The sequence below is a fragment of the Mesoplodon mirus genome (genome assembly GCF_964341445.2).
Source record: "Mesoplodon mirus genome assembly, chromosome: 3".
Classification (NCBI taxonomy): Eukaryota; Metazoa; Chordata; class Mammalia; order Artiodactyla; family Ziphiidae; genus Mesoplodon; species Mesoplodon mirus.
This window is the reverse complement of record NC_138978.1, coordinates 64,263,031-64,335,119: the sequence shown is the minus strand read 5'-3', so window position 1 is coordinate 64,335,119 and position 72,089 is coordinate 64,263,031. Positions and strand designations below refer to the sequence as shown.

Sequence of the window (72,089 nt, the reverse complement as noted above, 5' to 3'; positions counted from 1 at the left end):
CAGACACACGGACACAGAAAAAAAACTTATGTTTACCAAAGGGGTAGGGGGTGGAGCAGGGATAAATTAGGAGTTTGGAATTAGCAGATACAAACTATATAAAATAGATAAACAACAAGGTCCTACTGTATAACACAGGGAACTGTATTCAATATCCTATAATAAACCATAAAGGAAAAGAATATTAAAAAGAATATATATATATTCATATATATATTCATATATATATTCACATATATTCATATATATATATCACTGAACCACTTTGCTGGACACCAGAAACTAACACAACATTGTAAATCAACTATATTTCAACTTTAAAAATTGAAAAAATAAAATAAATAAACCAACTAGAAGATTAAATCAGAGTTCTCAACCCAGTAGCTCTTGGTAGCAGGAGAAAGAAAAAAAGATATCGACTTTGATGCCAGAAAAGTTTGAGGTAGGTACTATTATTTTCATCATTTACAGATAAGGAATTTAGGCCCAGAGTTCACTTAGCCAGCAGGTGGAGGAGCCAGGCAATCAACCCAGGTGTCTTAACCACAATGTAACGCCGTCTCCCATATTTTGAATAAAAAAGAGACATCCTGGGCTTCCCTGGTGGCGCAGTGGTTGAGAGTCCGCCTGCCGATGCAGGGGACACGGGTTCGTGCCCTGGTCCTGGAAGATCCCACATGCCGTGGAGCGGCTGGGCCCGTGAGCCATGGCCGCTGAGCCTGCACGTCCGGACCCTGTGCTCCGCAACGGGAGAGGCCACGACAGTGAGAGGCCCGCGTACCGCAAAAAAAAAAAAAAAAAAAAAAAAAAAATTGAAAAAAGAGACATCCTCATTTCACTTACTTATTTGAATCTGCATCTGCAGTTGTTATTATTTGCAATAACAGAAGCAAATTCTAGATGGAATGGTGACAAGAAGGAAGAAATAATAAATTGAAGAATGATTTCCCAAAGGAAGAGGTGCTTAATTGGGACCATGCCTAAGCAGACAAGGAAGGTATAGGTAGTCATTACAGTTACAGAGGAGAGAAAAAACGGCTGCTCATTACTTTTCAAAGAGCAATTCTACAGGAACAAACAAATTCTGCCAAACCATTTTGAAAATTTTCTTAATACAAAGCTTGCTACACTGCTTTCCTTGAGGATCTACTCCAAGGATCCTATTACAGGTAGCCCGATGGATTCTATTTTGTGGTATTCTGTCCCACATTCACCCTTTGGGTTACAGAATTGCAATGTATCAATAAGTTGAAATCACTGCCTCTCAGAATTGGAGTGGAAATTTGAATGATTCAGATGAATCTGAGAAACTTAAGTCTCCAAAACCACTATGCTTCTCTTGCCCGTGAAAGCAGACCTTCCTCCCATCTCCCTTCTCCTGCTTGAAGATCCTGAAATGACCCCACTCAGAGGATGTCCGTTCTCCTCAGTTTCTAATTTCCTGACTGAAAACACATGACATAGGTAGAATAACACTTTAATAATAACAACAGTAGTAATAAATTCTGTTAGTTTTACACTGCTAGGTACACAACACATTCATAATCAGTATTTATTGGATGAAGAGTTAGAAGAAGTCTTAGATGAGCCCACTTTGTACAAACTCCAGATTCTGGGGATGCTTATCATAGTGAGAATCTAATAGGCTCCAAGATTATCTTCCTAAACTTATTTTTCTAAGTCTAATCTGATTAAAGAGAAGACAGTTAAACTAAATTTGTAAATGTAAAATGTCCTTCTTTCTGAACAAAAGTATTCTCCACTTCCTATTAATAAAAATAAGAATGAAGGACAGATTTTCCTAACACAAGAAAAGCCCTAAAATAAAATGTATTAATTCTACCCCCAAGAGCTTTCTATTTTTTCAAAAAATTTTTTTTAATTTTTGTCTAAGTAATACATAAATATAATTCAAAAATAAAATGGGATGAAAAGACATAAAGAAAAGCAATAATCTTCTGTCTTATCTCTCCTCACATATCCATCTCATTCTCTAAGGGGAAACACTTGCCAAGTCCTTGCACTATTTATTTTGGCAGTTCACATCAAATCTGGAAATAATGTCTGCAGGCTGCTATTATTTAATTAGCTATTTTTAATTGTATTTATTCACTACTATAATGTACGAGTATTTACCTCTCTTGCCATCTCTTCCTTTCCATCTCTTCTTCATCTTTCTTCCAACACAGTTGTATAAAGTCTCATTTAAATCGTTAACATCTGTTTACACGTTTAAGAATTTGCAAAGCCGAGAAGTTCACACTGATTATATTTCTTTTCCTGTACAGATTTCCTGAGTTTTTCTTTCCTTCATAAAATTTGTTTTTAATAATAATTTGCCTTTTTGTAAGATTCAACAGAGCAGATCCTCTATGAAATTTTTCCGGAGACCTCCTCTTGGAGTCTTCTATTTTCCTAGTGTAAACCAGGCTGTTTCTCAGGCTTATTTCATGATTATCATCCTAAGGATTTTCTCAGACTGCACTTCTGGATCCCATTCTTCCTCCTATTAGTTTATTTCTTCATTTTACTAGAGTATATCAAATTTCATTGAGAAATAAAAATTTGGTGGGCAAATAACACTTTTGCATACCTAAAAATGCTTTTGATCTACCCCTCCGCTTGAATTACAGGATGACTGAGCATAGAATACTTAGTTGAAAGTCATCTTTTTCTCAAACTTCTGAAGATTATATCACTGCTATGTCCCTAGCATCTCTTAGAACAATTCCTGGCCTCTACTTGGCATTCAATAGATATTTTTGAAAACACGAATGCATGAATGTAATACTTTTTCAAAACTTTTAAATTCTCTTCTGTTTCCCACCATATTTCTGTCTTTACTTTTCTCTTTCATTGCTGAAGTCCCCCCACCCCAAATATATAACAATCCTCTTTTGCCTATTCACATGTAAGAAAGAGGTTCTGAAAAGCTGATTGAGGTACTATCCACATGAGTAGTTCTCAAAATATGGTTCTCAGCATCATCTGGGGACCTGTTAAAAAGGCAAGTTGCCTGGCTTCATCCCAAACTTAGTGAATCAGAAATTCAAAGCATGAGACCTCTGTGTTTTAAGGAAACCTCCAAGTGATCCTAAAAGTTTGAGAATCACATAGGTAGGGCCAAGGCTGGCAGCCACTGCTTTTGAGTTACTTGGAGGGAAGTGAGCATTTACGCAGGGAGATCATTTCTATGGAACTGTTTAATTTCTTCAGGGAAGAAATCTTGGGTCTCCTGCCCAGAGGATAAATATCTAACAGCTAGTGTTCTGCTGGATAATTGAGAGTGGGATAAAATGACCCAAGCTTCTCATATGATAAGATGAACAAAGTGATTCTTAGATCACTAGAACTGCTGTAATTTTTGAACAAGGAGCTCTGGTTCCAATTCTCAAAGAGATCTGGCTGTTTTGACCACTAATTAAGTTTTCTGTATCTCTTTTCTTACACATGTGTACTTTCCATAAACTCTCATCACCTGAGGTCACCTGAGTGTGTCTCTGCTCTAGCCAATCTGCAAGAAGTGGACAAACACAGTTTGAAATTACCCGTACTTTGCATGATATGCACTCTTTGAATTACTTGAAACTCAAAAAAACAAGCAAGTGTGGTGCAAAAGCTTGGAAAACAGCAAAATTATTCCAGCTCTTCACTTTAGAAAGTACATTTCCTATATTTCCTTCCAAGACCACTAGGTGGCACTTTCTGCTCTGTTTATAACGACACCTTTCCTTTGGGACACCATTAAAGGAGTTCTTTTTGGCACCTCCTCAAGATCTTGCCAGAGAAAGGTTGAACTTTGGTGATTCAGTTAGCCTTTGGGGGCTCATTCACTTAGTTTTGCTGTATTAGTAAAGAGTTGAATAACGCCTTGTAATTGTCCACCACTCAAGTGGCATTTATTTTGACTTTGCCCAGTGGGAAATCTGAATACTAAATTCCAAATTCAACAAAATACAACACAATTGTCTAATCTAGAGTTACAGTTAAATATTACTAACCCTATCACTCTGAGGATATTTTCCCCCCTGCAGTAGGGTCCAATAAAATGAAGTTTAAAAGTTACAGATGGTTCGTTCAAATAAATACTTCAAGACCCCTACAGAGAGCAGTAACAATGATCCTCTGGGGTTTATAGAAATTTTATTCTTACGAGTTTAAATAATATGCACATCAATACCTCATTGATCATCAGGAGATTTCTTATTTGAGAGGATCTCCTAAAGATTTGTCTTCAAAATTTTCCTATGTGTCGAAATTGTACTCATTCTTTAAGAACATCTCCTGGTTCATTGCCTCTGATAAACCTTTACCGCAACCTCTCTCTATCCTAAGCTGAATCAGGAGCCCCTCCTCAGTGCTCTGCATTCCACTCACATGGCACTTACCACACTGTCTTAGAATTATCTTTCTGTGAGTTATATCCTCCTTAAAGAGTGAAGCTGTGTCATAATCATTTCTATATCCTATTTTTATGGAGCACATTTCCATAGTGCACAATGGAGGTCTAGTTAGATTTTCATTCGGAAAGCAATACGGGTTCTTAATTATTTAATCAGAATCTTTTTTTTTTTTTTTTTTTTTTTTTTTTTTTTGCGGTACGCAGGCCTCTCACTGTTGTGGCCTCTCCCATTGCAGAACAGAGGCTCCGGATGCGCAGGCTCAGCGGCCATGGCTCACGGGCCCAGCCGCTCTGCGGCATGTGGGATCTTCCCGGACTGGGGCACGAACCCGTGTCCCCTGCATCGGCAGGCGGACACTCAACCACTGCGCCACGAGGGAAGCCCTAATCAGAATCTTTTAATGTTCATTCTTTTTCTTAGGAAGTCAGCAATCCAATTAATTTATGAAGTATATTACAAAGTAACACTAGTTAATATAGAGTGGGACTGGGCAAGAAAAGACAAGCATCCTGGGGCTTCCCTGGTGGCGCAGTGGTTGAGAGTCCGCCTGCCCATGCAGGGGACACGGGTTCGTGCCCCGGTCTGGGAAGATCCCACATGCCGCGGAGCGGCTGGGACCGTGAGCCATGGCCATTGAGCCTGCGCATCCGGAGCCTGCGCGTCCGGAGCCTGTGCTCCGCAATGGGAGAGGCCACAACAGTGAGAGGCCCACATACCGCAAAAAAAAAAAAAAAAAAAAAAAGACAAGCATCCTGGAATGGTGTAGATGGCCAGAAACCGACTTGGATTTGCATAAGTGGTGGTTATTTAGGTGCTTCCTGTCCTCTAAAATGTCATGGGGTCTCTTAAAATATATGAGTTTGGTCACTTGGGCTTTTTCCTTAAAACCTCACCTTATGTCACTAATTCATATTTCACTTAAATGACATGTATTTTCATAAGATGAAGCAGGGCAAAACTGTCATACAGTTGCTACAGTTTTCCAAAAAATTCAACAAGAGTTGAAATGTCAGGTATACAAATTATAGTCACTGGCATACAAATTATCACACAATGGTAGCTTCACAAGGTAAATATTAATGTGCTTCCTTTAAATTTCAGCAGGTTGTCTATGATTGGATTTGAGTATTTTAGGTATTTTTATGGAAATGTATAGACATTCTAAGCAGAGGTAGTAAAACCTGATCTCAGTAGAAAAGAGGAATTTTACAATGAATGATTTTTTTAACATCTCAGAGAATGAACTGTAAACAAAACTGACCAGGTGATCAAATATGAAAAGAAAATATTATTAATGACCCTATCTCTGTCTTGTCAGATGAAAAATGCTGGGCCTGTCTGAGGAGATACTAAAGGAACACAAGACAGTAAAGAGTGTTCTTGCTCGGCCAGAAAAATCCCTGCTTTCAGAGTATAAAAATGTGTGAAAGTGACCCAGAAAAGATTCTCTCACTGGAAAGTAGCCCAGCTTTCTGCTTCCTGCGCCAGCTTCCAGGCGGTCTGACAGCAAGACTAGACAAGAATCAGAACCGAATTGGGGAGAAAAGAGAATGAAGAATGTGAGTGATCAGGACTTTACTTCTGTTTATATGAAACCTCCCTTCATCAAGTGCTTCTCAACAGTTTGTCTAGTATAAACCCCCAAAAATTAAAACTGCATAAAATAAACTCCTTATTTGGTTTCAATCATATCTTCACTAAGAGGCATAAACAGGCAGATTTAAGTGTCATTTTATTTCATTTCCCTGCCTTGTGTTGTTTGGAGGGGATGCAACGGACCGTATAAGCCCCAGTCTGGGATGGATCTTGGTCTCTTAAATGACAGGGACATCTGTGTCTTTCCGTTGTAAGAGTCAGAAAGCCCATAAGCCATGGGTTCAAGTTCAGGTGCTGACATGATTTTGAGACTTAAGCAAGTCATTCTATGAACTTTGATATCTCCTAAAATAGTAATAATGGGGAAAACTATTTCACAGGACTGCCGCATGAGTCAGAAAAAGTAATACTAATAACAGTCAAAATTTGTAATCTTAGAATAAATATCCAAAGAGTCATTGCTCAATGAGAGTTGGAATTACAGGCTGCACCAACTGCCTTAGTCAAAGAAACTCTTTGACAACAACTTTTCAGAGAACTGGAAAAAATAGGAGAAAAGAAATAAGCTTAATTGGATTCAGTTCTAAGTCTAATTAATGTGCCCAAGAAAAGATAGGCATATTCTGGCAACAAAAGTCACAAAGATCCAGTGTCTTGTCGGGGGGGATAAGATAAACTGAAGATCTGGACTTTATATTCAAATTGTATGCCATCAGGTGTGCATTCCTAAAACCTGGCTCATAAATTTTCTTCAAAATGCCTTAAGCCTCACCCTCTAGTCACATCCATCTCTCAGAGTGGAAAAAAATTTGTCCTTTGCTTTGGGTGTGTCAAAAATAGAACATGTATACCTATTCCTTCAAACTGCAGTACACTAATACATGTATTGTAATCATGTGGAAAGGCATTTAAAATGTTTTGTTGTTTGTAACATTTTATTTAGTAATCATAATTATATTTTATTTTGGAGATGTATGTATGTAGACTTTCTCACGTATACCGTTTTGACAATGACAGGAAACATCCCTGCCAGGTCCTCTGTTTTGGAACTAAGCCAATGAAGCAGACAGGAGTAAATCTATTTTCTCCCTCAATATCATCTCACACTTTAATGTAAATAAACAAGTCTGACACTTCAACAACCAATACAATAAATTCAGACAATGTGTGTTATTGGTGCGAAAATTCGAGAACTAAAGGGTTAAGCTCTGAAAACTGTCTCTTAGCTATTCAATTTATTTAGCCTCTTGCAATAAGCAGAAATAATTCAGTTATTCCTAGTGTCATCTGTCTAAGGATTAATTCAGAGTAGAGCTAAGGACCTTTGCGGCTTGAGCAATTTCTCTCCTCAGTATGACCTGAGGGTACCTCTTTTCCATCATAAGAAATTGCAATGCGAGCCACATGAAATATACTAATAACTCCCATCATTTCCAAATGTCCCAAATTTATACCAGCATTCAAAGAGCAATTTTATTTTATTTATTTTAAAAAAATTTATTTATTTAGGCTGCGCCAGGTGTTAGTTGCAGCATGCATACTCTTAGTTGTGGCATGTATGTGGGATCTAGTTCCCTGACCAGGGATCGAAACAGGGTCCCCTGCATTGTGAGTGCAGAGTCTTACCCACTGGACCACCAGGGACATCCTGAAAGAGCAATTTTAAATAACAGTTATCCCTTTGCAGAAGGCTATCCTCAAGCACTAGTTCAATTTACTATTGATAGACTTTATGGAAATAGAAATGTCACAAGAAACCTCCTTTCTAACATTAATTTTCATTATTGATGAAAAGTGAGGCATAAAGTACACAATGTTCATTAAAAAACAGCTTGAGTCACACAGAACAATGCATCACATATTCAGTAAAAATATATTCTTTAATAGATTCCATTAGATGCAATGATCCGAGTTACGTACTGCAATTCTGATAAAGTTATTTGACATTTCAGAATAGAGAATTTCTACAATAGCATGGTATTATAGAAATATATTTGGTCTTTGTCCCTGGTTCTTGTCACACAGCCCCTAAAACCATTGGAACTTTCTAAGTGATGAGAGGGATAGGTATAGCTCTTGTTCTAATGAAGTGACTCTTGGCCCCTAAATAGCTGCAGAAGGGAGGCTGATTGCCAGAAAGACCAAGCCTTGATTAGAAGCTGAGAACTTTCAGCCTTACCTCCCAACTTCCTGCAAAAGGGGAGGGACTGGAAATTGAGTTATCAGTCGCCAATGATTTAATCGTGCCTGTGTAATGAAATCTCCATAAAAAACCCAGGACAACAGGGTTCAGAGAGCATCCAGGTTGAGGAACACATGGAGGTGCTGAGAGAGTGGTCTGTCCAGAGCTGGCAGCCACCCACCCTCTCCACACCCTGCCCTGTGCATCTCTTCCATTTGACTGTTCTTTGTTGTATCCTTTTATAATAAACTCGTAATAGTATGTGCCTTCCTGAGTTCTATGAGCAATTCTGGCAAATTATCAAATCTGAGGAGAGGGTCATGGGAACCCACAATTGATAGCTGGTCAAGTCAGAAGTACAGGTAGCTCAGGACTTGTAAATGGTGTCTAAAGTGGGAACAGTCTTGTGAGATTGAGCCTTTACCCTGTGGGATCTGATACTAACTCCAGTTAGATAGTGTCAGAATTGAATTGTTGGACACCCAGTTGGTGTCTAGAGAGTTGGAGAATTGATTGGTGTGAGAAGAAATACCCCCACACATTTGGTGTCAGAAATGTTATGAGTAAAAATAACAAGTGGTTAAAAAAAAAGTTTAAGGGAAAAATAAATGTTTAATATTTTATAGCTTAAAAATAAAGTTAGAAATGAAAATTTATGTTCACATAAAACCTATACCCAAATGTTCATAAGAATTTTATTTGTAGTAACAAAATACTAGAAACCCCAATATCCTTCAAAGGACAAATGATTGAGTAGATGTTGGTACATCCATACAATGGAATACTACTCAGCAATAAAAAAGAATGAACGACATATAGATACATGTGACAACCTAGAAAGTCCTCAAGGGTATTGTGCTGGAAAAAAAAAAAGTCAACTTCAAAAGTTGTATTCTGGGACTTCCCTGGTGGTCCAGTGGCTAAGACTCCATGCTCCCAATGCCAGGGGCCCAGGTTTGATCCCTGGTCAGGGAACTAGATTCCACACACTGTGTGGCATGGCCAAAAAAAAAAAAAAGGTTATATTCTGTATGATAGCATTTATCTACATTCTCAAAATAACAAAACTACAGCAATGGAGAGCAGATTAGCAGTTTCTCCGGGACAAGCATGTGGATAGGGGTTGCAAATCCAAAGATGTAGCATGATTGAGTTCTTCTGTGGTGTTGGAAGAGTTCTGTATCTTAACTGTGGGGTGGTTTCATGAATCTATACTTGGGATTAAATTGCACAGAACTGCACACACACACGAATGCAGGTTAAAAATTGGAGATAGCTAAATAAAGTCTGTACTCTGGTTAACAGAAATGTACCAGTGTCCTGGTTTTGATATTGTACCATAGCAATATATGATGACATCACTGGGGGAAGCTAAGGGGAGGGTACATGAGACTCTGTACCATTTTGTAATGTTCCATGAGTCTACAATTATATCAAAATACAAAGTTGAAAAATGTTTTTAAAATAGTTAAAATATTAATATTATTCACATCAACAGAGATTTAAATTTTTATCTTTAGTTTCTTGCCAACATTCTCTTTTAATTTTATTAATTTTTAAGAAAAGAGAGTATTTTTTCCCATGTTACCCCAAGATAGCATATATAGTTATCTTTCCATGAACTATCTCCAATTTCACTTCATGCTGACATGAAAGTAGGATTCAGCATTTCACTGACTCCCCCATTTTAAAAAAATAGTCCGTTTCACAAGACATTGGTGAGCAATACAGATTTTACTAAAATTTTCATATGTGAAACATTGCATAATACACAGCAGTTTTACTAATACACATACACACGCATCTCCTCTCATATCAGTGTTCTCTGCTGTCCTTACTTGCTTACAGCCTCTTTTGTACCATGTGTCTCTTACCACTCTTGCACCCATGACTGTGGCCTAGACTTGGTTCAGTATTAAGTCAATACATACAGATAGTTTTTTGGGTTTTTTTTCCACAAGAAGTCCAATCATGTGAAATTTATAATTTTGCTAATGCTTAAAAGTTTGTTCAATTTTATTAAAAATTGAATTACTAGAATGATAATTTTACATGTTACACAATTTTTAGCCAAATCACTAGTTCTGCTACTTACATCTTTCTGCCTTCCAAAAGCCAGGATTCCCAACACGTGTCCTTGCTTGTAATTTGTGATAACCTGAGAAATGTAAGCCAATCATCTCTCTTGACCAAGTTCTAGTTACTTCTCTTTTGGGGAACAGCTCTGCCATATTATGTGCTACCTCAGCCACTTCTGGAATTAAGGTAACCACATTTCCTCTGTCTTATTTCACACATAAAGCAGTTATAACTTGTTGATTTATCCATTTAATTAGACAGGAAATATCAAAGTCATAATCATCACATTTAGCATTATATATCTTGCTGGATGTGTATATTCAGAAAACTAAAATGATAGAATGCTATTTGTTATGTTACTACCTTAACTTTAAAAAATGAGTAAAAAGAAATCATGTATTGGAGAAAATAACAGCAGTATTTATTGTACAACGTGGGCTGTGTTAGACACATTGATTTGTTTGTCAAAAATCTCCTACTTTCTTGAGAAATGTTCTCTCACCTAGGCAGTTACTATAGGAACAGTCATTTTCAGAGCTACTTCATGTTATCTTGTGAAAGCTGATTGTTAGCATCTCTTCCAAATTCACATTCCGTGCTATCACATTGGGAAAATGGCCGTTGTGAGAGTATTTATACCGCAGAGATGGCAATCACCACAGATTGGTCCCTCCAGCCCCCCCAAATTCCCCCTTTCACACCCCTCTGCCCACCTCCCTCACCCCTGCCCTTCTCCAAATCAACACACCACTACATTTGGTACACTGTGGCTCTGGTTTGGGCTATAGTTTATACAGAGGCGGATACCTGACTCCAGCTGAAATCAATCAGTTCTTTTCCTATAACTTGTGAAACTGGAATTGAAAATAAAAGCCAATTTCTCTTCAGTGGCTGAAATAGTAATATGCAAATCAGGAGATATTGGAGAGAAAGGAAGAATGCTTACTGCTATTTAGATCAGAAAACTAAAGACAAAGGGCCTACAAAGAGAGAGAGAATTATAAAATAGATGTACAGAGGTGAGCAGAAATGAGAGATGGTGAGATGATTTAGGGATATATAAGCACTTCTACTTATTCCTTGAAAACATCTGCATTTCTATCCACAGGTTCCATTAAATATGTCAATTTCATGATAACAAATTATTCTTTGTGTTAATTTTATTTAGATAAGATTTCTGACCTTGGCAATCTAGAAGAGTCCTAATATGTGGAACCTCAAATATTTGCTGATTTAATCTGAAGACTTCTCAAAGCCTCTCACTTAGTATGTATATATTTCAAAAGCATAATTTTCACAATAAGAGTTAAACCTCAAAGAACCTTTTGAAATTAACTTAAAACATACACACACACATAACTTGAGAGGAAGAGAACAAATGAACTAAATGCTCAGCAGAATTAAATTTGTGTGCCTGCCTTATACCAGGTGATCAATAAATATGAGAAATTCTTCAATTAAGTCCATGTGTAGTGTTAAATGGTGTCATATGGACCAAGCTCTTCACTTAAAAACCAAGGGACAAAAATGTTAAAAAACAAAATAAGAATTTGGGTAGCTGGCTTGGTCATCACAACTTGCACAAATATTCTACTAACCCACTGAAAATGAATCTGATTAAAGAAACTCAGTAAATAAAAGAAAAGTTCATGTTTTGTCCCAAGATTACCATGCTTGTTTGGATCCTGAAGAGCAAGCGGAAGAGCCGAGAGCTCTGAGAGCTGAGTTCTGGTCCCAGCCCTACCATTTGTCAATTGTATAATCATGAAAAATTGCCTCACCTTTCTAAGCTTCCACTTCCTCATCTATAAAATGAAGATAATAACAGCATTTATCCACTGGGCTATAAGGAAACGTCAGACAATTCATGGAAAGCTCTTGGCACAGAGCATAAACAGGCAATAAATGCAATCTATCATAATAATGATATCATTACATTATTGTTTCTATTATTATCATAATGGAGGTTATTATTATTATAATAATAAGGTTTCTTGTAAGAACCTTTAACTAGTCTCCTTAGATCCAGCCTCACCCACTTCAACTACCCAAACCCTCTTAAACACCATTTCCAAGTTAATATTCTCATGATTTTCCTTCAGCCTTTCCTTCACTGTCCAATTCTAAAATCTGTAATGAGTCAAAATTGTTCATTGAATAAACTATAATCCCCTAGCCTGGCATCCAACATCTTCAATGTGTAGCCTTAAACTGCCATTCCATAATTGTTACTATCAGTCTGTGTACCTTATGTATAGTCCTTCTCTATTTGCCCTTAGTGTCTGTCTGCCTCCATATTTTGCTCATTCTCACCTTTTCATCAGACATGCAACCAACCTCACAACCCCTGATTTACCTGTTGAAATGTTGCCTTTATTAGTTTTCTATTGCTGCTGAAACAAACTATCACAAATGTCGTGGCTTAAACACAAATTTATTATCTTATAGTTCTTTAGGTTAGAAGTCTGATATGGTCTCAACTGGGCTAAAATCACAGTGTCAACACAACTGTGTTCTCTTTTGGAGGCTCTAAAGGAAAATCCATTTTCTTGCCTTTTCCATTGTCTAGAAACCTCCTGCATTCCTTGGCTTGTGGTCCACTTTCTCTGTCTTCAAAGGCAGCAATGTTATATCTCTCTGACTACTTCTGTCTCCCATTGTCACATCACTTTCTGACTACACACAGCCTCTTCCCATCTCAAGGTCCCTTAACATTAATCACAACGTCAGATTCCCTTTTGCCAGGTAAGGTAACATATTCACAAGTTCAGGGCATTAAGAAATGGACATCTTTTAGGTGTGTGAAAGTGGGCGCAGCTGGGTGGGGGGTGTGGAATTATTCTGCCTACCATACTTCCCATTCATTTTTAACCTTGGCATTCTAACATACAGTTAGTGGAATGGTAATTGGCAATTAGGTTTAGAGGGTAATTTCAAACATATCAAAATTAAGTTTATGCATTTTCTTTGATTCCATGTAACTCTATGAAATCTATGCCACAGAAATACTTACACATTTATTCATTTAAAAATCTTTATCAAAAGTATATTATACCCCACGTATTTTTCTAGTTTCTAGGAATAAAGAGAAAGCACTTGGTCTCAAGCCACTAGTGGAAGAAAGCAAAAATAAATAAATAAATATGCATGATGCTAAATGGTGATAGATGCTGGTTTTGGTTGATCAGACCAAAATCTTTAGAGTTTTTCTTAATTCCTCTCTTTTCCATACATGCTTATCTAATTCATCAGCAAATCTTACTGACTCTATCTTCAAAATATGTAAGAATTTCAACCACTTTATTGTGCACAAATATGCATCTACAAAAATGTTTCCCAAGGTAAATCAGGACATTATTACTAGATGAAGAGAGATCAAGTAATGGGTAGGAAACAAAGGAACCAATATCTACTCTGATATCTTATATATCTAACATGTATCTAACACAAAATCTAGCCAAGTAATCAGCAGTTATAACAACACACTGACATATCATGAAGTCTTCACAGCTATCTACCAAATTTTTATTATTGCATAAATATTTTTAAACCGTACCTGAAGATACATTCTACTATGGTGATATCTATTGGATAGAACATTAAGTGGGTAATAAAAAGCAGTATATGGCCATGTACAAACCAATATAAGTAAAAGCTAGAATGATAATGTAGCATTAAGATGGCACCAAAGTAAAACCTCAGATTTCCCGGAACATAGTTGGTGGGCCAGGGGCTATTGTATGCAGATCCATGTCATAACCTCTTCTGTTCAAACAACATAATATTGAAAGTCATAAGAGTGCATAGTCCAGTAAATATGAATTAAATGCAAGTTAATCATATCAAGTGTGCCATTAAACATTTCTGTGTTCGGACTTCCTTGGTGGCGCAGTGGTTAAGAATCCGCCTGCCAATGCAGGGGACACGGGTTCGAGCCCTGGTCTAGGAAGATCCCACATGCTACAGAGCAACTAAGCCCGTGTGCCACAACTACTGAGCCTGTGCTCTAGAGGTCGAGAGACACAACTACTGAGGCCCGCGTGCCTAGAGCCCGTGCTCCGCAACAACAGAAGCCACTGCAATGAGAAGCCCGTGCACTGCAACTAAGAGTAGCCCCAGCTCGCCACAACTAGAGAAAGCACAGCAACGAAGACCCAACACAGCCAAAAGTAAATAAATAAATTTATTTTAAGAAAAACATTTCTGCGTTTAAAATTGTGCTGTGAATACAGTTCAGAACCGCAAGCCACCATTTAGCCTCTGCTAATATGATTTTCTGCCTGAGTGCTTGCTGCTATGATTCAAAACAGTACGTGTCATGAGGTAAAAGCAGGCTGTAATCTTTGGTCTATATTCCAAACAAAAGTGTGTCGACTTTCCTCAAAAGAACATCTTACTTGAAGACTAATGGGAAGAGTAAAAAAAAAAAAAAGAGGCTCTAAAAAATTTTTTTTAAGTCCTTGCATTTGCTTAATGACTAAACTATTATTATTCGGTCTTGTTTGACTATTTTCCTTTGCTTCTGCACTTTCTCACTTCTCTGATTAAACTTATTCTTTGGTTAAAGTTTTTCTACAGACAAAAGTGGAGGAAGGACCATAGGGTCCTGCTGTGTTTCAGTAGGGTACTTTATTTTAGTATAAGAGCCAGGTAATTAATATCCTTAGCTGACGATTCAAATGGGCATGAGAGTACAAAATGTCTGGAATCTGTATTCTTGATTTTCCTTAATACCCGGATATAATAAGGATTAAGTAGTGGCTGCAGAGGACACCCGGGGCTTATAACAATTACTTGGATAGAAGATGAACTTTCGCTTGACTCAATAGCTGAGAGTTGTTTACTATAATTTACTTATTTTATTCAAACCCTGGTTTGGCTGCCAATTTTTTGGTGTAAAATTATTTTTCTTTAATGACAATATTGCCAAGTGGATGGATTCAGAAATTTTATTGACCAACACAATTTTAGCTTAAGAGCCAGTTTAAAAAATTGCACAAGCTAAAGTACAGAATTTAAATGATTAAAGTAGTTGGATGAGGACCAAAATTTCCAAAGGGATTCCATATTGATTTCATTTTACTTAAAGCACATTTCAGATCAAACAGGCATTGAAAGCAAATATATCTGCTAGATGGTAATTGCAGTTTTCTGCAGAGGTCATTGCTAGGCCCTCAGAGTCAACTGTTTATTTCATCCTAGAATGAAATAAAGTGGAGTGCAAGGGCCCAGGGAGCACCACCTTTGAAAGAGGGCTCTCTTTTATTACCCTCTTTCAAGCATCTTCTGTCTTCTCCTCAGAAACTCCCATGCCCCTTCCTGAGGCTTTTCTTCCTCATGGGCATCTGGAGCATTGATATTGCCCAGAGTCCTTACTCCTTGCTTAACAGAATAAAACATCTGATAAACTATTTCCAACAAAATACTAGTGACAATTATATTAGCTTCATCTTCCTTTTTATTTATTTATTTATTTTTATTAGTTTCTGCTTTATAACAAAGTGAATCAGTCATACATATACATCTGATCCCACATCCCTTCCCTCTTGCGTCTCCCTCCCTCCCACCCTTCCTATCCCACCCCTCCAGGCGGTCACAAAGCACCGAGCTGATCTCCCTGTGCTATGCGGCTGCTGGCTGCTTCCCACTATCTATCTACCTTACGTTTGGTAGTGTATATATGTCCATGCCTCTCTTTTGCTTTGTCACAGCTTACCCTTCCCCCTCCCCCATCTTCCTTTTTGATACAGCCAATTCCAATTTTAACCCACATGTCAGCATACCCACCCTCCAGCGTAATCCTGCATCCCTCCTCCTAAAATCTGTGCATTCCTACGGTTAACCCTCTCGTGTCTCTAATGGGTCTTGAATTTTTGTTCCCAAGAGTTCTTCAATATCACCTCCCATGGCTGAGGTGTTCCTCATGTAGGACTTAGGTTTATTTCCTTGTGTTCTGCAAAAAGAAAAATAGTAAAAGAAAAAAACAGACAAATCATTTGTGTCATAGCCTTTTGTGAAGACCTGGAGACAATGGACGAGGTTGTATAGCAGCAACACCCACAACCAATTCAATATTATGTCACCCAGGAATTCCCTGGTGGTCCAATAGTTAGGACTCCACACTTTCACTGCCGAGGATGCTAGTTCCATCCCTGGTCCCGGAACTAAGATCCCCGCAAGCAGCTCAGGGGGCCAAAAAAAAAAAAAAAAAAAAATTAGTCCACCAGTTAGAAGATGCTTTAAGGGAAGCATCCTCTACTGTTGCTCAGCTCCCTCTTTCCCTCTATTCAAACACCAGCATTTCAAAAATACCACCTCTGGTTTCCTTTTTTGTATCAAAAGACTCATCCATATGCTATGATTAAATGTAGGTCATTTTGTCTGAATCTAATTTTTCTCCCATCTCCCCAGTCTCTAAAGGCAAGGGAGTCGAATGGAGATTTATTTAGCCAATGAAAAGAACTGTGTCACACCCTCTACAGTGTAGAATGGGCTAGGGTTCATTTTTATTTTAAATAACTATTATTTCATTCTGTAACATTATACAGCCTTTCTTACTGGGTTAAGTGTTTCTCCACGTAATGCATTAAAACAATCTCTTTGGATCTCTCTTTCCAAGAGACTATGAGCTTTTCAAAGTCAGAAATCAAGTCTAATTGTTTTGTTTTTACGGTTTATTACAAAAAATAGTCTCATGAACTCCTGGTACTCATTACCCAGCTTCATCAATTATCAATTTATGGCCAGTCTGGCCGTTTATACCTAACCTCCTTGCTCTCTCCAACATATAATTTTGAAGAAAATCCCAAATACCATAAAATTTTATCTGTAAAAATTTTTGTATGGATCCCTTAAAGATAAAGACTCTTTTAAAAGCACGTAACCATAATAGCACTATCACAAAAAATATTAAAAGCAATTGTTTTATTTTATCACGATTTGTTTTCTAAGCCTCCCTTCTATTACACAACATCTGGCGCACGGAATTGCCCAAGGAGTGTCTCCTGAACTACTAAACTTTCAGGAATCTTCATTTTGAAAAGGCAGTATTCAATCTCTCCTCTCCTCCCAACAAATTCTTCAAACTGCTCAAAACTCAGTTCAATATTACCTTATTTTTTTCAAAAATTATTTAACCTTTTAAGTAGATAATACATTTATATGATTCAAAATTAAATAAGTAAATAAATATATAAATATATATATAATTACCTTCTCTGTGAAAACTTCCCTAATTCTCCCAAACACAGTTAATCACTTCCTATTGAAGGTTTTCATAATACACCATCCATCCCTTTAATATGAATCTGAATATTATTTATTATAAATATTCATTTAGTTGTCTGTGTTCCCAAATTTAGTCATCCCTTCAAGGCAGTAATTGAGCCTTGCTTATATCACAGTAACCTCAACGTCCAGAGTACCTGGTCATAAGAGGAATTTTATAAGTGTTTGATGAAAAGAAGGAGGAAGAGAGGGAGTACACAAGAAGCTGGGGCTCAGTTATGCTCCCGGTAGTAGGAAGTCTACTGGAGCAATCCCATAGCCCCACATAAGACCCACTGCACTCTGAAGTAAACGTATATGGACAGAGATGCTTGTTTCTTTTATATATTTTCTATCTCTAGCATCTAGAATACTGCCTAATAAAAGTTTAATACATATTTATTGAAATGAATGAAGAAAAAGCCTTTGTCCTACACAAAAGACTGATGAGTTGATATGCATTCTTTTTTTTTTTTTTTTTTTTTTTTTTTTGCGGTACGCGGGCCTCTCACTGTCGTGGCCTCTCCCATTGTGGAGCACAGGCTCCGGACCGGGGCACGAACCTGTGTCCCCTGCATCGGCAGGCGGACTCTGAACCACTGCGCCACCAGGGAATCCCTGATGTGCATTCTTAAGTTAAAATGTTTGCTACATTAACATTTTTTAATGACTACCTGCTGTCACAAACGTTTTTGATAAATTGAGCATTTCTACAAGCATGTGTCACTTGTTTTCAAACCAGGATGTCTTCCTCTCAGAAGAAGTATATACTATTTATTGCCTTAAAGGAATGCCTAACTAATAACCAGTGACCTCCTAGGAATTTTATTTCAGTGTAAAAGCCACTGATGTAATCAGTGCCTTCAGGTGCCAAAATATTTCTGATCTTTATGCAAACGGCAACTCAACAAACAGATTTTTCTTTTTTTTTTTGGTAGCACCCAGGCTCAGGAGTTGTGTCTCGTGCGCTCCAGAGCACAGGCTCAGCAGTTGTGTTGCACAGGCCTAGCTGCTCCGTGGCATGCAGAATCTTCCCGGACCAGGGCTCGAACACGTGTCCCCTGCATTGGCAGGGGGATTCTCAACGAGTGCGCCACCAGGGAAGTCCCAACAAACAGCCTTTTTATTCCCTCCTTCAGAGGAACTGGATCCATTACCCAGATCTGGCAGGGAGGGCAAGCAGGTGGTAGCTAGATCTGGATAATTTAATTTACTGAGAAGGAAATTATATTCTCCTTATCCTTGGTTCAGGAGCTCAGTTCGATTTACTCTGACCTGGAGATATTTGTATACTTGTTTGGTTGCCAATGAGCTTTGGACAATTGAGTCAGAAACCTCTAATAAATGCTGTTGGTTTCCTTCATCCTGGAATCAGCTTGAACAGGCAGTCAAAGGCAAATCACCCCTTTACCTTTTTAATATATATATAAATTTATTTATTTATTTTATTTATTTTTGGCTGTGTTGGGTCTTTGTTGCTGCGCAGGGGCTTTCTCTAGTTGCGGCGAGCGGGGGCTACCCTTTGTTGCAGTGCACAGGCTTCTCATTGTGCTGGCTTCTCTTGTTGCGGAGCACGGGCTCTAGGCACATGGGCTTCAGTAGCTATGGCCCGCTGGCTCAGTAGTTGTGGCTCACAGGCTCTAGACAGGCTCAGTAGTTGTGGCACACGGGCTTAGTTGCTCCGTGGCATGTGGGATCTTCCCGGGCCAGGGCTCAAACCTATGTCCCCTGCATTGGCTGGCGGATTCTTAACCACTGTGCCACCAGGGAAGTCCTGAAAACATTATTTAAAGTTTTATTTATAATAGCCCCGAACTGTAAACAACCCAACAAATGAATAGATAAATAAATTGATGTATTTCTTTACAATTGAATGCTCCTCAGCAATAAAAAAGAACAACTGTTGATACACACTAAAATGTAAGTTAGTCTCAAAATAATTATGCCAAGCAAAAGAAGCCAAGCAAAAAGTACACTTGTCCACTTATATAAAAGTCTAAAACATGCAAAGTAAACTGTAGTGACAGAGAACAGACCAGCAGTTATTTAGGGAAGGGGTAAAGAAAAGAGGAAAAGGGAGGAATTACAAAGGAACACAGGAAATTTGAGGGAGTGATAGATACATTCATTATGTTAATTGCAGTGACAGTTTTATAGGTGTCAAAACAGGTCAAACTGGACATTCTAGATATACATGGTTTATTGTTAAGTTCAATTATACCTCAATAGAGCCATTAAAACAATATATCTCTTTAGGGATGGGGCCAAATATTCATCGTATTGTATCCCTGAGTTCTGGATGCTGTTCTAGTACATCATAGGTACACAACAGCACAACAAGAAGTAGCAGTTAGTAAATGAGATAAGAAGAAGATGGTGTCCAATGCCTGAGGTCATGTAGGTTGACTTTGGACAAGTAAATTCATTATATCTTAGTTTCTGCAAATGATTGCATAATATTTATGCTGAAGCCTGCATCATGGGAATATTTTTGGTTTTTAATAAATGCTTATATAGGACTTAACATCATAAGTATAAATGTAATTCTTTGGGTGAAACTTTAATACGTTACTTTCTGTAGTTAGCTTCAAATGTCCACTGCCTTTTGACACACTCTTTATTTAGAGCAAAAGGAAAAAAAAAAAACAATAGTCTGTCATTTACAAAGGAAAGAAGAAAAGCAAAATTATTTTATCTATTTTATCTTCAATTAAAGCACAATAGAAAGTAAAGTGCTTAAGCCCCATTAAAAATATTTGGCAATAGATACAATACTGAACAATTCTGTCACTTTACAGCATAAAAAGAAATAACTATGAAATATAATATATCCATTTAATCTGGGTTAAAAATTTATAATAAAAATGTAGATTATCAATATACTGAAATTCACTCTTTGGCACCTCCATCTTAAAAAAAATCATCTCACTCTATAAGTCTATCTATATCTACTGTTATTGTTGAATCTGAATATAGAATAATAATACTGCCAGTAGTTGGACAGAAAATCTCTGCCAAGGCATTCATCACCCAATAGGAAAATGAAACAGAGAGAAAGCTGGTAAAAAGAAATACAAATGTCTCTTAAATATATGAAGGATGTTCACTAAATGCAAGTTAAAACTATAATGAGATATCATTTTTCATCCATCAGATTAGCAAAGATCAAATATTGATAAATTCCTGTGTTGGCAAGTGTTGGGGAAGGAAGAACTTTTATTCTTTGCTGGTGGGAGTGCAAATTGACACACAACATCCATGGAAGACAATTGGGCAATATCTCTCAAAATTAAAAAGCACATATCATTTAGCCCAGCTAACATATAGCCTGCTGAGTGTAGTACTTCAAACTGGTGTTCACTGGGAATAAATGCCAGTCATGCAAATGTCCTTTTTCTTAATATAATATTTTCTATTAATATAATTATATGAATATAAGAGAGATCATCTAATATAAAATTTGAACTATGGTATAGATTGCTGAGATTAAAGTTTCCACATCATATTTTTTCTCATTTAGTCTATAAATTTTCATCAAATGTGTCCAATACTTTTTTCTTAAATGACCTGGCAATCCTATCTGAAAAACAGAGTCAATACATAGCCATGACTACACAATATTGGACCCAAAATGTCTTATTTATGTTTATTCCTTACCTTATTTATGCACAGGCACAACACATCTGAGGATTTCATTACAGATGTGTTAAATTAATATGAAGGGGTTTCTCTGGTGGCGCAGTGGTTGAGAGTCCGCCTACTGATGCAGGGAATACGGGTTCGTGCCCCGGTCCGGGAAGATCCCACATGTTGCAGAGCGGCTGGGCCCGTGAGCCATGGCCGCTGAGCCTGCGCATCCAGATCCTGTGCTCCGCAACGGGAGAGGCCACAACAGTGAGAGGCCTGCGTACCGCGCAAAAAATTAATATGAAGGCTAAGAAACAGTAAAGAACTGATACTAATGGCAAGGAAATTTTAATTTCATGACGTCAGTGATTTTACATAGCGGTAAGAGGGGTCTCTTTTTGATTCAGAGTCCAAGCAGTATTTGCCAAAGCAAACTTAAAATGAACACCCCCCCCAAAACACAGCAAATGGAGCAGAAAACTGTAACGTCAGGAAGTCTTTTTTTTTTTTTTTTTGCGGTACGCGGCCTTCTCACTGCTGAATTATATTGCTAAACAAATGGAAGGAATATGGAGGAATGTAATGGCTCATAAAAAGGGAACGAGTCATGAGACATCTATGTGGTTTAAGAAAACACAATCTCACTAAAAAGGCTTTAGAGGGAAAGAAGTTGTTCAAAACCCCAACAGGAAGTTTCCTGAGATAAGAAAAGGTATAAAAGTCAAGAATCATGGGTAGGGGATCACTGGAGAAATTAATACCATCTTACCAATATAGATTGAGAAACTGATCTTATGTCCAAATTTACACCTGTTATCTCAGCATAACAACTAATAGTATCCACTTTTTCTCTTAAAAAGTATTTCAATTTGGATAATAAATTATATGGGACCTCCTATCTATTGAACACCTACCATGTGCCATGTGAACTAAGCAGTAACAAAAATTTTTTTTGATACAGTATGTGCCTTGCTATCAAAAAAGTGAACAATCTCATTATAGAGGCAAGAATAGTATATCTGAAACAATCTGAAAACAATGAAAGGTTTTCTAATTTAAGGTTAATATCTAGTACAGCAAATAAATTGCAGAATAAAGCAGCCAGGGGAGAGGGTATGTATAATGCACCAGAAGTGCTGGGGAAGATAGGTGGATAAGCTGATACCTAGAACGCTAACTTGAATCACTGTGTCCTTGAGTGGGAAAAGAGTGCAGACAGACATGACTGACTGACTCTAGCCAGGGACCTTCAGGCTGCCTCTCTTGCTGCAGGGGAACTAAGACTACATTCCTCAATGGAGTCTCCATTTTTAAAACCACTTTCTTCAGATTAGAATGTCAGATACTGCTTCCATATCAAATGTACTACCCCAAGTACAAATCAGGACTCTGTGGCCCATCTTTTTCAGACTGCAAATATACCGAATTTTGAATTTTATTACTTTCCAGAAAAGGGCAGGTTTTTGACAACCAGAAACCAAATTATAGGACTGTTTTGACCCCAGAACCCTTTCCATGACTAGGGGAGCCTCTGGATCTTGGTCTCTGCTTCATTTTTCACCATTTTAGCAGTCACTTGCTGAATATCAGCTCCTATGTTCAATTTGCTCCCAATGTTCTCTGGGGTTAAACTAAAAACTAATTCACTTTACCAAGTCTTTCTTCTGAGCGGAGTCAGTTTTGTGCTCATGAAAGCAATCTTTACTTAACATTCTGTGAAATTTGGTGGCCTAGGAAGATGACACATGCCAAGTATGGCACAGAACCCAACACTCTGTTTCCACAGGGAAAGAAGATGAATGATGAGATGCAATCGTCCCTCTGCGAGCAGCAGACCTAATAAGAAAATAAGCCTTTCATGTGGAGCCTTCATAATGCTTTTCATTGACTTCACACAGCAACTTCAAAGCCCTTCTCTGTCAAGAGTAATTATCTCCAACTTGCAAAGCAGCACACACACTCTTTTCACAGATCACACAGTCCCCTTCAGATCTGAAGCTGTCTGGATGTGGACTCTGGATAGCACGTCATTTCTTGTACAGGAAGCAAGATACTCTTGATTCAGCCAAGAGGCTGAGAGAAGAAGGGGAACACCTCTAATTAAAGACTTCCCAAAGAACTATGTCCTTTGTGCTGGCATGCTGCTCACAGGGGTCCAAGAGCGCAAGTCAGCACAACTTGAAATTAAAAGACAGCCCTAATACTCAGATCACTCAAATAGGATCCTAGTGTATGGGGCACCTCTCATGAGCAAGTCAATCCCAGTGTTATATAAGACAGAGTAAACTAATAAAATGGACAAAACAGTGACTTGTGCAACCTTCGCTTAGTCCCTACAGCACCACTGTGAAACAAACCACATGGCTCTTCACACAATCAATTTCTGGCTGTAAAACAGAATAAAATTCACAACATTTTATTCAGAGCAGTTGACATCTCTTCAACATAAGATATTTTTTTAAAGAATGAATGATAAAATATAAAAGGATTTCTAGGATCCTGTCTCATTCTAGTATGCAATCTTGTACATAAGAATTTTTATCTTTTTGTGCATCTTGCTAAAAGGTATGAAAAGTGCATGGTGGCTCTTAACCATTGTAAATTGACTTTCCTAGGATTTCTACAGGCTCGGGACGCGCAGGCTCAGCAGCCATGGCTCACGGGCCCAGCCGCTCCGTGGCATGTGGGATCTTCCCGGACCGAGGCACGAACCCGTGTCCCCTGCATCGGCAGGTGGACTCTCAACCACTGCGCAACCAGGGAAGCCCTCTAGCTTTCATTTTTAATTAACTTATGTAACTTTACAGCTAAATTCTAGGAATAATTGCTAAATTTCTATCACCATTTCTTTTAGATGGGATTGATTCAAAACCAGCAAGAACTGACTCTACACAGACCCTTTTCCCCAATAGATTGTTTTAATTAATTTTAATTTTTAATCGAAGTATTACATTTACAATTTTTTGGGGGGTGTATACAAGACTAAAAGATTCGTAACAACAAAAGACTCATAACAACAGCAACCAAAAAAATAATAATAATAACAGTTCCATGTTCTCCTTGCCTGCCACTCTTCTTGTCCTGTTTACAGTTTTAACAGTTTCTTTAATATTTATTTTCAAGACCCTAAAAAGTGGGTATGTATAAATGTCTCTCAACTCATTATAATTTAGTTATTTACTAACTTTTCTTTTCTTTTTTTTTTTTTTTTTAATTTTTATTTATTCATTTATTTATGGCTGTGTTGGCTCTTCGTTTCTGTGTGAGGGCTTTCTCTAGTTGCGGCAAGTGGGGGCCACTCCTCATCGCGGTGCGCGGGCCTCTCACTATCGCGGCCTCTCGTTGCGGAGCACAGGCTCCAGACGCGCAGGCTCAGTATTTGTGGCTCACGGGGCTAGTTGCTCCGCGGCATGTGGGATCTTCCCAGACCAGGGCTCGAACCCCTGTCCCTTGCATTGGCAGGCAGATTCTCAACCACTGCGCCACCAGGGAAGCCCCACTAACTTTTCTAATACCATAAATTATTTCACTCACCCTCTTCTCCTCCTTCTATTTCTGCCAATATAATTATAATAGTTTTTCTCTCTCTCCCCCATATAAACCCAAATGCACAGTTTTCATTATTATAATTATTTAAATATTCATCACTGCTGTGTTTCCAGGAATTGATAATAGCCTCATTTTTTAAATTTCTTTTATCTCTAACACACTCCAGCAGGTCTACAAAATACCTTGCAATACAGTTTTCAGTTCAATCAAAACTGCCAGATAAGTTCTCGATAAACTCACTCCAGCTGTCCCCTGACCTCCTGCTCCAATCTGGACTGACTGCTCTTTAGGCCATGCATTATCCTGGAAATTCCCTTTGCTGGCATCTTGAAAATTTTCTTCACCTCTCTTGTTTTGGACATGATGTTTCCTAAGTCCAAAATATTTTTTTTCTTAGTTTATCACTTATTTTGTTGAAGATATACTTTTCAGTATCTTTCTGAGGAGAAAAAGGTCTGGGAGTTTACATGTCTGACAATATTGTTGCTCCACTATAATACCTGATCAATATGCTGTTATATATGAAATATGTCTTTCAGCTTTTAAATTCCCATTGAGATGTCTGATGTTATTCTATTTTTGTTGCTCTTTGTTTTTTTTTTTTGCGGTAAGCAGGCCTCTCACTGTTGTGGCCTCTCCTGTTGCGGAGCACAGGCTCCGGACGCGCAGGCTCAGCAGCCATGTCTCACGGGTCCAGCTGCTCTGCGGCATGTGGGATCTTCCCGGACCCGGGCATGAACCCGTGTCCCCTGCATCGGCAGATGGACTCTCAACCACTGCGCCACCAGGGAAGCCCTCTGTTGCTGTTTGTAACAACTTTTTCTCTCTAGAAAATTTTGGAAGGTTTTTTTTTTTTTTTCTTCTATTTTAATGCGTTGGAAAGAGTTTGTCATTTTTTGTGCTGGAAATTTAGTTGGCTTTTTCAATGTAGAATCACAAGTGTTTCAACTCTGGGTAATTTTCCAGTAATATTGAATTGATAATTTTTTCCTTTCTGTTTATTCTCTCCCTGCTGGAGTTTATGTTAGTAGGATGATGGACTTTCAGAAATAAGGTTATCTTTATTTTCTTATCTTTCCCTTCTATTATCTATCTCTTTGTCTTTTAATTTCTCTAGGGATTTTCTTAACTTTACCTGTTGACTCTTCTTTTGAATTTGTTTTTATTTGCTATCATAGTTTTAATTTCGTGAAGTTCTTTCATAATGTGATTATTCCTTTTAATTGTATCCTATTCTTGATTGATGGATGTCATACTTTTATTATCTCTGGAAAAATAATGACTAATTTCTTTGTTTTCTTCTGCTCTCTGAATCATCTCCCCTTCTCCTTCTTTTTTCTATTTGTTTGTTTGTTTTGATGTCTCATGCTAAAGCCTTTATTCACATATCTAGTGCTCCTTAGCTATCATTTTAGGATCAGCAAACTATGACCCTAGGGCTAAATCCACCCACTACCTGTTTTTGTAAATACCTTGGTTTCACTTTCGCCAGAGATTAATCTCCAGGCTCCCATAGGAGTGAAGAGGGGTAGTAACCTAAATAGCCAGCATGGGGGTGGAGACAAGGTAAACTAACGGCTTCTTTTACAGACTGTTAAATAATCCCCCAATTTGGGGTCCCTTAACATGCCATTTTATGCCTTCATTATGGATCACCTGATATCTCCAATTTCTGATATTTTCCAAGGTTCTATCAATACAAGGCAAATTAACTTGCTTGTCCAAAAGGAAATTTCTGTCCACTCTGGAAGTGAGAAATTCACCCAATACACAAACTCTTGGTTTTTGGAGAGACTGAGGAAATGTCACCTATACAACCAAAAGCTGGCTTATGTGCTAAGATCACTATCTTGAGGAACCCAACTCAGGATCAATACATTCCGTGATGCAAAGATTTCCTAAAGGCATAACTGTATGCTGCAGAAGAGCCCTGTAAAGAAGAGTAAGGACAGAAAAATAAAAATTGAAAGGTAACCAGAATGAAGCCATCTGGTAGTGATGTTGTCAAATATAATTTAGAGTCTAATCAGATACCTGCTTAATGACCTTTGAGATTTCAAGGGAATGTTTTTCTGCCACTGACACAAGGATGTCATTAACCACATTGCAAGTAGCCCAGAGTATGACCAGAGGAATGATTTCCTAGTCAAGCAGAGGCCTCTTGAGCTTTCACACTAAATTAGACTGATACTAGAGAGGCTATGGTAATGGAAATCTTTGAAAATAGAACATCTAATCCAATTCTGCAAAGACTGACTTACACTTAAATCTCATGTTCTAATCTGAAAACTACTCTGAGCTCCAACATGTTGGCTTCACAGCATGTAAAGTATTTTGCCGTAATTTTAGTTCCAGTTAATCCTGAGATAGAGGACAAAGAGAAACAGAGACAGAGACAGAGAATAATATAATTTAGTAAAAGATGCCTCATGAAATGGAGCAATCATAGACCTCCATTCAAAGATGATTTATTTTTTAAATTTCTAAGTACATAATAAAAGAAAGAGACAAGGCTCTTGCTCACATGCAGCCTACAGCCTGGTATAAAGATATACAAGGCCTAGGTCAAAAATATGGGCTCACAGAGGAGAGAAATTATTTCCAGCTAAAAAGAACAGGGATGGCTTTATGGGGAGATGATTTGAGCTGGCTTGTAAAGGATGGGTTAGATTTTGACAGATGGTAGTAAAAACAAGGGACAGAAATTCTGATGCAAAGAAATGCAATGCTTCTTGCAGCTCAGGATGCATTTCAATTTTAAGACTGTCAATGTACTAAAAAGTAAAGAAATGAAAAAATATAAGGTTATAAAAACATGGCATATTTTAAACATTCAACCTCATGTATGTGTTTCTGTTTCATTTTGAGATAATATTAAAAAGTCTAAATTTAAGACCATTTTTTAATGAAATCCACAGGACAAATGGTCTTTTGGGGCTTTCATCAATTACCCTAGATTAACTCTGGGATACAAAAGCAAAGGGAGGGAATTCCTTGGCAGTCCAGTGGTTAGGACTCCATGCTTTCACTGCCAAAGGTGTGGTTTCCATACCTGGTTGGGGAACTAGGATTCCTGCAAGCCATGTGGTCCGGCAAAAAACAAAACAAAACAAAACAAAACAAAAAAACACAAAAAACTCAAAGGGAGACAAAGCTACAAAGTATATTCTGAGGAAATAAATGTGATCCTGATTATATAAGTATACAAGACAGGTTAGGTGGGTTTTCCCTCCTATATCTTTAAGAAATGTTTAATGACATTTTTTCAGGATAAAGAAAGCACAAGAAATATGTTTTCTTTTAATGGCTTAAAAGCATTTATCTGTCTCCTTCATGTATCACTCCCCTTGTCAGCTGCAGTAATAATGTAGCTTCTTAGTGAACTGTCTTATAGATTTTCTTCCACGTCAGTTTTGATTCTCCAGCAAAAGGAAATATCATCAAAGTATAACGTGACTTTTGTTGAAGTGGCAGCCAACTTTCATGGCATAAACACCAGATGATCTCTTCACCAAGGGTCAGATCAACAAGAGAAGAAATTGTCCTCTGAGGAGAAGAAGCTCATCTTCAGCAACAAAAACATCCAATAAAAATCAGCTTCAATGCCAAAACTCACAAGCTCATAAAATCACTATTTCATGTTTTATAAATGCCTTTGTTTTATCCACTACCTTTCACACAAAACTCATTCACTTCCCCTGGCTTTTTTCCTATAAGTATTTTCTCAGGATTAATCATAACATTGTAGATGGAGTTGTTGAACAAATCAGAGTTTATCAGGCAGAGAAATTAGCAAATCTATAATTATTTCTCTAGATCTTAGAAGAGAATGGGTTGAAAACACCAGGTAAGAAACTGTCAAAGGAACTGGAAGTGGGAAAGGGCCTGCAAAGTCACAGCAAATAAGCTCTGAAATATATCAGATGAAGATTTTCCAGGAGAAAAATAAATAAAAACAGAACCATGAGTCCTACCTGAATGTAACCAGGGCATCATTTGAAAGTAGAGGTGAAGAAATTACAAATAGTCTTTATTATTTTAGCTTAAATATTTATTTAAGTATTATCTTTTTTTTTTTTTTTTTTTTTTTTTTCCGGTACACGGGCCTCTCACTGCTGTGGCCTCTCCCGTTGCAGAGCACAGGCTCCGGACGCACAGGCTCAGCGGCCATGGCTCACGGGCCCAGCCGCTCCGCGGCATGTGGGATCCTCCTGGACCGGGGCACGATCCCGCGTCCCTTCACCGGCAGGCAGACTCTCAACCACTGCGTCACCAGGGAAGCCCAGTATTATCTTTTTAAGTAATGCAAAATGAATTTGTTATTTATTAGGTTTATAGACAATGCACACTTAGTGGTTGCTTTTTCACAATATTTTTCTCCATTGATGGAGTGAATGTAGAAAGATGGTACTAGAGTCATTGTTGATGATCCCTAATACAAGTAAGTGTTTTTTCATAAATAGAATTTAAATTACATATTTACTTTATGTTAGTCTCTTTTTGGGAGCTTACCTGTTAGGCCTGTCTCTGTCGGAAAGAAACATTTATTCACTATTCCTCTTCAGTGTATCTAAGAAGCCCTACCATGGTCAGAGATGGCACCTGATAGATTCCAGAGGAAGATATATATGACTCAGAGGATGCTCTAGACAACTCCCTTCATGATTGTGATATATTAATTGCAAAAAGGTCTCCAATTACTTACCTCTTTCTAGTATCCATACTCTTTGCAATGTGACTTTTAACTCCTCCCATAAAGAGGTGGAGTCTATTTCCCCACTCCTTGAATCTGGGCTAGCCTTGTGACTTGCTTTGGCCAATAGAATGCAGTGGAAGCAATGCCTTGCAAGCTCAAGGCCAAGATCTCAAGAGACATTGCACGTTTCCATTCTCATCTAGAATTCTGCCACTGCCATGTTAGCAAGCCTGAGCTAGCCTTTTGAAGGATAAGAGTCATTTGGGGAAGGTAGAACTAATGCTGGGTAGAAAATAAAACAGAAATATCCACAATATTGATAAAATTTGGGTTTGAGGAAACAAAATCAAGAATTAAAGAAAAGTAAAGAGAATATAACATATATATCTTTTCTTGCAGTTACAAATCATCCTCTTTGACATTTTTATTTTGAGAGAATTTTTACAAAGGAAATTAATATTTGCAATAATTATTTTTTAAATCAACTTAGTAGACTTTGTAAATATTATACTTTATGGAATGTTTTTCCCCTTTTATATATCAAATATTATTCCCTAAAGTCAATTGTCTGGGAGAACAATTAAAAGAAGGAAGAAGGCAGAAGGGAAAAAAAGCTTCCTAAAATAATCTCTCCTGGCAACTGAGGATATACTTATCTAGAAACAAACTTACTGACCATAAAATCTTGTTGTATGTATTTGCTGAGAACTTTAGTGAAACACATCTCATCAGTGGATTGCTCTGTCTGAAGTTGGGGGCTTTTTGGTTGGGGAGTGCCCTCAACCCTCTATAAGCCAACTGTAGTTTTCTATTTCTAGTACTACTAAGACCACCTACACCAGACCAGATGTTCTTGAAGATTTACCAAAGATTATTGATATAAGTTTTTTTGAAAACAAAGAACAAGGAAAACACATTATCACAATTTCTGGCAACTCTAAAACATTACCAGTTTGAAAAAGTGAAAAATCAGAAGAGAGAGGGATTTTGAAGTGTCTTTTGCAATAGCAAAGCAAAAGTGTAGCCAAATTTGGTTATAACTGATTTGGGGCATGGAGAGACAAGATAAATACTTCTCTCCTACAGATTTTCTCTGAGACTGAGAGTAAAAAAATCACCTGACATCACTACATACACGGGCTATGTGGAGGTTCAGAAACAAGAGCATGGATTAGGATGGAGCCAGGAAATGGGTTCTGGGCTTGGATCCACTGTAATTGGCTGTGTGACCTCTTTCAAGTTCCTTCTCAATACCACGGAGACAATAAAAGTGTTCTTTCAATAATGAGTTCTTTTTTCCATTTTTTAAAACAACAGTATAAGTCCAGTAATGACTGTTACTATTTAGGGAGTGCTTAATATGTCTGACACTGTGCTAAGCACTTTACAAGTACCCTACCTGTTACTGTTCAAAATAATCCAAAGAAGTAGGTGCTATTATTATCCCTGCTTTAGAGATGAGGAAACAAAGAGGAGATTAAGTAATTTGTCTAAAGTCACATGAGAAGTAAAACCAGGATTCAAATTCAGGCCTTGTGGCTCCAGAGTCCACACTTGTAAACTATTCTATATTTGAAAAGAAGTATGATGTATTCTAAAGACAGTATGTGACTTCTAATATGAATTATATTTCACAGTATTACAAAACATGTGGTCTTGTAAGTTAAAATAATTATAGTTCATAATAATTATATTGGAATTGTGCTAATTGGAATTAGCACAATTCTCCTGTTTTATATTTCAGATAATACATTTTCCAGCAGATTGGTGCATGTGACAGTGGAGAGATGTCTGGATCTCAAGGTTCTAATTTTTCCTCTCCATATGTACCTGTTTCTTCCATGAATTTAGGAAATCTGGTCTCTGGCATCCAGAATTAAGCTTATTGTTTCAGACTAGTTATCTCCCACCAAAATGGGGATGCTTGTCTAAACCACACTGTTCCTTCCTCTCACCAGGTTAGATCCAGCTCAGTACAGCTCAGTATTGTAGGTTTGAGGTGTACGGAGGAATCAACCAAGGTCTGAGGAAGATCTAAAGACCCAGTCAACCTAGGCCATGACCTGGGAGTGGGAAGGAAGCAGTGTTGTAGATCATCACCCCAACTTTAGTGAGGGATAACCAATCTGAAACATAATTCACTTGATTCAGCAACCTGAAGACAAGAAGCCAAACTAGGGAGTACATAAACAAGCCACAAATCTTTCCAGAAAAACCTGAAGATACAACACTGATCTCACCCATTAGTCAGAACCTTCATCCCTCTCCCAACTGTTTCTTGACTTCTAGAATATTCCCATAAAGAGGAGGACCTTCCAAGTGTGTAGAAGTATCTAGGGCTACTCTAGATGATGACCTCTCCCTCCTGCTCAGGGAAGAACTTTTACCTACAGGTGTAGGCCATTTTAAAAATTAGAAACCAAGGTGCTACATCTACAAATTTTCTCTGTCTTATTTTTATTATTAATTCTCACAAAATAAGAAAATATTAAAATTGGAAAGTTGTCATAAGTAGAATAATGGTCCCCCAAAGATGTCCCTGTCCTAATCCTCAGAACCCATGAATATGTGACCTTACATGGCAAACAGAACTTTGCAGATATGATTAAGGTCAAGGGCCTTGAGACAGGAGATTACCTTGGATTATCCAAGTGAGCTCAATCTAATCATATGAGTTCTTAAAAGTAGAGAATCTCTACCAACTGGGTCAGAGAGATGAGATGGAAAAAGAAGGAGAGATTCAAAGCATGAGAGAAAGTCAACCCACTGTCGCTGACTTTGCAGATGGAAGAAAGGGGCCATGAGCCAAGGAATTTGAAGAAGCTAATAGCCCTCAGATGACATCCAGCAAAGAAATGGGGATCTGTGTTATAACTGCAAGGAACTGAATTCTCCAGTTGAGCAAGAAAATGAATTCTCCTCTAGGTCCTCCAGAGAGGAACACAGTCTGGCTGATACTGCTTTAATTTTAGTCCAGTGAGACCCATATCAGACTTCCAACCTTCAGAACTGTAAAATAATGAATTTGTATGGTTCAAGCTGCTAAATTTGTGGAAATTTGTTATGATAGCAATAGAAAACTAATACAAAAGGGATCTTAAAGATTTTTTTGAGCTCTATCCTTGATTTTGACCAGTGATAAGACTGAATTCTAGCTAGGCTGTAGAATGTTCTTCCAACCCTATCCATCTGGCTAACACCTACTTTGCCCTCTGGATTCGACTTAGATTCGACTTAGACTTCCAGGAAATTTTCCCTGGCCCTCCAGGACTGGATTAGGTGTCCTTGCCCTATGGATTCATAGTACCCCATGCGTAATTTAGCACACTGTCTACCTCTCTGAACTCTCACTAAATTTTTGATGTCAAGGACTTTGTTTTACTCAACATGCTGCTAGAGTATTCTTCTGAAAATGACCAAAGTGCAGCAAACAAATTGGTAACCTTGAAAGGCAGTATGGCATGGCTATTAAGAGCATGGACTTTAGAATCATACAAGCTAGGTTCATGTCCTGGTTCTAACATCTATTAGCTGTATGGCCTTAGACATTTTCTTTAAAGTTTAATTTCCTTTACTGTTATTTCCTCATAAAAAGAAAGACAGTAATGGCACCTGCTCAAACAATTGTATGAGAATTCATTTAAATGATGCATGTAAAAAGCTTGGCCATGTTCCTACCACATAAGAATAGCTTAAAAATATTTCTTATTATTATAATTAGGTATCTGTGATGGTTAATGTTGTGTTAACTTGGCTGGGCCATGATGTCCAGATATTTGATCAAACATTATTCTGAATGTTTCTTTGAGGGTGTTTTGGTTGAGATTAACATTTAAAGTGGTGTACTTTGTAAAGCAGATTGCTTTTTATGATGTGGGTGGGGTAGGCCTCATCCAATCAGTTGAAGGCCTGACTAGAACAAAAGACTGACCTCCTCTGAAAAAGAAAGAATTATCCAGATAATTCTGAAGGCAGATGGCCTTCAGAGTTGAACAGCAACATCAGCTTTCCCTGGGTCACATACACACACATACCCTATTGGTTCCTTTGGAGAACACTAAATAATACAATATCAAACCTGTAACCTGTAAATATGGTAATATTACGTACAACATGTAAAAAAAATGTGAAGATGGGTAAGATTCCCATTACCCATTTTAAGTAAATTTTGCTCCATTTCAATATCAGATGGGACTCTTTCAGTTAAGAGGAGTACCAGCAAGAAGACAACAAAAGAAAAGCTGGCTTAAAAAAAAAAAAGAAAGAAAGAAAGAAAGAAAGGTAAAGAAGAAGGAGGAGGGGAGGGGGAGAAGAAGGGAGCGGAGGAAAAGAAATGTCTTAGCTCCTGTGACTTATATGTACAAGGATAGGTCTAGCCTCTGGGATAACTGGATCTGCGTTTCAAGAATATCACCAAGGCCCAGTTTCTGTCCACCTCTCAGAGATGCCTTCTCCATGGGGTTTCATTCTCAGATAGGTGTTCTCCTCGGAGTGGTGAAATGGCTATAGCAGCTCCACATTATACACTTTCAGGCTCAAGTCACAAGGGAATGAGAATGCATCTTTTCTGGTAATTCACATAAAGATTCTGAAATTCATTCTAAGTGGTCTAGCTTAGATTGGGTGTTCATCTGGAACCATCACTGTGGTCAAGAGACCAGATATGTGCATTGGCTTAGGTTAGTTAATCTGTGCTCACTGCTAGAGCTGCTCACTAAACCACTAATCAATCATAGGGACAGGGAAGCTTTCTATAGGGTATGTAGTGCCTGAAGAAGGTTAGATGGACGCCAGGTAGTCAACAACAAGCCACTCCAATTGCTTAACAAAATCGATCTTTACAATTTTGGTTATTTTGCCTATTACAAATACTATTTGATTTCTGAGAATCAAAAACACAAGAGGGGGGCTTCCCTGGTGGCGCAGTGGTTGGGAGTCCATCTGCTGATGCAGGGGTCGCGGGTTCGCGTCTGGAGCCTGTGCTCGGCAACGGGAGAGGCCACAGCAGTGAGAGGCCCGCGTACCGAAAAAAAAAAAAAAAACCACAAGAGGATGCCTGGCATTAACTATTTTTTAAACATCCATGTTATAAATTCATCCAACATGGAAAATTTATAACAGTGAATTTCCTTTCTTGGCTCCTTTAAAACAAGAACAATTTCAAACCTTTCCACCATATTACAATTATCACTGTTGCCACTTGGTGGTGATTACTTCTAAGCTTGCTTTATATTTTCATAATATTCTGTTACCATTATTATTAGCTATCACATATGGGCCAGCCAGATTCTCTGGCATTTCTTTCTGCAATATTCAATTTAAAAAACAAAGACAAAAACAACAAAATCCTCACACCAGTTGGATGAAGCAGATTGTCGCTGGATTAAAATGAAAACCCTCCTCCCTCCAACCTCGATAACCAGTCTGTTACTTGGTAACAACAGCAGTTTCTAAATCTAAACCACAACAGGAGTTGGATGGACAGTTTTTATCTGCCATGATTCCAATATGCAAAACACCGTCTGTATAACTTAGAGAAAGAACCCAAAGGCATACACACAGAAAGTTTACAATGGTTATTATTGAGCCAAAGGGACAGCTAACAATGACTGAGCACCTACTGCATGCGTGCTTCACAAACATTATGTAACTTAATTCTCATAAGAACTTCATGAAGTAAACAGTACTACTATCTCCATTTTACTGATGAGGATGGATATTGAATCTTAGAGTATTTTAATAAGTTGCTCCAAACAAAGTCAAATAGCTGGTAAGCACCTGACTTGGGTTTTGAACTCAGAAACTCTAATTTTTACTTTTCTGTAATGGAAGCCTGTTTTTAAAAATGTCCTTTTCCAATTCCCTAAATTTCCTAGAAAAAATTCATTTTTCCAAAAAAGAAAAAATAGTATAGAAGGAAGGAGGAAGAAAGGAAGGAAAGAAGTCAGGCAACAATTTTGTCATAGTGTAATAATCACATTATAGCCACAATAAATTTTTTAGACTAACTTGGAGGTTGTTAGATATTAATGGAAGAAATTTTCACATGTTGAGGTGTGGGGAAGTCATTCTGGCTTATATATGATTTAACTTGAATTTTATGCTAACTAAAACAGCCTGTTTGTGGCCTATCAAACATACATTTTACATCTGCTTTAATCATTAAAGAAAAATGTGCACTGACCACAAATAAAGAATGTCCCTGTTAAAAATAAAGATTAAATGCCTCCAGTCCTGGGACACAAATGCCAGCTCTCCTTTGATGATAAGACCTCTTTCCCAGGTGTCAAGGCCATACAGACTCACCCGGTACATGCTGATCTGTTTGTTTGTTTGTTTGTTTGTTTTTGGAAACCTGACTCTTTGATGTTCTTTGTTGTGACAAGGTATAAAGCTGTGTGAAAACCATGCTTCTGTGGGGCAGTCCCTCAGACTTATCTAAGTGGCTGTCTCACAGGCTATAGTCCTCAATGTGGTTCAAATAAAACTCCTTCTTATCCCTGTTATAGTTTGGTTATTGATTATCTGCATCAACAGTGTAAAAGGACGAAGCATGACATTACCTTGCAGTGGGTGCTGTAATACCCATTGGACCCCCATTGCCAGGCCAGGGCTCCGATCCAGCCTTCTCTAGAGAATTGCCTCAGCTGGGTGGAGCCACTTCACCAGGGAGGTTACCCACACACCCCCATCCCCACCACCTTCCCTGCCCCTGCCCCTCCCCCTCCCCACTCCACAACTAATGATTGACTAATACAGGACTATAAAAGTCCAGCCCTCTTGACCCACATCTACAGGGCATTTATTTCAGAGACCATCCCTTGAGAAGCAGGCCAAAGCTAGACTTTGCCAAACTTTTATTCAAAATAAAATGAGTTATGTGAATAAAATACATGTCCATCCTAGAGAGTCACATCCTATTCCCTTTCTCAACTAACACTAATAACTAATAACAACCCTTGCAATATCAAGAGAGTAGTTTGCTAATCTGCTTATGAATTCTCTATGCTGGACTAAGAATGGTGCACTGGAACAATGAAATGAAAGGTCAGAAGACCAGAGTTCTAGCCCTGGTTCTGCCAGTTATTTTTATTAGCCATGTGATATGGAGTAGTCACCTAACCACTATGAATCTTCCTTTCCTCTCTATAGAAGATGGACTTATACTTGTGCCTTCTAATTCAACAGGTAGGTGTGAGATACAGCTGAGCTAATAAATAAAAGAAAAAAACAAAAACAAACAAAAATAGGTCTGGACTTTTTTCTACTTGAAGAAACTGAGATATAAAGTATTGTAAAATTAGTAATGAACTCAGAAATCTTTAATTCCCCAGGACTATGCTATATGTGTTCTGTTAGAGGCACACTACTCAAAAGATCAGGAATATTTGCAGTATCTGACCATTCTCACTGGAACAAATTTAAATTGATTTTGTCAGCAATAAGTCAATATTTAATCAAATGTGGTTATTAAGAAAAAGAAGTACAGCCATCCTTTCTTCAATGAATCTTCAATTTCTATTCCAAAACAATTACATTGCATAATTTTTTTTCTAAGTTTGGGACTTCCTTGGTGGTGCAGTGGTTCATTGCTACTTTCTTATTTACCCCTCACATCTCAGAGCTAGTAGTCTTTGGCACAATATTCCAAAATAAAGGACCACTTTCTGCACCTAACCTATAATAGAACTCACTAAAAAACTAAAAGAGAATGTACAAGGTAGGACTGAATTTTGACTAATGTGCCTTATAAAGCAAATCAGTGAAAAATAGTGTCCTGGAAGCCTGACCTCATCTAACTTGATCGGTATGTGGCTGTCCAGTTATGTTACCCTCTACAAAGCTAGATGTATTATGAAGTGGGAAGGGGTGAGGTGCAGTGTTTAAACACTGAATCATCATCTCGGTGTGAACTATGTTAATGTAGACATACTTGCAGATAACCAAAAGTGTAGATAAGATTCTTAAACCCTAATAAACAAAACGGTGCCTTCTCAGGCAATAAGGGAAATTGCCTAGAACATGGTTGTGACAGTTAATTTTATCCACAAACTTGGCTGAGCTATAATGTCAACTGTTTGGTCAAATAAATACTCATCCAGATGTTGCTGTGAAGATATTTTTTAGATATGATTAACATTTAAATCAGTAGCCTTTGAGTAAAGGAGACTAGTCCCTATAAGGTGTGTAGGCCTCTCTCAATCAGTTGAAGGCTAAGCAATTCTGCTTCAAAAACAGCAACACAGAAAACTTGTCTGAGATTCCAGTTTGCTGGCCTGTCCTGCAGATTTTGGTCTCAAGACTGCAATAACTCTTTGGTGAATCTCCAGCCTGCCCCACACATTTCAGACTTACCAGCTCCCCACCATCACATGATCCAATTCCTTGAAATAAATTTCTTTCTCTCAGTCTCTCTCTTCACACAAACACACACACACACACACACACACACACACACACACACACACACACACCCTATTGGTTCTGTTTCTCTGGAGAATCCTGACTAATAAAATGTCGTTACTTATTGCTCATCAGAAGCTCAGGCAATGGATAGACCATATATAAAAATAGACCTTTGACCTACCATCTGCAGCAATCTCCCCAGAAAACCAACTCCTTATCTACAATAAACAACCCAGGAAGCCAGCTGCTATAAGGCAGATGTGCAGGAAATCTGATTGCTGCCTCTAGTGACAATCCAGGAAGCTAAACAATAACTTCTGTAATAATCAGCCCCAAATGGTTAGGACTTGATTAATAACTGACAGCTTCCTTAATTTTTGTCCCTGCTTTTGACTGAGGACCAAACCTAGAAGACCAAATATGCTCCCCTACCCAATCACACAGGATCCCCACTTCAAGTCAACCTGCCCACCGCTTCCCTAGGCCAACAGCCTCTAATCAGGGCATACTTGAAGCCTTCTCTTTTTACACTACAAAGTGTTTTCATTCTTCTGTCTGCCTTTGTTTTTCTTAGCTTTTTTTTTTTTAACATTTATGACAGTGATTTAATGTTATTCATTTAAAAGTCATCTAACAGTTTTAAATATGGAAATTTTTGTTTCTCATCCACATTAACAGGCATTAAAATCTCTGCAATTCCTATGCTCTGCCTTCATTTGAGTCTGCCAAAAAACAAGTGACAGTAGCTGACTCCCTCCCTTGTAAGCTTAGAATAAATAGCCTTTGCTTTTCTTATTCAAATGATCATTTGTTTATCCCCACAGTCTTAAGGTACTGAAATGGCAAGAAATCAAGTCTTCCAGAAACCAGTGGGATATAACCAGCCTCAAAATGCTGCTACCTACAGAGACAGAATTTCCAGGGTCCATACACATAATTCAGAAGTGCACAATACATAAGAATATGTATCTGTATGTATTCTCCTCCTACCCAGCACTATTATTAATCGAGCTCAATGATAGGCTCCCCCATCCCAGCCATGCCCTTGGGCATGCAGGATCTTAGTTCCCCAAACAGGGATCAAACCATGCCCCCTGAAATGGAAGCATGGAGTCTTAACCACTGGACCGCCAGGGAAGTCCCAATGATAGGATTTTTTAAAACTGAAACAAATGGTGATAGCAAATGTGACTGAAAACTTTTAGTACAAACAATTTAAAAAATCCAATTATTTGACTTACGATGTATTGACAATACCTTGCTGATTATGCTTCTAGCTATGAAAGTATTTCTTCCTTTAGCCTCAACAAATTTACTGTTTCAGATAAAAATATAAGAAGTAATATTTCTCTATAAAAGTGGCTTTTGACCTGCCCTGTACAGATTTTATAACTAATCTGAAAACACTAAGATTTGAGCATGATAATTACACAATTGAATTTATAAAAATTAAGTGGCTGAGACCTCTAAGACTTGGGAATTAAAAGGGTCCAGGAATACAATTTAATGTCACATAATATAGAAATATCACAATGGGATACATTTGATAATTAGATTTATTTTTTTAAAAAATAGTAAGTACAACCTTAAATCAGTAGAATTTCACAGACTTTTCAGATATTTGATTTTTGGCTCATGGTAATTAAGTGTAAACCATTGCTTTGAGTGCTATTTTCAACAACATACAAAATCACCCTTGATTTAAGAACATTCATTTAATAATTTAAATACCTCAGAAAACATCAAAAATGAAATACCATTATATTGTAAACATGATCAATATAAACCTTAAGCTGGAAAAAAAGAACACAATCCCCAATAGCAGCACAAATCTCATCTCCTTCAGAGGCAAATGTATATCCAAATTAACAAAAAGATCTTAACAGAATTGACTTGTCAATTACAATATGAGAAAGAGGAAACTTTTTAACAGGAATGATCCCAGGAAGATTACAGTTGTGAAAGGTAATAAGGTGCCTTAAAATTTTCACTTGAAAATTCTGCAAAGGCTCATTAATGGTCCATTCAATTATTCAGAAGTTTTGATCTTCGCAGGAAGCAAACTCTAATAGCAGTTCTGGAATGCTAGTTGTGACTTGCATTTGGAGGGTGCTGTATTAACGGTGCACAAGAAAAATATGTTATTAAACTTTCAGGCAAAGACTTCACCTCCTCCAAGAATTCTTTCCTGAAGACTACATTCTTTTAAATCTGCATTTCGACTGAGTTCCCTATACATTTATACACCCTGTATATTGTAATAAGAAAAGAGAAAACGTTTACAGTCCACTATATAAACATAGTGAGGCCACTCTATAAACATAGTGACCCGCCACCCCCAAGATTAAGCGTGCGTGTGCACACGCACACACACACACACACACACACACACACACACACACTAAAATAAAACTTACTGCTGCCTTCAAAGCTTGATCTAGATCATCCAGTAGGTCTTGTTTATCCTCTAAGCCCACAGAGAGTCGAATCAGTGTGTCACTAATTCCAAGGACTTCTCTGTCGCTCTTAGGCACTGAAGCATGGGTCATGATTGCCCTGAAAGAAAGAATGAGCAAGATTTTGATCACTATATTGTAGCAGGGGATGCGTGTTTCTATCTCATAAATTGCAACTATTTTCAAAACTTTTCTACTCTAAATATCAAATGCTTCATACACCTACAATGTTTTTCAGACAAAAAATTAAGGAATTGTGAAAATTATCATTTCTAGTCATGATTTTAAATGAACACAAAGATATTTTATTATTTTCATACCATCAGTAAGGTATACTCAATTGGACACTGAAGATACCAGTCAAACACCCCCATGCAGGAGGGGAAGACATAGCCTCCAGTGTGTGGATTTTAACACCAACCTGAATGAGGCCTTGGCCAGAAGTCATACACCCCATGACCAACCAGCTGCACTTATAAGAGGCCTCTTGGATCAAGAGCTGGTCAGAATTAATTCCATCTGGATCAAAGGATCAATCCAGAACTGGACCTTCTGAGGCAGATCGGGGAAAGACAACCTACGATCACTGGTAGCAATCACTAAGCATTAGGAATTAATTCCAGCACATAACTCATGACACAGAGGCCTCAGAGGATGTTCAAGACCACGTAGCAACTCATCATCATCGTCAGCATGTGTAAGGGTAGAGTACCTACTATGGTTCAGGCTCTATAGTAAGAATTGGGAAACCAAGAAGAATGAGATATTTTCTTTACTCTAGGTAACAAAGCAGGAGCTAAAGACTGACAATTCACAAAGCAGAACAGTCTACAGCAAATGCCAAACAATTATGGACAATAAGAGTTGCTGGAGTTCAGAGGAGGGAGAATCTCTGCGGGCTGAGGCATCACAGAGGAGAGGCTTATAGTCTTAGGGGGCGCTTAGATGTACACTGCTCCCAACACTCAACCATCCCCTTACACCACCAGCAGAAGGAATCACTTTCTCCTATCCACTTCAGGCCCATGGAAATAAAATCTGAGTTGTGTCCAAAGTAAATGAATATCATCTTTTATCACTCCAATGAAGTTTTACATGCAAACATCCTCCTTAAAATGTTCTGCTTTTTTTTTTTTTTTCGGTACGCGGTCCTCTCACTGTTGTGGCCTCTCCCGTTGCGGAGCACAGGCTCCGGACGCACAGGCTCAGCGGCCATGGCTCACGGGCCCAGCCGCTTCGTGGTATGTAGGATCTTCCCAGACCAGGGCACAAACCCGTGTCCCCTGCATCGGCAGGCGGACTCTCAACCACTGCGCCACCAGGGAAGCCCTGTTCTGCCTTTTTAGGCTCTTATTCCTTAAAAGAGAGTCAATGTGTAGAAATAAGAACTTAGACTTCTGGGACCAATACACGTGTGTATGAATCTCAGCCCCTCCACATACTGGCTGTGTTGGGCTTGTAAAAGTTACCTGTCCTCAGTCAATTTCCTTATCTCAGTACACTGTTATCCACATTTTACAACCAAGAAAACTGAAATTGAGAGTGTATAAGTAAGTTTTCTAAGGTCACCAAGTTAACACACGTTGTTAGGCTGGGAGACAAACCCAGTACATGTCGGCTCAGCTTCCTCCCCACTGACTGTAATGCTGCACTGGTTGCAGCGTTGTTGGGAGACACAGAATGAGGGTGATAAAACAGACAAGCTCTGACCTAAACTTATTCTTCCACTGGCACTGGGGTTAGCACCTAGCTGGAGCTCCTGAGGGCCAAGCAACTTTAAACCATATCCCTAAATAAATCAAGTGAGGTCTACATTTAAGAGAGCCTTGAAGTAATATACATTGCATTACTACGAAAAATAAACCAATTTCATATGCTGAGTGTGCCCTCTTGTGCATCCAGACTTATTAGCAAGCATTTTCCTGAAAGACTAACAAAAACCTCTATGACTTATCTTAATTATTTGAATCATTATTTGGGCTTCATTTTTTTTTAAAGATTATGAAATTGCCTGACTCTCTGCATGAACTACAAACTACTAAACCAGGGCAGGAAATGTGCCTAAATTTTAGTAATCCCTGACATTCCTCTGCACATAGTTATTTCAGAAATGTTCATGAACATTAAAACATAGAAACATACCATGCATTTAATACAGTTGAAAATTAATAGGTAATGATATTGATTTAGCCCTGCAATAATTATAATATATGGTCATAGAAACGTAAAAAGAAAAACAGGATGTAGCTCAGGAATGCTTGCTGGGACAGATAATCATTATTTTAATTATTAATACTATTTTATGGATGAAATGATTGAAGCACAAAGGTTAAGTGATTGATGTTCTCAAATCCAGATAGAGGCTGCTTTAACCTCTACGCTCACAGTTTCTGACGTAAAGCCTCAAGAGTGAAGTTGCTAACATATTCCTGTGTGACATTTGATTCATCAGCAAAAATTTCTGAATCGTTGTTTCCTTGTCTGTAATATAAGCTGTTGGACTCCCTGATCTTAGGCTGTTTTGTGTTCTAATATCTTCTGGTGCTTTGATAAAATTAGATGAATTGGTTGGGTCAGTTAATGAAGGGTCAGGAATATAGCTGGATTTTGGGTTTATGTCACAGACGACACAGAGCCATTTACCCCACAGAGAACAGAAAACAAACAGACTTAATGGTAACTAGCAGGGCTCTCCTCTGATAAATAAGAGTGTGGAGGTTTTTTATCAGAAACACATTCTCCATTTCCCCTGGAGTCTTGAAATCAGCCCTTCTGGTACAAAGTCTCCAACGTCCCTTCCAGAGCAGATTGGAGTAGAACAAGTAGCCCTGGTTCGGAGGTCAGAGAATTACTGCTGGAATCTCCTTCAGACAAACAGGAAAAAAGCAAAATTTGGGAGGACGCAGTTTACTGGTTAGTAGCCCCCATTAGATTTTTATCAGGGTCTCCATTCTATGGAGTTAGAGTCCATTCCAACTAGATAGTGCCATGCTGCTCTTATTGTTAAATATCTTGAATGATCCCCGATTTTATCCTACTCCTTTTCCAAACAATCATTACAGCTGAAATCAAAGCTAAAATACTGAGAAAAACAGAAATACTTACGGAAGCTCAGCAAGACTTTCATATCCTCCTAAGCTCTCAGCCAGCGTAAATAACTATGGCAAAGAAAATATTAATATAAATCTTCTACTAAAATAAAAATACTAAAATCTAAAAATAAATGTTGTTAATAAAATGGCCTTGGCATGGGGGATGGAAAATGGTGCAATTATGAATAAACTACAAATTGGATTAAAAACTTGGAGAAAAAATGAGAATAAAATCCATAACAATGATTTCACCAATTAGACTTTTTTTTAATTAATTAATTTTATTATTTTGGCTACATTGGGTCTTCGTTGCTGCACACGGGCTTTCTCTAGCTGCGGTGAGCGGGGGCTACTCTTCGTTGTAGTGCACAGGCTTCTCATTGTGCTGGCTTCTCTTATTGTGGAGCATGGGCTCTAGACGCATGGGCTTCAGTAGTTGTGGCTCACGGGCTCTAGAGCACAGGCTCAGTGGTTGTGGCACACAGCCTTGGTTGCTCTGCGGCATGTGGTATCTTCCCAGCCTAGGGCTCGAACCTGTGTCCCCTGCATTGGCAGGCAGATTCTTAACCACTGCGCCACCAGGGAAGCCCCAATTAGACATATTATGTGTTAACTTTTAAAACATTAAAACTTGATCGGTACTTCCCTGGTGGCACAGTAGTTAAGACTCCACGCTCCCAATGCAGGGGGCCCGGGTTCGATCCCTGGCCAGGGAACTAGATCCCACATGCATGCCACAAATAAGAGTTCATGTGCCACAACTAAGGAGATGGCGAGCTGCAACTAAGGAGCCCTTGAGCCGCAAGGAAGGAGCCCGCCTGCCACAACTAATAAAAGGAGCCCATGTGCCGCAACTAAGGAGTCAATGAGGCACAACTAAGGAGCCCTTGAGCTGCAACTAAGACCCAGCACAATAACATGAGCTCTAAAACCTCAGAACTATTACATTTGAGACCTAGCTCTGTAGTTACCCTTTAAATAAAAATCTCTAAATGTTTATCAAGTTATACAAACTTACTCATTAATATGTATCACTTACTAAATTAATACATCTATTTAACCCCTTCCTAGGGAAGAAGGGAAAAAAAGTCGGCTGTTGTATTTAGTGTTATAGTGTCATAGAATTTCACAACATGTTAAAAATTATTCTCACAACTGTGTTAAATCAAATGTGCACTACTATATTTCTGATTTTAGAAATGCACAAATTTTAGAACCAATAGAACTTTGACTAATCCAGCAGCATCCTTTTCTTTAGATCTGTAGTATTTAAAACTCAGTCTTAAATACATTACTGCATGAGCTCTAAGTAAGCCCAAAGTATGGAGTTACACAGGCCTCTCTCCCAGGGCCCCTGAGAGCCTCCTGCCTCTGTGAACATTAGGCAAAGGCCTCCCTTCCGTCACTCCAGGCAGATGCAACCTGGGTGGTGCAGGGATTAGAAAGCCATTCCTAGGCTGGATTTCAGAAGAGCCTTTCGGCATTGCACTGACCACACACTGCTGCAGTTTCACATAATATTTCATTTGAAAAGACGGTTCACTTTAAATTTAAAAACCAATGGATTAGAACATTCTGTCTCTCTCAAACGGATGGCAGTGTCTGCAGAGTTAAGTAAGCAGACTCATATATCTGCTACTGCATCACTCTTGTTTCAAGTGATTTTCCAGCCCAAAGCATTTCATGACAAAGAGGCCTGTAGGTGTGAACTCCAGGTACAACAACATTAATATGAGTCAGGTGGAAGTGAGAAATAATGACTATAATAATGCTATAAGAAGGTCTTAACATCTACAGTTTAAAAAACTATTTTGAAAGTTTACCTTTAGGTTCTTGAGGAAAGTCTCAGCATGTTGAAGGGAGCCCTTGATATAAAAGGTGATCATCCCTGGGCAACCTGTGCACTGACGCTTTGCCAGCTCATGCTGAGGATGAGAGGGCAGCCCTGTAGTCATAAGGTATAATGAATGTCTTATTTTAGAGTCAAACATGTAATTTCAGAACAACAACAAAATCACCATTTGCTTAAGTCAACTGCAAATAAGCCTAATAATGAGCTTTATGCCATGTTGACATCTGACCTCTTGTTCTGGTCCCTGTCTATCTCTCTAGTTTCATTTTGACCTATCTTTTCTGGTCTCTCCTTGCTCTAACCATGCCAGCTTTCTTTACACCAGTGGCACCACACTCTTTTTCATCTCTGGACTTTTGCATATGCTGTCCCTTTAACCTGGAACATTCTCTCCACTGACTGCCCCCTTCCCTCTGTTAATTATAGCCTCTGTAATTTTTTGCTTAATATCTGTCTTATCCACCAGACTAACTCCATGAGGAGAAAGCTATTTCTTTTATTAATAATTGGATCCTAGTTCCGAGTGCAAGGGCTGGCCCATGGTTGGCATTAATAAACACTTATGGAAAAAATCTGAAATGTCTTGTCCATGACCTTTTAACAACTGCTGCCCAATCCTCAGGGCACAGCCCAAAACTTTTCTCCCTTCCTCCATTCAAAATGCACACCAGTCAACAGCTCTATACCTAGTGTATATATTAGGGCATTTAATCTCATATGTATTTCTGCCTTGCCTTATCTAAATTCCTTAAGGGCAGGGATCAAGCTTAATTCTCCTTTACACCCAAGACTACATGGCTGCACATCTCAAAAGGGTTTAAAAGAACTATTTACTTAAGACGACCACAATTAAAAAGTCTGGTAAAATAAATTCAAAGAGTAACATATAAGTCTGCTAACTCACATGAGCATTTCTAGCTGTTGTGAGAGGTGAAGAAATTCCAAAAAAAAGTAAGAGAATTTCGGGGGAGTTTTGGTACCAAGTATCAAGTCTCAATCTATATCAGATAAAAATTAGAGCTAGTGCAGAATATCAGACTGATAAGATTACAAGCAAATTACTGGAAAGTACAAGGTTGCAATCTTGGAACAGGTATACGCAAACCTTCAAGCTAAAGACAGGAACATCTAATATGTAAGATTATTATTATTATTTTTTTTTATTTTTATTTATTTTTTTTTTTTGCGGTACGCAGGCCTCTCACTGCTGTGGCCTCTCCCGCTGCAGAGCACAGGCTCCGGACGTGCAGGTTCAGTGGCCATGGCTCACGGGCCCAGCCGCTCTACGGCATGAGGGATCTTCCCGGACCGGGGCACGAACCCATGCCCCCTGCATCGGCAGGTGGACTCTCAACCATGGCGCCACCAGGGAAGCCCTGCAAGATTAATTTTTTAACATCCAAGCAACCACTAGACTATAGACAACTCTAGGCCAGAGATCATGTCCTTCTTCTTTACCATCAGACCCACCAAAAAGCCTGACACACAGACACACAAAAAGCTCAATAAGTGAACAACATAAAAATACAAGAAAGCACCTAACTTACAAACAAATGTTACATAAACAGGATGCATAGGATAACACTTAAAATCCTAGTGTAAGCATATGTGCTTAGAAAGCAGATTAACATACCGGGATAAATAACCTTTTCTACCCAAGGATTCGACTCCAAAAACTGAGCAACTGCCATTCCATTTTCGAAATGCTTCTCCATGCGGATTTGTAGAGTCTTCAGACCTCGATTGCAGAGGTAACAGTCAACAGGAGATGGAACTGCTCCAAGAGCTGCAAAATGAACCTGTCCTGGATTAGTCTGAAGGTGAGGAGGCACCCAGAAAAGCCTCTCACTGCTCTTTTTCATTATAGTGACTCTGAGAAGTTAGCTACAAAGCCCAATGTTTGCATTTTAGTGGGAAAAATTAATATATCAAATTAGAAACATGAGAATGAAGCATAAAACATGCTTAGTGAAATGGGCTTTAAAATGAGAGGGGAGGGCTTCCCTGGTGGCACAGTGGTTAAGAATCCACCTGCCAATGCAGAGGACACGGGTTCAAGCCCTGGTCTGGGAAGATCCCACATGCCGTGGAGCAACTAAGCCCGTGAGCCACAACTACTGAGCCGGAGTGCCACAACTACTGAAGCCCACGTGCCTAGAACCCGTGCTCTGCAACAAGAGAAGCCACTGCAATTAGGAGCCAATGCACCGCTACAAAGAGTAGCCCCCGCTCATCGCAACTAGAGAAAGCCCACGTGCAGCAACGAAGACCCAACGCAGCCAAAAATAAATAAATAAATTTATTTTTTTAAAAAAATGAGAGGGAAAATAAATTATCCTGAAAACTAAGTACAAATACAATGATATGAACTTTTCAAATATGAGCATCAATAGTCTTTTTTATGATTTTAATGAAAGGACATATTGCACATAGTTTTATCTTGTATTTCTTTGACAGAGTATTATAATACACAGAGAAAATAGCAGTGCAGCTCCTATTATTTCTGAGTGTTCTACCAATATTCTATTTAGCTTTTGTCTAAAGCAGACTGTGATTTCCCATGCCTCCAGGATACGTGCCTCAGTCCTTTTTTTTTTTTTTTTTTTTTTTTGTAAATGAAAGGAATTTATCAAGCAATAAATTTTGGTTTCCTTCCTCAGTGCCCCCTTTTGCTACCCAACATGTATTCCCTGGAAAGGGATTTTTATTCCTAATTATGTTTGTATCTTATCTTTCTGTCAAATCACAGTGGTTAAATCAAGTCTCTTTCAATAAACCCTTCTCCATACCTGAGATAACAAAACAATCTAAACAGAAAACAGACGTTTAGATACCTGTTGAAAAATATAAGTTTATATGTTAAGTGCCATTTAAAAGTTATCATCATTTCAGGTATAAAAGGTATAGTGTAAGAAAGCCATCATTCCAAATGATTTTAAAAAAAGACAAAAAAATCCATTAAGTCATAAAACTAAAAATTCACTTGAGGGACTTCCTTGGTGGTCCAGTGGTTATGACTCCACGCTTCCAATGCAAGGGGCGCAGGTTTGATCCCTGGTCGGGGAACTAAGATCCCACGTGATGCTCGGTGGAGCAGAAAAAAAAATTTACTTGAGCTTTACCAAATTATGATCAAAATTAACATGGCTTTGGGGCCTCCCTGGTGGCGCAGTGGTTGAGAATCCGCCTGCCGATGCAGGGGATACGGGTTCGTGCCCCGGTCTGGGAGGATCCCATATGCCGCGGAGCGGCTGGGCCCGTGAGCCATGGCCGCTGAGCCTGCGCATCCGGAGCCTGTGCTCCGCAACGGGAGAGGCCACAACAGTGAGAGGCCCGCGTACGGAAAAAAAAAAAAAAAAAAAAAAAAAAATTAACATGGCTTTGAAAAATAACAAAATGTATCTCTTGGTCATGTTGTAAAGCCCTATTATGTTATAACTGTATTTTTATAACCCAATGTTTCTTTCCTCTAAAAAATCAGAATTTTTCCCACTATTTCTCATTTCTTCCTAAATTAGTGGAATGCTATCACTTCACAGCACTTAGTGGAAATACAAATATCAAATGTGGTCACTTTGAGAGCATAAGGGGAAATCTGGGTTTTTTTAATACTTACAGTTTTGCAAGAATCGGAGCCTATTATGAAGCCTCTCAGAATTAAGTGACACTAAGCCCATCACAACATCACTGTGGCCTAAAAAAAACAAAACAAAAACAAAAAACTTTAAGTTAAAAACAACATATGTTTATTCCTCAGCTTATAATTTCTAAAATGTGACTTTCATTTGAAAAAACTCTGGGAAAAAACCCTACAGAATCAGTTTAAATAAACTTTAGCAAAAGCTATACCTTAAACAATAAAATTAAAATCATGTAAAAATTAAATGTTTCTTTTTAAGCTATCAGCAGGATAAAAATATGACACTTATAGTAAATTTTAATCCTTTGCTATTAAATCATGAGCATAGTTTTGTCTGCTATAAATGAAGTCCTATATTTAATCAAAGTATTTTCTTACTTTCTACATGAGTCACAGAGAAAACCTGAATAATAGAAGAAAAGGGATAAAAGGATAAAGCCTTATGCTACTTTCATCTATTGATGGAAAAGAACATTCTAAGTGAAGACTGTCTTACCGTTCATATATTTTGTTGCTGAATACATACAAATATCAGCTCCCAGAGCCAAAGGCCGCTGAAAGGAATAAAAGGTTTTTATTCCAAATGGGAAATCACTTGAAAATATGCTTCATTGCCTGCCTATTTATTATTGTAAATTCCATTCCTATTCTAACTTTTAAAAATACACACATCTTAAAATTTCCAGGAACTCTGATATTATCTTTCCCTTTCCTCCCTCACACCAAATAAAAATACAAAGTATTAGAACCAGTATTAAATCCAAAGACACAAATTTTCTGGAAATAGCAGATAAACTCAGTTCAACAAGTCTTCTGAACTTGTTTCTTTAGAGCACTTGCTGACTAGCCCCTAAATTTATTACCTTTAGCAGAGGTGTTGGCATTTTATGACTCAGTAAACACAGAATAGTTAACACAAACATTTAGCAATTGTTCTGTCAAGTAAGTATAAAAGTGATTTGCTTAGGTTTTTAATCATTAAAACCTTACAATGTATGCTGTGGTTATTTATTTGATTTGCCATGATCTTGACTCTTAATTACTCTTTTATTATACTAGTTTTGTCTAGTGTAAAATCACTTATAAGGAAATTTGTTTAGATTGTTTTCCCTCACTGAATTTCCCTGCAAAGTAATTCTTTAGTCTTAGATGTCTTTGTTTACAGTGAAAATTAAAGTAATAATCAACTTATTCACTAAATAATGTAATATCAACATCTTTCCATGTAAATTTCCTTTAAAATAAAGTATGTGTGTGTGTGTGAGTGTTTAACCTCCCTAGCTGGGGGCTATGGGACTTTTCATTTAGGGTTTCAAAAATAGGACGTTTTAAGTGTGGTTTTCCTCAAAGTACTCTCTACACATGAGTTTGCTCATCTCTAAAGTGATGAGTCAAACTAGATGTTGTGTGAGGTCTCCTCCAGTGTTAACATGCTGTAAACTCTATGGTCAAAAGGAAAAATAAAAACCAATAACTAACATCTGTTGATGCCATTATGCTCCAAGAATCATGAGTTACTTTACATAACCCAGTGAAGCACTGTTCAAAATACTTTACCTAACTCAATAAAATCAGTATGTTTATGACTCTAATTGTACGGGTGGGGAAAAGGGACTAAGAAAAATAAAATAGATCGCTCAGATTTAAAAAATTGGTAGAGACAGGACTCAGACTACTGGAATTCAGAGGTTCTATGTGGAAATTTTATGTTTGTATGTCCATTTTGCCTTTTGTGAGACTTATAAAAGATCAAGAAGACAAAAGACAGGAAAGAAAGAACATACCCAGTTTTCATGAGTGTAAAATAATGAAAGGATCTTTTCAGAAGATTTGCTTTGTGGAACCAAATGTGGTTCCACATTTGGTTTGTGGTTGCCTAGGGAATTGTGATTCTGATTAATTCAACTGGAATGAATCCAGATTGAAATGAAGCAAATTGCAGTCCCTGGCATGAGGATTGTGATGTGGGCTTCAGAAAGGTGGAAAAACTGGACCTATTTTAGTGACAGCAATAGGAGAAAAAGGGCTAGGCCTGATGAGTAACCTGGGCAGGCCCAGCTAAAACAATTCATGCGATCTCTTTGGGAATATACAGGACTCATGATGACTCAGCTAGAGTAATCCTATGCTATAATAACTGCCCTACTGTAAGTGGTAGATGGGGTAAGGAGCTGGGATAAAGATTCCAAGAGTGAAAATCACCTGGGACAAATAGATGATGCCAGGAGATTTTCACTTGGAAACAGACTGCCTTACTTGATATAAGAATCAGCTGAAGCTATATCATGAGCCAAAGGTAGATGACACATGAAGTCATCTGAACACATTGTAGCCAGGAAATGTGTTTCAGGAAAGGAAGGTAAAACATGGTAGTGCCTTCTGAATAAAATGGAGTAAGGTGAAGAACAGCTTTGTGCAGACTCCTAGGGAGTCAGTCAACTTCAGGGACCCAGAACAGAAGCAGGGAATATAAACAATTGAGTTTGTAAACATCTGCCTAATTGAAGAGTTGGAGAAAATGAGCTGGGGTTTCAGGAGCTCTGCAGAATAAAGGTGAACTACAGGAGGTGTAATAAAAATGACCACAGGATACAGACAAAAAGGAAATAGCAGGGAGATGGTAACTCCTAATAAGGAAAGGAAACAGAGTTAGGTTACTCAGAGGAAAGAAAGGGAGAACGTGTGGGGAAAAGGCAAACAACCAGTCAATTATAGAGAGATCTCAAGATGATTTACCAAAAGGAGCAAAACAGAAAAGAAGAAGAATCTGGAAAAATGTACAAGAAAAGAAAGAAAGGAACTGAGGATGAATGGGAGGGTTTGAGTGGGGAAGAGATGTATGTAGAGGACAGGCAGGAAAAGAGATAGTATAAAAGGAGCACTGTAAAGGAGCTGCACTCACAGATACAAGGTGAAACATGGAGTAGAAATTCATGATACAAATAAGGTAAAGATACGGAGGGCCAGGCATGGTCTTTGAAGCACTGAGGGAAGACAAACTAGAAAGAAGGAAGACAAATGGAGAAATAATGTGTGATGTACACTGAGATGTCATTGAGTATAGCTTTTCTCTTCCTTTTGTTTGCAAAGTTAGCCAGGTTTAAATATATATTAAAAAATATAACTGACCTGGAACCAAAACATAAACATTGAAACCCCTACTATGTGTAAGGTACTGACATATACAATCATATAATACAGCCAGGTCTTCAGAGAGTTTACACAGAGAACTTAAAAGCTTTAATTAAGACAACATTTAAAACACACGAAGTCCCACACAACATATTAAGGTAGGGTTGAAAAGATATTAACTAATGGTAGAAAAGATCCAATTTTAATTCTTTGTCTAATCAATAATTATGAGCAGATTTCATGTAATTTAATGTAAACAAGTCCTTCCTCTCCTAATTACAGGTACCTGTGTAGTCTACTAATCATGCCAAAAATATTATTTTCATTTACCTGGAAATATGCCGACATAAAAGTGTTATCCACGACCAAAATAATGTCTCCATGTTTATGGACAGTATGTGCACAGGCTTCAATGTCAATCATCTTCAAGATAGGGTTTGTGGGAGTTTCAATCCAAACAAGCTAAAACAATTCAGTAAATGACAATAGTTTGTAAAAACACACTGCCAAACATCTATACTGTAACCATCTGGGAGGCTACACTGGAAGATCATGGATGATGAAGTTTAAAGGTTTGAATCTGAATCCTAGCCCCATGAATTTCTAAGAAGTCTTCATAGGTAAGTAACTAACCCTCTACGTTCTTCCAATTTTTCATCTATACAATAGGATTGATAATATTTACCTTACACAGTTGTTGTAAGGATCAAATGAGATAATGTACATATAAGCAGAAAAGCGTTCAAGTTAATTATTGTAATTATTTTCCATTAAAAAGAGGATGAATTCCAAAGAGATAGTTCAATGTCTGGGAATTTTGTTCTCAAAGATAAATAATATAGATTGTCTAAGCTTACATTCTGGAATTTTCAGTAAAGAGAACTATCTCTATGATGCCAAAAATATCCTGAATAGTAACTTAACGCCAGATGCACTAGAAACTACAAAATAAGTCCCCAGAACTTGAAGAAGAGAATGGGTTTTAGAGTGAGGAAGAAAAGTGACACACACGACAGAAAACCTGGCCACAGCTCACTTAAGAGACAGTATCATATTTATCTGTCTATTCAAAAACCTAGCACAATCCAGGCACATCATGGATGTTTGATAGTTATAGAAAAGACCAAAGAAAAGACTTCTGTTTGTTAAACAAGCTGCCACTGTATTGATTGACATTATCTACAGCTTTCTTTTTAAAAGTGTTAATGGTTCTTTTTTCTATGTAAATGGGCAAGTGGTCTGGTTTAACTCTCTTCGTACTCTAGAGTTTTACTGTAGAAAAGACATGGTAGTTAAAATAATGCATATTCTACAAGAACAGAATTATTTAAGAACATATAAAAATTTATTTCTGGGTAAGAATTTATTATTCTCATTCATAATAAAAAATTAATAAAAATAAGTAAATAAGTACAAAGTAGATTTTACATAGACTTAAAAAATCTACTTCAAATGAGGAGACATCTCAGGGGGAAAAATGTATTAATTCAAGTTGGTAAAGAGCCACTATATAAAGTTCTATTGACAAGAATTAATATACACACAATTTGCTTTCCTCCCTTAGAAAGACTCAGACCAACTATTTTAATAAGAATCTTTTCTCCCAAGCAAGAAAACAAACAAAAAACAACAACAACAACAAAAAAACAAGTTCCTTTGAAAACAAACCTTAATCACTCAAAGCTCACCCTGGTGTTAATCTTCAAAGTAATTTGTGTGAGAAAAGTTTTTCATTTTTTAGCATTCACTGCAACATAATCTTGAGTACAATTCAAACCTTTTAATCATTAGCAAAAAGTTGGAAAAGGCCGATACTTATAAAAGGCACTGGTCCTTCTTTTCCCCATGCAGAATTTCAATGAAGTCCCAAGAAAGAATATCACATATGCCATTCATTCCAGCACAAAACACCTTCCGGTGGCATACAAGCTTCCCAGGGTGGAAGCTAAAGATTGTTGTGGCCCATTCTCTGTTTCTATCATTTTGCTGAAGTATCCCTTAGAACCCTTAAAACTATGCTTAGGGCTTGGGGCCTTCCTTACAAGCTTCCTTTTCTGTAACCCAAACTCTGTGATGACTTTTGTTACCAATACTAGCTTGGTAATGCAGTTAAAAATTGTCTGCTTTTGCTAACAGATTTTTTAACAGTCATCATGTATTGGGTACTGTAATAAGCATTTCATATGCCTTACCTCATTTAGTTCACACAATCACCTTTCAATAAGGCAGGTACAATTGTCCCCATTTTGCAAATGAAAAAAAATGAGACTTTGGTTAAATAATTTGCCCATGATAATACACCAACCATGATACAGAATTAGAATTTGAATCCCACTACAGAATGCATGTACCTAACCATTATGCTATACTACACAGAAGTCAGACCTATCCTAATCTTGATGGTTTCCAATGGCTTCCAGTAAAATTTGTTATTCAGATTTAAATTATGTCCTCAAGCAAACAGACATGATGAAAACAAAACATCACAAGGAAAACAGACAAACTGAAAACTGAGTTACCTTGGTTTCTGGAGTAATAGCTGCCTCTAACAATTTGATTTTTGAACAATCAACAAAAGAAATCTTTAATCCAAATTCAGCTGCCACCTGCCTGAAGTACCTGTTTGTACCTGAGGCAGAAGAGAATCAGATAAAATGAAAAGAAAACTGTATTAGGAAATATTAATTCCTTAAAAGTATAAGCACTTTAAAAAGATAAGGAAGTGTCAATCACCAATAAAGAAACAACTAAAAGCAATTCTACTTTGTTTGAATACTTTGACCTTCTCGTATACTAAAGAATATAGGCTTAAATTTTAAACTAAAAATCAGAGTCAAATAAAATACACTTGATACCCAGACCAAGTGGTGTGAAGCAGAAAATGTTTCTTAAAATACACAATCTCTACTCTTCAAACATGAAGTGGCATGCTTCCTGAAATATCAATATTTTTTTAAACAATTCCTTCCTAGTACTCAAATCTAAAACAAATGAACTGGGACTTCCCTGGTGGTCCAGTGGTTAAGACTCCAGGCTCCCAATGCAGGGGGCCCGGGTTCGATCACTGGTCAAGGAACTAGACCCCACATGCCACAACTAAGACCCAGCGCCACTAAATAAATAAATAAATAAAATTTAAATAAAATAAATGAATCAATGCCAATTAAATATTCAAAATAAAATTTCAAACTGATTATACTTTGGTAAGAGAAAAGAATTGGTTTTCATCCTTTGTACTTTCTCAATCTTTTTGTTATGCGGTTCTGAAAGCTTTAGTAGACAAATAAGACAATGTAAATCAAACTACTAGAGTTTTACAGTGAAAGAAGATAAATCATTCAACTTAGAATAGTTTCTTTTAAAAATACGGTTCTGGGGCTTCCCTGGTGGCGCAGTGGTTGAGAGTCCGCCTGCCGATGCAGGGGACAGGGGTTCGTGCCCGGTCTGGGAAGATCCCACATGCCGCGGAGCGGCTGGGCCCGTGAGCCATGGCCGCTGAGCCTGCGTGTCCGGAGCCTGTGCTCCACAATGGGAGAGGCCACAACAGTGAGAGGCCCGCATACCACAAAAAAATAATAATAATAATAATAAAATAAATAAAAAATAAAATAAAATAAAATAAAAATACGGTTCTGGATTTGATGTTTATATATGCAAATTTAAAGAAAAATTTGCTGTTATTGATAGTGAACCAAAAAAGAAAAAAAAATTCTCATCAAAGATATACTGGAGGGACTTCCCTGGTGGCGCAGTGGTTAAGAATCTGCCTGCCAATGCAGGCGACAAGGGTTTGATCCCTGGTACGGGAAGATCCCACATGCTGTGGAGAAACTAATCCCGTGCGCCACAACTACTAAGCCTGTGCTCTAGAGCCTGCGTGCCTCTACTACTGAAGCCTGTGCACCTAGAGCCCGTGCTCCGCAACAAGAAGCCACGGCAGTGAGAAGCCCGCGCACAGCAACAGAGAATAGCCCCTGCTCTCCTCAACTAGAGAAAGCCCACAGGCAGCAACGAAGACCCAATGCAGCCGATAAATAAATAAATAAATTTATTTTTTAAAAAAAGATATACCGGACTTTTGGTAGACTGATCCTAGGTAATATAATGTAAAGAATTGTTTAAAAATCAACAGCAATTTTCAAGATTTTGTACCTATGTTTTCCAAAAGGTTTTTATAATACATTATAATAGTAACAAAAGGTTTGATTTTTCTATAATTTCAATTCATCAGACTATCATAGGGTACTATGATAAAATATAAAGCATTTTGCAAATTTCTGAGAGGGATAAAATGATTACTAAGAATAAGTCTCTTCCTTCAAAGAACTTACAGATTTAACTTTTTGTTCAATAGGAGATAGATAAAATGATAATAATATTCCATAAGTCACATTTTAATTATTTGGAAGCATTTGGTATATACGTATAATATACTTACACAATATTTTGCTGTTGTTTTGAACACAAAAATCAGTCTTACTTAAAGGTAAGGGCAAATTGTCTTCCTTACCTTCCCACTTACCACTTTATATAACTAGCATTTAAACAATTTAGAATGAAAGTTCTTAAATTTGTATCCATGGATAGGCTTCAAGGGGTAAGGGTCCTTGGAGAGGAGCCTTATCATTTTAAAATTAAAATGATAAACGTTGGGTATAGTCTTAAGTACATTTTTTGGAGAAAGAGGTCTATAGCTTTCAACAGATTTTCAGAAGCTTCTCTAAAAAAAAATGCAGGGGGGCGGGGTGGTTAACGGTTGGGTAGAGTTAAGCCCTTTGAGAATGACTTGGGTTATAGACCATCTTCACTGCAGGTAAAAATTTTAAATTACACTTGAACACTCTCTCTTTAAACACTATCTTCTCTAGAGTAGAATATGTCTGGAATAAGCTCATTCCAGCTGCTTAAATAAAATTGTTATTAAACAATCTCTCTTATAAGCAAGTTCTGGAGCATAGACCCTAAGTGTTTATGCTCCTCCTTTATCAAGTGTGAACCAGCATAGAGGTGTTCATCATATTTTGAAAAGATAATCAATAGTCAATAATCCTGGTAGCACTGTTAATATAATTCAGGACCCATTTTATTGTCTTTAAAATGTCAGCTGAAACAACATGAATAAGAAAGGTCACCTACCTCCATACACATCATCCATACAAATAATTTGGTCTCCTGCTTTTAAGAGATGGGTAACAGTCACAGTGGCTGCTAAACCTGAAGCAAAGGCCAAACCTAAGGTAAAAACCAAGTTAGAGTAAGCCAAAATGTCAGAACTATAGGTTAAAAACACCTACAGTATTTATTTGCATTACTTTATATCCCTCTCTCTGCTGACTGAAAGACAACATCACTACTGAGTCACCAGAAATCCCCTGATGAATACCATTACAGAATCCCCCTTTCTATTTCAAAAATAACATATCTTTAAAATAAAAATACTTAATTCTGCTTTGGTTATAACATTTCTCTGAAAAGCTTCAAAGAAATAATTCTTTACAAAATTCTGAGACAAAAGACCAATTGCCAATTAAATTACACTTTAAAAGTATCAAACTCTAAAGAAATTTCAAACTTAAGGAATAGAGCTAAGATATGATTCATCCATTAACTATATGGATATGCAGTTGAGAAAATATTTTAACAAAACTCAAAATCAGACCTGATAAATTTAATAAATTTTATTAAAAAAAAATTTTTAATGTGGATTCTCTTTAAACACATGTGATCCTGAATCCCATATTGACAAAAATAGTGAAACTGAATAATAAAAAAATAACTGGCATTGTACACATTAAACACTGTAAAGAAAAATATCCTGATAAACTATCAGTGTATCACCTTGATGATAAAAATCGCTTGTGACCAGTAGACGGGATATCCAATTAACTTGGAAAATATAATTTTTGCAAAGTTTTTTCAGAAAAGTTGAGGTTGACATTGCAGTTCTCTACTAAGCAGATCTGTGGTCCAACAATGAATTCATACAGAAAGCTAACCTTTAAATCCAGTTCAAAACAACCATGTTTTCTGGAGCCCACCTGAAAAAAGTGTCTGCCATATGAACCCTCACCCTTTATAATTTCTGTGGGAAATAATATTCCCCACACATTACTAAATTTAAGAAATTTAGTGTTTAAAAAACTCCCCCTCTCATCCAAAACAAATGAAACTCCCCCAATCCCAAACAAACCCCAGAGCTCATATTAACATTTCTGATTCCTACACTCTTGCTGTGAGAAAACTCCTAAGACTCTCATTTTTTTTATTCACTATTCTGCCTTCATTTAGTATCATTTGTATAAAAAGTACAAAGATGATTTAACAGCAGTCCACTCCCTTCATGGAAGAAGTTCAAGTTTTGAGGAGTTAATCCCTAATCTCCGAAAGCACAGTATCAAGGGTACCTGGCTATTGCAAATGTTCCTTGGTGCTACTCTCAGGCACAAAATAGCAGGTGAATGAACCAGAGTATAAGAAAGCTTATATTCTCATAGATGGTATTATAAAATTTAGTTAATTTGTATCTATTTATACTGACAGCTTCAGACGAAGAGTTCAGCTAAATGAATACTAAGTGGCAAATTCTGCCATTTCGCCTCCCTTCATATTTATTTTCACCTTATAATTACACATATACATATGAAGTCAGCTGTGGGACCTCAAGCAAATAATTCAATGTCGTAAAAAAATAAGAGTTTTGAACTAGCTAATCCTTATTTCTTTCCGATTCTACATTCTGTGCCTCTATAATTTTTTCTATCCAAATAAGAATGGATTCTAGATTTTACAAACTTTGAAATGAAAGTTACTTACTGTACTTAGCCCCATCCAGTGCTGCCACTGCTTTTTCCAAGCAATTCCTGGTGGGATTTCCAGAACGGCTGTACTCAAAACCCTGAAGCAAAGAAGTTAAGAGTTCGTCCTAAGAGATTTAAATTTATTATCAGAGTCTTAACATAGACATTTCCTCAACTACAGGTCCATCCTGCCATGCCTTTCTGTTTTTTATCTATTGCATGTCTTGCCATTAGACAGAAGCATCACTGTTGTGGCCGTAGTGGTATGGAGAGGCCCTGAAGTCAGCCAAACTGAATTAGAATTCTGTATCTGCCCCTTATGAGCTACATGCCAATAGGTTAGTTACTTAATATTTCCCAGAGTCAATCTCCATACCTTTAAAATGGGAATAAAATACAGATATCTACTTCATAAAATTGATGTGAAGATAAAATGAGATAAGTTCTCTGCATGATGCCTGGCATGTGCTAACCACTAGATAAATGGTGGTTTTTATGTTAGACTCACCTCTACTCATTAATCTAGGGATATTAGGAGACAGGAACCACCTGAACCAACAGAGTAAACCTATTTCTAACCTGCATTTCATTTCCTAAAACATAAGTCATGTGAGTTCTGTTTAGCATCCAACAGGAAGCTATGAACAGACCTTACAAATGCTCGAAGTTCATACCTTAGCTCTACAAAAGCAACTCAAAAAAGAGAGTAATTCTCGGCAAAACAGCTCTATACAACCCCTTTTCAAAATTTGCATTATATTCCTTTTACATGTATGACACTATACTAGCTGAATTCATCCAGTCATTTTATTTGATTTATTTAGCTTTATTGAGGTATAGTTGATGTACAATATTACGTAAGTTTCATGTGTACAGCATAGTGATTCACAATTTTTAGAGGTTATCTTCCATTCGTAGTCATTATAAAATATTGGCTATATTCCCTGTGCTGTACTATATATTCCTGTAGCTTATTTATTTCATATAGTAGTTTGTACCTCTTAATCCCCTACCCTAACCTCCCTCCTCCCTTCCCTCTCCCCACTAGTAACCACTAGTTTGTTCTCTGTATCTGTCTGTTTTTTTTTGTTGTTGTTATATTCACTAGTTACTTTTATTTCTTAGATTCCACATATAAGTGATATCATACAGTATTTGTCAGTCTCTGTCTGTATCCGGTCATTTTATTTAATCCTCACAATCTGCTTTAAAGAAAGTAAAGCCAAATGTTACAGGGAATGTCAGTGCCAGAATTCAAAGCCAGGACTTAAACACTCACTAAAAATCGTATACATACTTTTCTCCTCCTGCCCCACATAGCACATAACAAAACACAACCACTCTTTACACCTGTTTCTGATTCAGGAGCTCCCAGTATTAGATTTAGATATAGATATTTAAGTTTTGTTGCCTTTTTTGTTTCCTCGTTTTTGACAAACCGAGTAGACATTTTATAGGGCTCCAGGATATCCTCATTACTGGCCACCATCACCTCCTTGATGTGACCTGCAGCTGTACTCCAGACAGAAAAAACAGTTTAGGTTCATGTGGCTATTGCCTTGGAAAGGTAGTCCATGTCTCCCTAAATATTCACTTCAGAGATTTAACTTTGGGGTCGGGGAGGTGGGGGGGAGAAGCGTATTTCAGTGCCAATTCTCACACTCTCATTCATTCAATGACTTTCCAAATGGAACTGGAGAATTAGATGCTTCTCATTCAGCTCCTCAAATTCTCTTTAGTCCTCTTAACTGACACTTTAAAGATATTAAGAGGAGTTTGTGGATTTTACCACCCCTGCTGGCTCTCCGAAAACATTTAATTATTAATATCACAGCTAAATTATTAACTTTTGCACTAAATGCTAAAGCTTGGGCAGCTACACATTCACAAAGCCCTACACGAGGAAGAAACTTGGAAGACAGGTTGTGTACACATTTTGATTACAAAATATAGTAGCTTGAAGTACCCTAAACCAGTTGTAGAAATGTTCTTAGAACTCTACTTCACAAAACAAAGGGCCACGTCTAAAAGAATTTTCCTCAACTTATATAACATAACACACTAAAAGGTGTTTGAAGTATAACCAAGGTTTTGGATCTACAAAGTTTATTCAATTACAGTTGACACTTGAACAACTCCCAGGTTAGGGCTCAGTGGAAAATCCATTACAACTTATGGTCAGCCCGCCATATCCGAGGTTCCTCCATATCTGTGGTTTACATCCCCAGATTCAACCAACTGCAGATTATGCAGCACTGTAGTATTTACTATTGAAAAAAATCAACATATAAGTGGACCTGCACAGTTCAAACCCCTGTTGTTCAAGGGTCAACTGTAATTTCTTCTGGACCTCAGCAACTTTTAAATACTCCAAGATCCATCTAGTATGCTACCAAAAAAGGAAAAGCTATGTAATTAACACAGAGGGCTATCTCATCTATGACTCTGGGTAGGTTCCTTTTCTATAAAAAGTACATAATACCTGTCTTGCTCTCTAACCTGGTTGTTGTCCAGATCAAACAGAAAAAGTGCAAATATGAACACCCTGAAATAGCAAACTACTGAGCAGTTATAATGTACAATGCAGTCTAATATACATACCAACAACTTATGTGGTAGGTACTATTATTAACCCATTTACACAGGATCAACCTGAGGCTTAGATAAGTCAAGTAACTTGCTCAAGGTCACCTGGCTAAAAAGAGGTGGTATCAGAATTCAAACCTAGGTCCTCTGACTACATGATTTAAGCTCTTAATTACTAAGCCACACTGATGCAATGGGTTAGATTATTGCTAGCATTACTGCAGTATAGCACAGGATAGACTAATGCCCAAGAGTGGGTGGGGTTCCAGAGCAGTACTGCATTGGAATCCCAGCTCTACTACTTACTAGCCACGTGGCCTTTGCATTGATACTTATCCCCAAACCTCAGGTTTTTCATGAGAGAAATAAGAACCTAGTTCATACTAGAATTGCTGTAAGGATTATCTGAGGCAATATATGTAATACACATGATATAATGTAACTATGAATCTGGCTCAATGGCTATTAATAACTACTGGAATAATATTGGGAATTAATAGCTATTGGGAATAATCTTGATTCCAAGTGAGTTATGAGACTCTTAATTTTTTTCTTAGTTGACTCCTTACTATATCTTTACAATTTTTGTTGCTAAAGGTAACTCAAGGAAGCTATGACACTCAGTTTTGAACTGCAAATTTGCCAAAATCACATGAATATCAGTCCAAATCTATAGGGCATGTTGGACAAACTGTTCCTTCCAGTCCTGCTTATCAAAAGAAATGCTTATCAAAAGAAATATGATCATTGAACCATTCAATACAAAGCTTTATTACAAGGAGGTTCACAGGTGTAGTAAACATCATTCCTGATATACACAAATTACACCTCACAAATTACTTGCGTGCCTTCTTAATTTATAAGCCACCTCTCTTTTACCGCCCAACATTGGACCGCCCCAGACAGACCCAGCTCACCAAGTGCCGGCCAGGAGCGCCTTGCTTGAACGTGGTGGACAGTGAGATGGGGGGCACTACAGCCTGGGAAGTCCATTGCTCTGGTTCCTGGCCCACATGGATGGCCTGCGTAGCGAAATGTTTGAACCTAGGCAGGAAACCGTGTGGGGAGGCGTCTTTTTCCTGCATGCTGATCTGCGAAGGAAGGTGGGAGTTAAAGAGCAAGGAAGATAAAACTATGAAACTGGTGAGTCGGGTTTTGAAAAAGACACCGAAGAATTAGGCGAAAGAGAGGTAAAGGTATGCCCAGCAGGGTGACCAGCGGCGAGCGCACAAAAGCCGGAATGTAGCTGAGACTCTATTAGCGGGCCGGGAGCTTTGCTTCACCTCGGGGCGGAACCACCGCGACCCAATGAGCGCAGGCCCCTACGCGGTCCCCGCTCCTCATTGGCCGGCAGCGGAGGCGTTGCCCGGAGCGTCGCCGCCAACCCTCTGGCTCAGGGCTTGGAGTGAAGCCGGCGTCCCTGGGCCCCTTGGTTGGTCCCTGCTGGTGAAGTTCCTGAGTCCCGGCCCAGGGGAAGCTTCATTGCTGGCTCCTGTGAGCCACCCAAGCGTCTGTGTGACCTCAGACCGGAGGTTCGCCGGAGATGTGCAAATAAACTGGCTTGACACTGAAACCGAGTAACCTGTAAACAGGCCACGGAAATATCCTCCTCTTACCGTAGCCCTTGCCCCGACCCCTCCCACCTCCACCAACCACCCTTTGTCCTGAGGGCGGGTCTGACGGACGAAGCGACAAAGTGGAGATCGGTGACGAAAACGGTGGCCCAAGCTGCCAAATGTGCAGCTTGGATTCTCATTAACTGAGGGCAGCCTGCCTTTGAAACAACGCTGAACTCTAATGACTCAGTACTTACGTTGATTGAAACAGGAGTGAGGGTCATATTTTTCTTACGTAATAGTAGAGCTACTGTGATAAGGATCTCTAAGCAGGATTCCGGCAGCTTCCTAAGAGCTATTCAAACGACTTTTTTCAAGCATCATTATCTTCTTTTGAAGTACCCAGAGAAACTCTCCCTGATGAATATATATATATATATATATATATATATAGTGTGTGTGTGTGTGTGTGTGTGTGTGTGTGTGTGTGTCTTTGAAAAACTTATTGGAGCCTCAAATCTTTACACAAAATGCCTTCATTGTTACGCAATTGACAGCAACATCCCCGTAGGAAAAAGGAAGCAGTCCCGTGTCACAATTTATTCACCTGTATCCAGAGCCCAACTCTCACAAGGAACACTCCTTTAAAACAGACAACAAAAATCTCCTTGTTCCCTAAACAATACAGACTTGACCTATTTACTATTGTGACTATTTTCTAGGACTAGGGTTAGGAATACTTCTGTTCCTGCAGTGTTAACTAACTATCTGAAACTTTATTAAACCATTTAAGAAAGAAGAGAATACTGAACAAACGGCTCTTAAAATTACAGGACTGAGGCAATTGGCTTTTCAAATTAACTACCAGGACACAGCCATTAAGCACTAGGAGAACTGGGCCTACGGACATGCAAACTTTTAGAAACCTAGCAAAATTTTTAGCCCTGGGGGGAAAATGGATGGACTCCAAAACACTAATAGATATTAATGTATATTTAATTAATATTTTCTGTTAAAAAATAACATATCAGGCTTCCCTGGTGGCGCAGTGGTTGAGAGTCCGCCTGCCGGTTCAGGGGACACGGGTTCGTGCCCCGGTCCGGGAAGATCCCATATGCCGCGGAGCAGCTGGGCCCGTGAGCCATGGCCGCTGAGCCTGCGCGTCCGGAGCCTGTGCTGCGTAACAGGAGAGGCCACGGCAGTGAGAGGCCCGCGTACCGCGGAAAAAAAAACAAAACATCAACTGCAACTCATCTCAAGAGATATATAGCTGTACATGGGTATGTTTTTATATCATATGGTGCTTAGGGACCCGGAGGGTCTAAAACAGTCCTAATTAGTTTACCTCCTAATATTTGTGAACAAACACTGAGTTGCATGAATAGGGATATTTTATTGGGTATTACCATAGCAAAAGATTCTTTTAAAAATGACACTGGACTTCCCTGGTGGCACAGTGGTTAAGAATCCACCTACTAATGCAGGGTTTGATCCCTGGCCGGGAAGATCCCACATGCCATGGAGCAACTAAGCCCATGCACCAACAACTACTGAGCCTGTGCTCTAGAGTCCACGAGCCACAACTACTGAGCCCGGGTGCCACGACTACTGAAGCCCATGCGCCTAGAGCCCGTACTCTGCAACAAGAGAAGCCACTGCAATGAGAAGCCCACTCACCGCAACGAAGAGTAGTCCCTGCTCTCCGCAACTAGAGAGAAAACCCGCACGCAGCAATGAAAACCCAAAGCAGACAAAAATAAATAAAAATAACACTAATATAAATGCTCTAAATAGAGCCTTTTTTACGCTCGTAAATTGAGAAAACTCTATTAGGTGGCAGCTCACTATTAGGTATCAAGGATTCCTATGATTTAGTAACTTGTAGGAATTTATCCTTCAAATGTATTCCTGTATGTGTGTGAGGATGAATAAGGATGTTCTTTGTACCTATTTTTGCTCTTTTTAATAGCAAAAGAATGAAAAACAGCTTAGTTATCCATCCATAGGAGACTGGTCAGTGTGTTATTGATACAGTTCTGTGATGGCTGCAGTATAGCTGAGAAGCAGGTGAGATTGATTGAGTTGGTATGTCATGATTGCTACTTTCTGAGACAGTAAAGCAAGGTGCAAAGCAATGCATATGTTATGCTCCTACTTTTTCAAAAGAGTATATACCATGTTGTGTTATTTTTAGAGGAACACATATGATTTAATGTGTATAAAAATCATTCTGGGGGACTTCCCTAGTGGGCCAGTGGGTGAGACACTGTGCTCCCAATGCAGGGAGTGTGGGTTCGATCCTTGGTTGGGGAACTAGATCCCACACGCATGCCACAACTAAAGATCCCGCGTGCTGCAACTAAGGCGCAGCACAGCCAAAATAGATAAATAAATATATATATATACATATTTTTATACAGCAGGCTCTCATTAGTTATCTATTTTATACATATTAGTGTATACATGTCAATCCCAACCTCCCAATTCATCCCACCACCACCACCACCACCACTTTCCCCCCTTGGTGTCCATACGTTTCTTCTCTACATCTGTGTCTCTATTTCTGGCCTGCAAACTGGTTCATCTGTACCATTTCCCTAGGTTCCACATATATGTGTTAATATATTTGTTTTTCTCTTTCTGACTTATTTCACTCTGTATGACAGTCTCTAGATGCATCCACGTCTCCACAAATGACCCAATTTCCTTCCTTTTTATGGCTGAGTAATATTCCATTGTGTATATGTACCACATCTTTATCCATTCATCTATCGATGGGCATTTCGGTTGCTTCTATGTCCTGGCTATTGTAAATAGTGCTACCATGAACATTGGGGTGCATGTGTCCTTTTGAATTATGGTTTTCTCTAGGTATATGCCCAGTAGTGGGATTGCTGGATCATATGGTAATTCTATTTTTAGTTTTTTAAGGAACCTCCATACTGTTCTCCATAGTGGCTGTATCAATTTACATTCCCACCAACAGTGAAAGAGGGTTCCCCTTTCTCCACACTCTCTCCAGCATTTGCTGCTTGTAGATTTTCTGAATGCCCATTCTAACTGGTGTGAGGTGATACCTCATCGTAGTTTTAATTTGCATTTCTCTAATAATTAGTGATGTTGAGCAGCTTTTCATGTAATTCTTGACCATTTGTATGTATTCTTTGGAGAAATGTCTATTTAGGTCTTCTGCCCATTTTTGGATTGGGTTGTTTGTTTTTTTATTATTGAGCTACAAGAGCTGTTTATATATTTTGGAGATTAATCCTTTGTCCATTGATTCATTTGAAAATATTTTCTCCCATTCTGAGGGTTGTCTTTTCATCTTGTTTGTAGTTTCCTTTCCTTTGCAAAAGCTTTTAAGTTTCAGTAGGTCCCATTTGTTTATTTTTGCTTTTATTTCCATTACTCTAGGAGGTGGGTCAAAAAAGATCTTGCTGTGATTTATGTCAAAGAGTGTTCCTCCTATGTTTTCCTCTAAGAGTTTTATAGTGTCCGGTCTTACATTTAGGTCTCGAATCCATTTTGAGTTTATTTTTGTGTATGGTGTTAGGGAGTGTTCTAATTTCATTCTTTTAAACATAGCTGTCCAGTTTTCCCAGCACCACTTATTGAAGAGACTGTCTTTTCTCCATTGTATATCCTTCCTCATTTGTCATAGATTACTTGACCATAGGTGCGTGGGTTTATCTCTGGCTTTCTATCCTGTTCCATTGATCTATATTTCTGTTTTTGTGCCAATACCATATTGCCTTCATTACTGTAGCTTTGTAGTATAGTCTGAAGTCAGGGAGTCTGATTCCTCCAGCTCTGCTTTTTTCCCTCATGACTGCTTTGGCTATTCAGGGTCTTTTGTGTCTCCATAAAAATTTTAAGGTTTTTTGTTCTAGTTCTGTAAAAACTGCCACTGGTAATTTGATAAGGATTGCATTGAATCTGTAGATTGCTTTGGGTAGTATAGTCATTTTCACAAGACAGATTCTTCCAATCCAAGAACATGGTATATCTCTCCATCTGTTTGTGTCATCTTTGATTTCTTTCAACAGTGTCTTATAGTTTTTTGAATACAGGTCTTTTACCTCCTGAGGTAGGTTTATTCCTAGATATTTTATTCTTTTTGTTGCATTGCTGAATGGGATTGTTTCCTTAATTTATCTTTCTGATCTTTCATTGTTAGTGTATAGGAATGCAAGAGATTTCTGTGCATTAATTTTGTATCCTGCAACTTTACCAAATTCATTGATTAACTCTAGTAATTTTCTGGTGGCATCTTTAGAATTCTCTATGTATAGCATCATGTCATCTGCAAACAGTGACAGTTTTACTTCTTCTTTTCCAATTTGTATTCCTTTTATTTCTTTTTCTTCTCTGATTGCCATGGCTAGGACTTCCAATACTATGTTGAATAATAGTGGTGAGAGTGGACATCCTTGTCTTCTACCTGATCTTAGAGGAAATGCTTTCAGTTTTTCACCATTGATAATGAGGTTTGCTATGGGTTTGTTGTATATGGCCTTTATTATGCTGAGGTAGGTTCTCTCTATGCCCAATTTCTGGAGAGTTTTTATCATAAATGGCTGTTGAGTTTTGTCAAAAGCTTTTTCTGCATTTATTGAGATGATCATAAGGTTTTTCTTCTTCAGTTTCTTAATATGGTGTATCACATTGATTGATTTGCATATATTGAAGAATCCTTGCATCCCTGGGATAAATCCCACTTGATCATGGTGTATGATCCTTTTAATGTGTTGTTGGATTCTGTTTGCTAGTATTTTGTTGAGGATTTTTACATCTATATTCATCAGTGATATTTGTCTGTAGTTTACTTTTTTTGTAGTATCTTTGTCTGGTTTTTGTATCAGGGTGATGATGGCCTCATAGAATGAGTTTTGGAGTGTTCCTTCCTCCGTAATTTTTTTGGAAGAGTTTGAGAAGGATGAGCGTTAGCTCTTCTCTAAATGTTTGATAGAATTCACCTTTGAAGCCATCTGGTCCTGGACTTTTGTTGGAAGATTTTTAATCACAGTTTCAATTTCATTACTTGTGATTGGTCTGTTCATATTTTCTACTTCTTCCTGTTTCAGTATTGGAAGGTTATACCTTTCTAAGAATTTGTCCATTTCTTCCAGGTTGTCCAGTTTATTGGCATAGAGTTGCTTGTAGTAGTCTCTTAGGATGCTTTGTATTTCTGCGGTGTCTGTTGTAACATCTCCTTTTTCATTTATAATTTTATTGATTTGAGTCTTCTCCCTCCTTTTCTTGTTGAGTCTAGCTAAAGGTTTATCAATTTTGTTTATCTTCTCAAAGAACTAGCTTTTAGGTTTATTGATCTTTGCTATTGTTTTCTTTGTTTCTATTTCATTTATTTCTGCTCTGATTTTATGATTTCTTTCCTTCTACTAACTTTGGGTTTTGTTCGTTCTTCTTTCTCTAGTTCCTTTAGGTGTAAGGTTAGATTGTTTATTTGAGATTTTTCTTGTTTCTTGAGGTAGGCTTGTATTGCTATAAACTTCCCTCTTAGAACTGCTTTTGCTGCATCCCATAGGTTTTGGATCATTGTGTTTTCATTGTCATTTGTCTCTAGCTATTTTTTGATTTCCTCTTTGATTTCTTCAGTGATCTCTTGCTTATTTAGTAACATACTGTTTAGCCTCCATGTTTTTGTGTTTTTTACATTTTTTTCCATGTAATTGATTTCTAATCTCATAGTGCTGTGGTCAGAAGAGATGCTTGATATGATTTCAATTTTCTTAAATTTTCCAAGGCTTGATTTGTGACCCAAGATGTGATTTATCCTGGAGAATGTTTTGTGTGCACTTGAGAAGAAAGTGTAATCTGCTGTTTTCAGATGGAATGTCCTATAAATATCAATTAAATCTATCTGGTCTATTGTGTTATTTAAAGCTTGTGTTTCCTTATTAATTTTCTGTCTGGATAATCTGTCCATTTGTGTAAGTGAGGTGTTAAAGTCCCCCACTATTATTGTGTTACTGTCGATTTCCTCTTTTATAGCTCTTAGCCGTTGCCTTATGTATTGAGGTTCTCCTATGTTGGGTGCATATATATTTATAATTGTTATATCTTCTTCTTGAATTGATCTCTTGATCATTGTGTAGTGTCCTTCCTTGTCTCTTGTAACATTCTTTATTTTAAACTCTATTTTATTTGATATAAGTATTGCTACTCCAGCTTTCTTTTGATTTCCTTTTGCATGGAATATCTTTTTCCATCCCCTCACTCTCAGTCTGTCTGTGTCCCTAGGTCTGAATTGGGTCTCTTGTAGACAGCTTATATATGGGTCTTGCTTTTGTATCCATTCAGTGAGCCTGTGTCTTTTGGTTGGAGCATTTAATCCATTCATGTTTAAGGTAATTATCAATATATATGTTCCTATTACCATTTTCTTAGTTGTTTTGGGTTTGTTTTTGTAGGTCCTTTTCTTCTCTTGTGTTTCCCACTTAGAGAAGTTCCTTTAGCATTTGTTGTAGAGCTGGTTTGGTGGTGCTGAATTCTCTTAGCTTTTGCTTGTCTGTAAAGCTTTTGATTTCTCCATAGAATCTGAATGAGATCCTTGTTGGGTGGAGTAATCTTGGTTGTAGGTTCTTCCCTTTCAACAATTTAAGTATATCCTGCCTCTCCCTTCTGGCTTGTAGAGTTTCTGCTGAGAAATCAGCTGTTAACCTTATGGGAGTTCCCTTGTATATTATTTGTCATTTTTCCCTTGTTGCTTTCAATAATTTTTCTTTGTCTTTAATTTTCTCAGTTTGATTACTACGTGTCTTCATGTGTTTCTTCTTGGGTATATCCTGTATGGGACTCTCTGCGCTTCGTGGACTTGGGTAGCTCTTTCCTTTCCCATGTTAGGGAAGTTTTCAACTATAATGTCTTCAAATATTTTCTCGGGTCCTTTCTCTCTCCCTTCTCCTTCTGGGACCCCTATAATATGAATGTTGTTGCATTTAATGTTGTCCCAGAGGTCTCTTAGGCTGTCTTCATTTCTTTTCATTCTTTTTTCTTTATTCCGTTCTGCAGCACTGAATTCCACCATTCTGTCTTGCGGGTCACTTATCCGTTCTTCTGCCTCAGTTATTGTGCTATTGATTCCTTCTAGTGTAGTTTTCATTTCAGTTATTGTATTGTTCATCTCTGTTTGTTTGTTCTTTAATTCTTCTAGTTCTTTGTTAAACATTTCTTGCATCTTCTCGATCTTTGCCTCCATTCTTTTTCTGAGGTCCTGGATCATCTTCACTATCATTATTCTGAATTCTTTTTCTGGAAAGTTGCCTATCTCCACTTCATTTAGTTGTTTTTCTGGGGTTTTATCTTGTTCCTTCATCTGGTGCAATAGTCCTCTGCCTTTTCATTTTGTCTGTCTTTCTGTGAATGTGGTTTTGCTTCCACAGGCTGCAGATTTGTAGTTCTTCTTTCTTCTGCTGTCTGCCCTCTGGTGGATGTGTCTATCTAAGAGCTAAATAAATATTAAAAAAAAAATCATTCTGGTAGTTTGAAGCATGGATCTGCAGTAGAAAGACAAATTTTTTACATTTTATTTGCTTTTGTGTTCAAGTTTTATACCATGGGCATATGTTACCTTTAAACAATAAAATTAATACCAGCAATCCTAATTTTAAAATTTCAGTTAAGCAAGTTATTTGGAAAGAAACTTTTTTTTTTTTTTTTTTTTGCGGTATGCGGGCTTCTCACTATTGTGGCCTCTCCCGTTGTGGAACACAGGCTCCGGACACGCAGGCTCAGCGGCCATGGCTCATGGGCCCAGCTGCTCCGTGGAAGGTGGGATCTTCCCAGACCGACGCACGAACCCTTATCACCTGCATCGGAAGGAGGACTCTCAACCACTATGCCACCAGGGAAGACCTAAAAAGAAACTTTTTAAGTGAATGAAGACAGCTACTTTAAATATAATAAACGCTATATAGTTTGGAGTGTGTGGTAATTTTTCATGTAAATTAGCTTGTAAACAACAAAACAGCATTATCATAACACTTACTGAAAAAACATTAATTCCTCTTGGTAATGGGATTCTACATGGACATATATTTTAGAGGAAATGGGAGACTTCTTAGTTTTTACATTTCTTTCATAACACAAAGTTAATTAATATTTTTATAATAAATACTTTTTACACACTATGTAAATAGCATTGTCATTAAAGTCAAACTATGGATAGAGATATTGTGACTGAACAGAGAAAACAGTAGGGACCTTGGTGAGATGTTCCTATAATATGTTATTATTGTAAAGCATAAATATAGGCAGTGATTAGATCTGCTTTGTTTTACCTCAGAGGAGAAAAAAATTGCCTTCCTTGGCTTTTGACAATCAAATTTATGAGAAGGCAGGAAATTTGAAGCCCAGGCAGAGGAGAAAGACTTTACAACACAAGTCCTTAATTTGGGTTTTGCAGATCACTACAGTGAGCCAAAGCCCTGAGGATATCACTTATGAACCTACTTTCATTTGCCTGTAAAAATAGTTTTTTTACATAATTAGAAAAAAACCCTGAATCTGGTTTTGGTATGATGTAATTGAAAGTGATAAATCTTGAGCATAGAAGTCTAAACACTGTTGATGGAATTATTAAATTTAATATCAAGAGAGACACCAGAGATTGAGTTTCTAGCACAATTGTGTTGTTTTAGTGACGAGATTAAAAAAGTTGTGGCTTGCTCATGCTGGCATATATGGTGAGCATCTAATCTGATAATAAACAGAGTTCAGATATTTGGGGTAATAAAGTAACCCAGAAATCACTAAGATGCATTCCACAGTGATATAAAAGTAGCCAAGTATGACTGAAAAATGTAATGAAGTACCAACCGGGGCATTTTTGAGTAACGGTGAAGCTGCTGAGTTTTGGAGTCAGAATGCTTGAGTTTGAAACTCAACTCTAGCACCTGCAACCTCTGTGACCTTGAGAAGTCAATTTACTGAACCTCTGTAAATCTCAGTATTCTCATCTGTAAAAATGAGAAAAATAATAATACTTGACAGTTTTCAAAAATAGGTCCTTAGAAGCTCATGGCAGGCCAGGGATAAGATATGGGGCAAGGGATAGGATAGGGGGCAGGGATAGAATATGGGACAGGGATAGGATATGGGGCAACTAGACAGAGTGGGCAACACTTTGGTCAGAAAGCTACTTTTCGGTGTTTT

The 72,089-nt window shown here is 37.9% G+C and overlaps 1 protein-coding gene across 1 annotated transcript; it reads right to left on the bottom strand.

Moving 5' to 3' along the window:
• Positions 1-39,360: 39,360 nt before the first annotated feature.
• On the bottom strand, positions 39,361-62,555 carry CTH (cystathionine gamma-lyase). Its single transcript, XM_082616424.1, has 12 exons — positions 62,277-62,555; positions 58,790-58,871; positions 57,113-57,208; positions 54,496-54,605; positions 52,307-52,438; positions 49,341-49,398; positions 48,821-48,898; positions 46,838-46,990; positions 45,176-45,297; positions 43,366-43,418; positions 40,222-40,360; positions 39,361-39,916 (listed from the first exon to the last, which is right to left on the bottom strand). The coding sequence occupies exons 1-12, from the start codon at positions 62,442-62,444 to the stop codon at positions 39,890-39,892; spliced, it is 1,218 nt and encodes a 405-aa protein (XP_082472550.1). The 5' UTR covers positions 62,445-62,555; the 3' UTR covers positions 39,361-39,889.
• Positions 62,556-72,089: the final 9,534 nt, after the last annotated feature.

Bases quoted from the DNA above. Each gene is read 5' to 3' on its own strand.
- CTH (XM_082616424.1), bottom strand. From the start codon at position 62,444: ATGCAGGAAAAAGACGCCTCCCCACACGGTTTCCTGCCTAGGTTCAAA. The intron at 54,606-57,112 runs GTAGGTGACCTT...CTTCTGCCTCAG, and splicing joins TATGGATGATGTGTATGGAG to GTACAAACAGGTACTTCAGG. The intron at 43,419-45,175 runs GTAAACTTTCAA...TCTTTGCCATAG, and splicing joins CTTTCCTCAAGAACCTAAAG to TTATTTACGCTGGCTGAGAG.